The sequence below is a fragment of the Telopea speciosissima genome, chromosome 6 (assembly GCF_018873765.1).
Source record: "Telopea speciosissima isolate NSW1024214 ecotype Mountain lineage chromosome 6, Tspe_v1, whole genome shotgun sequence".
In the NCBI taxonomy this organism is placed as follows: domain Eukaryota; kingdom Viridiplantae; phylum Streptophyta; class Magnoliopsida; order Proteales; family Proteaceae; genus Telopea; species Telopea speciosissima.
In genome coordinates, this window is record NC_057921.1 from 51,959,749 (window position 1) to 52,010,449 (window position 50,701).

Consider the following 50,701-nt stretch of genomic DNA (forward strand, 5'->3'; position numbering starts at 1 on the left):
AACAAATTGGGGGCAATCAATAGATTGATAACTTTACCCACCCAGTTTCATGAAAAGGGAAAAAAAAAACATTTTGGGTATTTGGTATTTATTTTTATTGTTTTGGTAATATTTACATAATATTCCTAGATACCTTTCCCTATCGTTCTATTTGATCATTTATCAACAGACGACATGATGACTAGTGGTGTTAATTAATTGGTCAGTTTGGGTTTCTCAGGTTTGGGTGTGAGAATGAGTGAGTCCAAAACAGGATCCAATAAGGATGTATCAATTTCGGTTTGAGTTCGGTTTTAACAGTTTGTCTATTGGTTTACTATCAATTTAGTTTTGATTTACCATGTACATAAATTCAGAAGTATGAAAAATAAAATGTGTTTTTTTATGAATTTTGGACTAGGATTGGGTTACAACGGTTTGGATTCGATTTTGGTCCGATTTTCTAATTTCAGTTCAGAGTTTTGTGGTCGAATTTGGATTTGATGTCACAAAATCACAGTCCCAGAAACCCATATTAGTTTTTATTTTGTCAATTCGGACTAGATTTTGACACATCTTATTGATGACTTTCATTTTCAAGCTAAAATTGCCCATCCTTGCCATCACCTCACCAAATAATAATAAAGGATTTTAGCAAAAACAAAAACAAAAACAAAGATGAAGTGTTCTCTTTGGTGGGAGTATACCCCCGTGCGCCAGACATTTTGGATGTGAAAATGACCATCCTATCCCCCATGAAAGGTAGTAATGATCACCTTGTTGATGTTGCCACGTGTGCTCCCATTGGCATTCGTACGCGGAAGACCACACTCCCCCATGGAGAACTCTTGACCAATAACAATATAGGAGAGGATTTTCTACACAAACGGCATAGAGGAGCAATAAGGGCAGCAACATAGATTGGATTTATTTTATTTCACGGAGATGGTCCAATAATTTCTTTAGCTCTGGACCTCCGGTGTTTGAGCATAGGATCTATACAACCAGACAACGTTCTTTTTTCCATCTATTCAATTATACTTATATTTTTCAATAGAAAAAAATTTATGCCTATATTTTGTCCCGCATTTAATTTTTAAATTTTTTTTTTTTTATAATATCTAATTATTCCTCAAATTTAAAGGCCAAAAGGTAGAAATTAACTCAGACGAGCCGTTAAGCTTGGCAACACGTTGGTGCTGCTATCAACTGCCCTTTTAAATAAGTATATTTTTTTCATATTTCATTTTTTGTAAAAAAACGAAAAATTGCATTTAAGATCCTTTTTTAACACACAAGGGAAAAAGATCCTTAAACAGTAAGTAAACACACACACACAGAGTAAGAGCCGCCATCAGGCTTCAACAGAAGAAACAAATAATGCCTCTCGTCGCCCGTACAATTGATGACACCCAAATGTAACAGCCTGTCTAGTGGCCCCAAAACGAGACAACAACGACAGTGAAACGCAAACACCAATGAGAACTCGACAACGCATTCAGCTAAACCACCGTCCTTTTCTCAAAACCACTCTTATCCTTTTAGCGGTTTTAGATCTCCCCTATATGTGTATATATATATTCTTGCACTCAAAGCTTCGTTTCAGGTTTCAGGTAATCAGAACTCTCCCCAATACTTCAAGAAACGGAAACAACGAGGAAACCACAATAATTTACTATATATGTATATTACCCTACCTAAGTCTGTATTTCTATCTTTTTTTTTTTTTGTTCTTCTTCTTCTTCTTCCCCTCCAGCTTCTTCGGAAGAACTTTTTTAGTTTTTTTTCCTTTTTTTTTCCCCCTCTAATTCCTTCTGGTTTGATTTGTGTTCTTAGAGAATCTCCGAGAAGAGAAGTGTGAGAGTGAAGAAAACTCAAGATTGCGAGAGAGCGAGAGAGCGAGAGAGCTAGTGAGTGAGTGAGTGAGTAAAGTGAAGTGAGATTAGGATAAAGTAAGGATGGGGAGAGGTCCGGTTCAGCTGAGGCGGATCGATAACAAGATCAATCGGCAAGTGACGTTCTCGAAGCGAAGAGCGGGATTACTGAAGAAAGCTCACGAGATCTCAGTTCTTTGCGATGCAGAGGTCGCTTTAATCGTCTTCAACGCTAAAGGCAAGCTCTTCGAGTACTCTACCGATTCCTGGTACGATCATCCACGATCTCTTCATTTCTGTTCTTCGCAACTTTATTTTATTTCATGTGTTCTAGTAGTTTCTCTTTCTGTAGTTACAATCCATTTATGATGAAAATCTTTGAATACTTCGATCTGCAAATATTTTGTTCCTCATTTCTTATCTGCTCGCTGCATTTCTTCAAAGTAATCTACATATATATATATATATATATATTTTCGAGAGAATCGTTTCTGAAACTTCTCCGATGTTTCTATCTACTCTTATCTTTCGTAATTCCCTTTTTCTGTCTCTCTCCCTTCTTTTTTACTTTTTTTCTTCTCTCTTTAGCACAAAAATAGTTCATATTTTCTGATTGGATTTATCATAACTAGATTAGTAGATGTTAAATATCATTTCTTCCAGACTATGGCGTACCTTTTTTTGTCACTTTAATTCGAAAATCCATGCAGATTAGCAAATTATAGATGTACGGTTATTATTTAGTTACAGTAGTTTTTTGATATTTTATTTTGTATTAATCGTCTATAGTCTTGGGGAGTGGTACGAACCGGAGAATCTTGGAAAAATAGCTGACCATAGGGCTAAACTTGGAGCCTAAGAAATCGTAAAAAACGGGGGGGTGTGTGTGTGCAGTTTCTCTCCTCATTTTTGTGTTTCCGTCTTTACTTTTTAGTACAAGAGCAACTGCAACCTAGCTTTTTTTGTGTGTGTGTGAGAGAGAGAGAGAGAGATTTTGCTACGTATCATCCGTAATAACTGACTACGTTGAACCTCGATATTCCATGCGAAATCTTCTTTTGTCTTTTGTGCGGAGAAAGTGCTTTCACATTTGCGATATTGCCGATTGATCGACCCGTTAAGCTAAAGCAGTGTTTACTTAGGTTAGTTTTGCATTTTGGAACCTTAGTTACAACTAATTTAATGCTGTCGCTGGATTATAACTTTATTACCTTTGTGAACCAGTTTGGGACTTGTTTGAGGTTCAGAAATCAGTGGATCTTTAGTACTGGGTTCTTTGTGGGTCTCAAATAGGAAACAAATTCTGATTAATGAGAAGATTAATGTTAAGGTCATTTGTCTGTACTGTGGAATTAGGGGAAGAAACATTCTTCACATTCTCGTATCTCTAGCCTTGGTTTGTCCAAAGAGAAAGAAATGTTGCATTTACATGAAATACACAAGAGATGCTATGAGTACAAATAGAGATTCTAGGTAATGGAACATGTAACCATTGTATGATTTAACCACTAAATATTTGAGGACATGAGATCAGCAGGACGTTAGGGGTATGAAAGGATGGGGACTTAACATCGATCAAGACATGTGTTTATACATGATATTCAGCTTTGTCTCATGAAATGTGTTCGACCAGATTCATCTAGTAATGACGAGCATGACATTGGGTTCTCGTACATTGTCCTTGTTATTCTTGGTTTATGCTTAAGTTATGATAGGTTCTTAGTGTATTTAGAGTCATTTGTAGTTGCGTGTGGCTCTAAGTCTTCTTTGAAGTTAATTGTACTTCGTTCCTTTTCATGCCTACATACTTCAATCTAATCTGGTTAGATTTATCAGCAACATCTTAAGTCCCATATAATCCATGTGGGACTATAACTCTATAAGTCTCAACATCTCAACATTTCCCTCATGTGTGCATATCTGACTCTACAGCTGGAGAGATAATTTGGGGAAGATAACAAATAGACTTGGCTCTGATATAATATTATATAAAATGGGATAGCCATGAAATACCACTTGAGGATCAGATTAAACTATTTGGTGGAGATAATGCAAGAGTGGAGGGATCAATTGGTGTTGGAGTACAATGTCTATATTCTGTTGCTTGCATAAGTGGATTGATTTTGAAGGGATGTTAAGAGGCCAAGAGCCGAAGAGCTATATGGGTATTTCGGTAAATTACCTGTATAGAGTTTTGCTATTAAGGGTTCTTTCTCTGTAATCAATCTGAGAGAGGTGTGAAAAAGAGTGGATCTAACCCTATTCTCCATTGATAATGAAGCAGATCTCATCTCACCATGGATATAGGCAATCTTGCTAAATCTTGTAAATCCATGTGTTCGATTGTGTGATTGTTTGTTTGTGTCTTCCAATCTTTACTACATCATTTTAGATTCTCATTTTTCTACAATTGGTACATAGAGACACCGAAAGTCCCAAACTTAACCAGTGAGGGATTATTCCAACAATATTCGTCTAAGTTGTTTTTTTAGATGTAAACTAAAGTACAATGAACTTTAAAGAAGGCATAGAAATATGAGATGGGACAGGACCCTAGATGTCTTCATAATCCAATTGTTCCCTCCACTCCCGCATTATCTTTCCATTTGTACGCTCACCTTACTACACGGGAAGGAGAGTTGAAAATAATTCCTCCATTTAAGTTTGAAAGAACAAATGGACATTGCTCTGATCCCATGCTACATTCCAACCTAAAACCTCCAACTAATAAATGGAGGGTAAAATTAGTATATAAAGACATCCAAGGTCCCACCGATGTTGAGTTGTTTCCAACAAATAACGTTGTTGGAATCCACTTTAACCTCATTTTATTATGCTCAGTTTTCGTATGATAATCCAATCACCACTTGCGATTGATATCATATATTCCAAGTCAGTAAGTTTTGGAGTGGTTTGGGATAAGGCTGAGACGCTGGTTGTTTTTGTTCAGTTAGTTTTGGAGTGGAGTCCTTTAAGCAAATTCTGCCATATATTTACTGATATTAGTATAGGTTAACTTGTTCCTTGTCCGTGTAATAAGCAAATAGGGGTAGAGTGACATTCAGATAGCTAAGGGTAGTGTGGTCCCACTAGTTTTGTGGTAAAGATTCTATTTAATTGGGATACGTACCAATGGTTGAATTTAAATTTATTGTTTGGAGAATGAGAGTCGTATGGGGTTCAAAGCCCTTGAAGGTGTGCAGGGCCGTGCTATGAGTTCACACACAGGGGTCCCACTGATTACAGTTTAGGGTCCACTGGTATTTTGTGGTTAAAGCCAACAGTAAGCCTTACGGGCTTTGCATGCCCATAGTAGCATTTCATCTATGCTCTAGATCTCTATTCATGCCTTCTAATTGGATAGATATCTATTCCATCTCATATTTCTTTGCCTTGATCAATAGATTCTCTCCTGCTACTTACACTTTAGACTTGGGCTATAATTTTGTTCGTAATTAATCATAGCTTACTTTACATATTGGGAAACAATAAACATGAATATCGCTGTTGAAATTTACTTCAACCTCATTCCATTACGCTCAGTTTTCGTACCATAATCCAATCATCGCTTGATATTGATATCATATAATCCAAGTAGAGAAATTTTAGAGAGGAGTCCATGAGAAAAGTTCTGCCATTCTATTTACCGATTTTCAGTATGTTTGTTCTTGTCCGTTAAATAAACAAATAGGGGTAGAGTGACATTCAGATAGGGGTGGGTAGTGTAGCCCACTAGTTTTTCTGTAAAGATACAAGTTAAGTTGATTTAGTTACTAATGGTTGAATTTAGATTTGTTGTATGAGGGATGCTAGCAGTAAGGGCTTCGAAGCCTGTGAAGGCGTGCACCTTGCCACGAGTACAAAACACATGAGTCTCACTAATTTCTAGTTTGGCGTCCATTGTGTTTATGTGGTTAAAGCCAAACGTCTGCCTTTACAGGATTTGAAGCCCATAAAGTTAGAATTTTCGCTGTTTCTTTGGAATGGCTTTTTGGAAGTTGGTGGTAGCACCTTCTGATTTCTTCCCTTCTCCCAGTGATTTAGTTAGGAGTTTGGCTAGTTTTTGTCTAAGCCTTCTTGTGAATTTCATGTTTCTTGATTACCTTTCTTCATGTTGACGATTTGTGTCATCACTCAAAGGCAAGATTATTGGTGATAGGTAGTGAATCTATCGTTTTGTAGAGTTTTGGATTAGTTTGAACTCTCCTACTGTACCTAGATTAGGACAGTGTTTGTATATCTTATCCTATCTTCTCCGTTCTCTCTATCTCTTTTGTAGCTGATTGTAGTCCGTGAATCTCAAGTCTGTCTATATCTTGTAAACAGCAGCGGCTCATATTGATAGATTAATGAAACACAGTTGATTATCAGCTCTAACATGGTATGAAGAGCTTGACAGCTCCAATGAGCCCAAGAAATTTCATTTCTTGTTTTTTAATGGCCGATGCCACACAACTGATGGAGGAGCCCCTTTTCTTTCCTTGTCCATCTCTCATGCTCACCACTATATCTCTATCAAGCTTACACCGAAGAATTACCTGCTATGGAAAGCACAGGTGTCTCCCTTTCTCTAGGGTCTCAACCTCGAAGGATATATTGATGGTACTCTCCCATGCCCATTGGAAGCCGTTGCTGCCCATGAATCTTTTTATCAAAGGATCATAAAAAAATCGGCCCGGATCTCTTGCGGGAATGATTTGGAAGGTCCAAAACCAAAAAGAGTGGTATTTGCTAGCAACAACATAATGGAGGCAGTCAATCAATATAGATTGATCCGAAATCTGATTCAAATCCAATATAGATCTCTGGTGTCAACAGGATTCGATGCTAATGAGTCTCCTTTTCGCCTCTCTATTTAAAGAAGTCATCCCTCTTGTGGTTGGTAAAATATCAAGCAAGGCGATTTGGGACTCTTTTACATCATCCTTTGCCTCGCCCTCCACCACCAGAGTTTTGTATTAACATCTGGCACTTCAAAAGATGACCCAAAAGTCTGATGAACTAAAATCTCAGTTTTTTCAATGTACCAAGTCAATCTCAAATGAACTTGTTGTTTTTGGTCACCCTGTTTCTACTGAAGATTTCAACATCCATATTTTTCGTGCTCTCCTCCATGATTTCATGTCTCTTACTCCACTTTAGCGACTCGCCCTGATCCAGTTCCCTGTTCAGAGTTCTTGGGATTCCTCCTGAGTCACGAGTTTTGACTTACCAATTCTCACTCCAAGCTCACCATTAATGCTGCAGATTCAACTGAGAGAGTCTCGACGCACCTCACTCAACATCCAGCTCTTGCTTTCGTGCCCTCTCGTCCACCTAATTCCTCTCATGGTCGTGGCTCTCGAGGCCGAGGTTCCCTTCACAATGCTCTCGTACATGATGTTCCATCTATAATAGAACCAACTTCCCTCTCCCCCTTACCCTAACCCACCCACCACACACTATAGCACACCCTCTTGGTACCACTACGCTTCCCCCAACCCTACACCCTATTCCACTTGGCTCCCTGACCTTTCCTCCATATCTCAGTATGACACCTATAATGGTGATGGTTAGCTACGTGTTGGCAATGGCAAAGGTCCTCATTGGTTGTTCTCTCCTTTGCTCTCCCCCTAATACTTTTCAATTGTCTAATATTTTATATGTTCCTTTTATTTCTAAGACTTTACTTACTATTCAGAAGTTTGCTTCTGATAATAATGTTTATATTTGATTTCATCCTTCTCATTTTTTTGTCAAGGATCCCCTCATATAGGAAATACCTTCTCCTGTCTGAGCAGCGATGGCCACTATCAGCTTCTTGTTTATTGTTCGTCCAACCCGTCCGTTTGCTTAGCTGAATGTACTACCAGTGATGACTGGCACCATCTTTTGGGACATCCACATGCCTATATTCTTCACCAGATTTTGTGTCTGATAAATATTGAAGAAAAAGAAGAAGAAAAAGAAGAAGAAAAAGAAGAAGAAGAAGAAGAGAAGTCGAGAGAGAGGAGGAGGTGAGATTCAGCAGAACTGGGAGAGTTCCACGATATGTGTAACTCTCCTCTCAATCTTCATTATATCAATCACTTAAAGGGTAAAATAGTAAACACCTAAATAAAATAAAAGAAACACCCTACCAACATATTAGACTGAAATACCCTTCTCATTATGATCTCGGTATTAGCTCTCTGCGCTAATACCCAGATCACGATAACACTCCCCCTTAAGCTGGAGCATAGATGTCAATCATGCTCAGCTTGTTACAAATATAATCCACTCTTGTACTTCCCAATGACTTTGTGAACACGTCTGCGAGTTGTTCTCCTGTATGGACATGGCCAGGAGAAATCAAACCTTGTTGTAACTTTTCTTGAATGAAATGACAGCCAACTTAAATGTGTTTCGTCCTCTCATGAAACACCGGATTCGAAGCAATATGGACAGCGGCTTGATTATCACACCACAGTTTCATTGGAGCACCATCAACAAAGCCAAGTTCAGTCATTAATTGCTTTACCCACATCAACTCACAAGTAACATGTGCCATAGCCCTGTATTCTAACTCTGCACTGGAGCGAGCAACAACTGTCTATTTCTTACTCTTCCAGGACACCAAATTTCCACCAACGAAGACACACTAAGCTTTAGTAGATCGTCTATCAACTGGAGATCCTACCCAGTCAGCATCTGAAAAACCTGCTATCCGCCTATGACCATGATCACTGTAGAGAAGACCACGTCCAGGAGCCTTTTTAAGATAGCGTAAAATATGCACAACAGTCTCCCAATGAGTTGTCCGAGGAGCAGACAGAAACTGACTCCCCACACTAACCGAAAAAGCTATATCAGGCCTAGTCACTGTGAGATAATTCAATTTACCAACAAGCCTCCGATACTTTTCTGGATCACCTAAAATCTCACCATCCTCTGCAACAAGTTTTAAGTTAGGATCCATAGGAGTATCTAGAGGCTTAGAACCTAGCATTCTTGTCTCTGACGAAAGATCAAGAACATATTTCCGCTGTGAGAGCGAGATCCCTTTCTTTGATTGAGCAACTTCCACACCCAAAAATATTTCAGCTTTCCCAAGTCCTTGGTCTGAAATTTCACGCAAGTGTGCCTTCAAACCATCAATTCCGAAACATCATCTCCTGTGATGACTATATCATCAACATAAACCACAAGAAACAGTTTTCCACCTCGAGCAGCGAAAAAATAGAATGATCACTATCACACCGTGTCAGCCCAAACTCTAACAGAACTTCAATAAACCTGCCGAACCAGGCTCTAGGGGACTGTTTCAGCCCATAGAGAGATTTCTTCAATTTACACACCAAGCCAGACTCCCCCTGAGCAACAAACCCAGGAGGTTGCTCCATATAAACCTCTTCATGCAAATCACCATGCAAGAATGCATTCTTGACATTAAGCTGATATAAGGGCCAATGATAAGTAGCAGCAAGAGATATCAAGATATGAACAGAAGTAAGCTTTGCCACAAGTGAAAAGGTATCCAAGTAATCCACACCATATACTTGGGCATACCCCTTAGCAACTAGATGGGCTTTCAAGCGAGCCAAGGACCCATCAGGATTCACCTTCACCACATACACCCAGCGACAACCAATAGCAGTCTTCCCCGAAGGTAAGGGAGCAAGATCCCAAGTCTGATTTTCTTCCAATGCCGATAATTCCTCACCCATAGCAGCCCTCTAACCAGGACTAGGCAATGCCTCTACGACAGACTTAGGAACAGGATGATGCTCAACAGTATGTAAACATGAAAGGTGGAAGACAAACTATCATAAGAAACAAAGTTAGAAATGGGGTGTTGGGTACAAGCCCTAACCCCTTTACGACGAGCAATAGGAATATCAAGATCAGAAGAAGGTTTCAAAGGAGGAGGATCATTATCTATCACAGGATCTGCCAGCAAAGTAGGAGATGGCATAGAAGTCGATGTAGCAGGGGTCCAAGGACATACTTTCCATTGGTGACGTTGACACACACTAGGTTGAGGTACCAGTAATGAGGCAGCCTGCGGAGCATGGTGAACAGTATACCGAACAACAGTAATAGGAATATCATCATCCAAGTCAGACACAGTACTAGAAGAATGAACGAACGGTGTAGACTCAAAGAAAGATGCATCAGCGGTAACAAAATATTTTCGCAAGTCAAAAGAATAACAACGATAACCCTTTTGAGTGCGAGAATAACCAACAAACATGCACTTGAGAGCCTAGGGATCCAACTTGGAAACTCCTAGATGATGATCACAAATAAAGCAAGCACTACCAAACACACGTGGTGGCAAAATAAACAATGGCTCAGAAGGAAACAACAAAGAAAAAAGAATACCACCAAGTAAAACCGAAGAAGGCATATGATTAATGAGATAACACGAGGTTAAAACAGCATCTGCCCAAAAGGATTTAGGCACTTTCATCTCAAACAAGAGACAACGAGTAACCTCCATCAAATGTCTATTTTTCCTCTCAGCCACACCATTTTGCTGAGGGGTGTAGGCACAAGAGGACCGATGAATAATACCACGTTGAGTCATAAAATCAGCAAAAGGAGCAGAGAAATATTCCTTAGCATTATCACTACGAAGAACACGCAAAGAGTGTGAAAACTGATTATTCACTTCATTCACAAATGCACAGAATATAGAAAATAACTCAGAATGATTTTTTATTAAATAGATCCAGGTAACCCTGGAATAATCATCAACAAAAGTTACAAAGTAACGAAAACCCAAAGTGGAAACGACAGGACATGGACCCCAAACATCCGAATGAACTAAAGACAGTGGTTGGTCAGACCGTTTATTGACTCTAGGTGGATAACTCGCACGGTGGAGTTTCCCAAACTGAAACGACTCACAATTAAAACTAGAAATAGACCTAAAACGACCATCAAGAAGCTTCAAATTCTCCAACGAAGGATGACCCAAACGACAATGAATCTGGTGGGGTGACGCCACACTGGTACACGCCATAGATGAAGTGTCCTCAAGTATGTAAAGTCCCCCTGATGCACGACCTCTACCAATCATCCTCTTCGACAAAAGATCCTGAAATACACAAGAGTCAGAAGAAAATGTTACAGAATAGTTATGGGATTTAATAAACCGACTAACAGAGAAAAGGTTAAAAGGAAAATCAGGAACATAAAGAACGGAAGACAAAGAAAGAGAAGGTGTAATATGGACAGTACCGGTACCAGTCACCTTAACCAAGGAACTATTAGCTAAAGTGACACTCGAAGAGGATTGCTGAAAAAAAGAAAGTATACCTGAAACACCAGTCATGTGCTCGGAGGCCCCTGAATCAATGATCCAGGGACGGGAAGAGATAGTCGAAAGGCATGCAGTGGCATTACCTGTCTGAACAAAGGTCGCAGTTGGAGGCTGGGCTGGTTGAGAAATCTGAAACTGTGTATAACAGGCATATTCATCATCAGACATCTTCACAATCTTATCCTCAGTCTGTGGAGAAACAGAAGAATCAGCTGTAGCAGAATTAGCAAACTGTTGCTGAGTTGGTTTGCCATGTAGTTTCCAACAGAAACGTTGGATATGTCCTAGACGACCACAATGATGACAAGTGCGCACGGAACCACCAGAAACATCAGAGGTACCCTGAGTACCCAAGGTAGGTGTCTTACTAGAAACACCAGCCCTACCACCACGACCACGGCCACCACGACCATCACCAGAACTAACATTAGCACCACCACCAGGCCCACTGTTGGGCACATGGTTGGATGGAAAAGAAGCCAAGGCTAAAGTATCACCATCAGTAGTGTGTTCCCGAGAGACACGAAGAACCCTGGAAAAGGTTTCAGACAAAGTGACAACTTTGTCACCACCAAGAATTTGGGAACGAACAGAGTCAAACTCCTTCCCAAGACCTCCCAAAAAACCCATAACAGCAAGTTGTTCCCACTGGTTCTACATCTGTTCCACATTGGCAGTGATAGAAAGTAAGGAATTAAGCTCTTCATACATTCTCTTAAAATCAGCAAAGTACTGGGTCAAAGTACGATCCTTCCTATCAGCCCTGTAGAACTCTTGGGACAAGTCATAAATATGGGACAGATTGTTTTGTCCAGAATACAAGATATTAAGATACTCCCACAACTCCTTCACTGTGTCAATGTGTGTCACTAGGTCCACAATTTGGTGATCCATAGAATTCAGCATCTGTCCCAATATTCGAGCATCAATCGTCTCCCACGAAGAGTCATTCTCAGGCTTGGTTTCGAATAGATGTTTATGCTGATCACGGCCAGTTAACACTAGGCGAACAATTTTCTTCCACTGCAAAAAATTGGTAACCCCTTCCAACTTCTTCTCGGTAATAAGATTTGAAGAGGAACAAAAAATTTCTGTTGTGACTGACTTTGAACCCTCAACAAGTTTCAGCTCATCATCCATGATTTACTTGATGAAGTGAAGACAAAAGAAACTAAAAAATACTAAAAACAGGGACAGAAGTCGATCAAGACTGAAGAACCTTGATAGAAATCAATAAGGACAGCAAATAACTCCCTCAGATAAAACCTTGAAAAATCTGAAACCAACAGTAGAGACAGCAATCGATCTTCTCAACAAAATCCTAACAAAATCTTCACTTCATCTAATAACTCCTTCGAATAATCCTTAAACAAAAAAGGGAGAGACCTAGTTCTTAATTCATATTATGAACTAGTCTCTAAACCAATCCAGAAAACAGCATAGGGTGATGCACGCCTTCAAACAAAAAATAGGAGAAGCCGCAAGTGCTGCAAATCTTCAAAAAAAAAATATTTCTTCAATCAAATGCTTTAAAGAAGGGAACCAATGATCCACAAAGAATGTAACAACCCTTATAGCTCTGATACCATGATAAATACTGAAGAAAAAGAGGAAGAAAAAGAAGAAGAAAAAGAAGAAGAAGAAGAAGAAGAAGAGAAGCCGAGAGAGAGGAGGAGGCGAGATTTAGCAGAACTGGGAGAGTTCCACAATATGTGTAACTCTCCTCTCAATCTTCATTATATCAATCACTTAAAGGGTAAAATAGTAAACACCTAAATAAAATAAAAGAAACACCCTACCAACATATTAGACTGAAATACCCTGCTCATTATGATCTCGGTATTAGCTCTCTGCGCTAATACCCAGATCAGGATAACAGCGTCAACACAATTTGCCATGTTCATCCTCCAAGTTGAATCACGTCTATACTACCTGCCAGTTAGGCAAGTCGAGTCGTCTATCTCTCAAATCTTGTTCCTTATGTAGTTCTTCTCCATTGGATTTATTGTTTAGTGATGTCTGGGGACCAGCCCCAATTTCTTCAATGAATGGACATAAAATTTTTGTTATTTTCCTTGATGATTATACTAAATACTCGTTGCATGTATTATCCTCTTTGCAACAAATCTGATGTCTTTAGTACGTTTCTTCAGTTTCACGCCCTAGTTGAACAACACTTTGCAAGGAAAATTAAATCCGTCCAGACTAATTAGGGTGGGGAATTCCATTCCCTCAATCCCTTTTCTAAAATTGGAATATCTCACCATGTCTCTTGCCCTCACACACATGAGCAACATGATTCTATCGAACGTTGTCCCCTAGCCCCGTGGGGGTTTGTCTTCCTTCTCTTTCTCCCCTCCCTCCCCTCCTCCTGCTAAAACTTGTCCTATTACTGACTTATATCTTCCATCTCCTTCCCCCCTCACCAACCCCCTATGCCCCCTCCCCTACACTCGTCTCATCCCACCCACTGTCATTCAGCTATACCCAAGTTAGCCACCACCTCTCCATTTATCCCTACCCAACCTACCCACCCTGGCAGCACTCACCAAATTACTCTCCACTACCACGTGATCTCCCATTCCCCACCTCCACAAGCCCATCTCACCAAGATGTTGTCGAGCCCATATGCTACACACGAAGCCCAGAAGTTCCTTTAATGGTGTCGTGAAATGTCTGATGAATTTAATGTACTAATACATAATTGTACTTGGTCACTTGTTCCACAAAACTAGGTAGGAATCTCATTGGCTGGAAATGGGTTTATCGCATCCAATGGAAAGCATATGGCACCCTAGAACATCATAAAGCTTATCTCGTGGCAAAGGGCTTCCACCAACAACATGGTCTTGATTATAATGATACATGCAACCTTGTGGTTAAACCAATTATGTTTGTCAGCTCCAAATTTCATCGCCTATCATAGTTCTTACTACTCTCAGGCTTCACCACATCCAAGACTAATCCATCATTATTTATCTACACTCAAGGAATTATCAGGATGTATGTGCTTGTGTATGTCGATGATATTTTGGTAACTAGCAACATCCCTGGTCATGTTGTCTCTCATCCAACAACTTGGCTCCCTACATTTCTTTCTAGGTGTTGCAGCTCTTCCTCATAAATCTGGGATTCTCTTCAGTCAACACCGTTACATTATTGATCTTCTCCAAAAGGTAGGGCTGCATTTACGGATTCCGACTTGGCCGACTCTACCGTTGATCGTTGTTCCATGGGTGGTTTCGCAATCTTCTTAGGGAACAATCTTATTTCTTTGTCTTCTCGCAAGCAACGCATTGTGGCGTGCTCTTCCACTGGTATGAAATACAAAGCCCTTGGAGATGCCTCTACTGAGCTTACATGGATGCAATCTCTTCTTGGTGAACTTGGCTATCCTCTACTCAGGCTCTGATCTTGTGATGTGACAACATAAGCGCCACATATTTATCTACTAAACCAATTTTTCATGCTCGTACTAAGCACTTCGAGATTGATTTCCATTTTGCTCGTGAAAAGGTGGTGCATCATGAGTTACAGGTGCAATTCATTTCCACCAGAGATCAGCTTGCTGATGTTTTGACCAAGTGCCGACCGAGTGCACAGTTTCAATTTCTCCGCGACAAGTTGAAGATTCGTTGCACGCCTTCCACTTGAGATGGTGTATTGAGTCTATCGTTTTGTATAGAGTTTTGGATTAGTTTAAACTCAACTACGTTTCCCAGATTAGGATAGTATTTGTATATCTATCCTATCTTCTCCCTTCTCTCTCTATCTCTTTTGTAGTTGATTGTCATCCGGACCTCAAGTTTGTCTATATCATAGTTCAAGGTATCAGTCTCATGCATGGTTTCGACCAGCCCAAAAACCAAGTTGTCTCAGTGAGATTGAGATCTTGGCCGAGTTCATGCTTTTTTTTTTTTTTTTGAAATTCTGGCCCATGGTTTCGAGGGCCATATGACTTAATTAGGTCATGAAACTTGTAGGACAACCTATTTTAGGCCCTATAAACATAGTGAAACCCTTTTTTTTTTTTAAATCACACCCAAAATGGTAGTTTGACTTAGGGCCCTAGGTTGGTAGTGTATGCTGCGTACATACATATATATATATGACTTTAAGAAAAAGAAAAGAGGAAATTATTTTATATAATTTATTTTACTATATATATGACTTTAAGAAAAAGAAAAGAGGAAATTATTTTATATAATTTATTTTACTATTATATAAATAATATAATAGTAAAATAAATTACAGATTTGGGGGGTTTTCTTCAAAAAAACTGGCAAAATCAATCGAGTCCACCAATATCAGGTCAAAATTTCAACCGAGAATAGTCGAGTTGTGGTATTTATAAAAGGCAGTTTGTAAAATTTCGACCGATACAAAATTTCGGCGAGATACTGAAATTTCAGTTGAGACATTGCTCTTTTCTTATTTAGTGTGTGGTTTCAAATCGGTAGTAGCAAAAAATGAGATTTTTACTGAGATCTCAGCGAGACCTCAAACTACGGTTTATATCGTATAAACAGCAACGGCTCATATTGATAGATTAATGAAACACACAATTGACTATCAGCTCTAACAATAGGCAAAACATAACTGTTACTAAGTAGTTGTAGTAGTAGTTATAAAATCTTGGGTTTAGTGAAAGTTTGCAATTGGAGGGGAGAATATACGGAATGGTTCACTGAAGCTGGGATTTTTTTCTTACAATAATTGAAGGTGGCAACTAGTAAGGGTTGATTTTCTTAAATTCATTATACAGATCATTTTTTTCAAGTATCCATCCACAAATTACACATGTACAAGTTTAACTAAGAATTATCAAGAACACAACAACCAAATCAAAAGAGTTGTTTGAACTATAGATGGTTATTGAAAGTTGTTGATTCAAGAAATTTAATGTCAGACTAAGGAACCAACCTAGAATTAATATAAAGATAGAAAATAGTAACCATATCTTGGTAATGGTAGCTGAAGAAAAAAGAAATAGGAGCAAAATTTTCATAATTAGTAGGCAGCGGGACATACCCAAGTACTACCTACTGGGAGACTGGCACTTTTATTCGAGTTTCAAAATCAGTCTTTACAAGTGAGAAGCAACTTGCTTTCATACTCTATGCTCAACCCTAATTTTTTAAAGGACTATAACACGACTAGATCTTAAAATCTTAATCTATAGGGGAAACTGTTGAGGATTGATGTCTTGTATTCTGAGGAAATGGATCAACCATTTATGAACACTCTTGTGGACATGGGGTTGTGGGCCACTTCTGAGGGGCCATTAAAGGCCTATAGAGCTTGAGGCCCTGAAGATCCCTTGTACGAGGGAGAGGCGTGAGGCTGGGAGCTCATTTTTTATAACCCTATTTCTCCATTTCTCCTTTCTTTCTGTTTCTTTTTCTTTCTTTTTTCTTTTTTTTTTCTTTTTTTTTGCTTCGAGATTGGATTTTCAGTTTCAATATAAACAACCTTAGGAAACAAACCATTCCCAAAAATATGAGGACTGAATCAAAATTAAAAAATAGAAAGAACTCCAGAGTAGAGTAAATTATAATTCACATAATAAAATTATTAACATCCAAAGATGCCACCTACCTAGCAGATAAGGGCAGAGGGCTGCTGCCTTCACTCTGCACAATATGTGCCTTCCCTCTCTTTTATGTAATGTGAGGTATGTACTTACCTCACTCCCTTGCGTCGCAGCATCAGTAGTAGATCAGTAACTTGTGAATCAAGATAAATGCAACTTTCTAGACGTAATAAAAGAATAAAAAAAAATTAACTTTAAGGAGTAAAAGAATGGAAAGAATGTTCCTGCACATCCTTACCAAGTTAATAGTAAGCTCCTACGTTTGGTTGTGCTCCCACATCATTCCCCACATTTTAAGGAACAAGTCCTCGATCTCCAAGTTTGGTTTTGAGCAATTCTTCATATGCAATTTTTAGCACCGTTTCAGTGTTTCTTTCAAGGAGTCATGAAAGAATAAATGCTTGCCTCCTTATCTGGTCTCAATAGTGTTCTTGTGGCCATCATCAACTGCCAATGTATCAAATTGCAATGTTCACAATTTTGACCCAAAAAAAAATTGCTATGTTCACAACATGATCTCTTATGGATCCAAATTACTCGGAACAATTAACATCACACACCAGTGAACCACCTTGTAGTTAACCAATTGCATTTGCAAATTTTTTTTATTTTTTTATTTTTTTTATTTTTTTATTTTGTTGTTGTTGTTGTTGTTTTTTTGGGTGGATATAAAAATATATTAACGAAGCAAAGAGATTCTTTTCCCCAAAAAAGGAAAAGAACAAGGAGAAAGCTTCACAACAAACAAGCAAACAAGGGACTAACTTACAACCAAATCAAGCTAAAGAGAGACCGCCCAAAGAGCAACAAAGGACAAAATCACCGATCTCCCACTTTGACCTTCTTCCCATTAGGATTATAGGGAGGAATGGGAGGAATCACCCATCTCCCACTATGATTCTTAGAAGCACATTTAGATCCAAATACTCCCCTACCATTGGCATCAAAAACACTATCATCCACACTATGTGGAGTGGTCACCACGACCCCATTCAGGTTATCGGATTCAGAATGCAAATGAGCCAACGAAGCCTACGTAGGAGCTCCCAACACGGCAACCATCTCAATGTCCATCGAGCTCAATGAGGTGGGTAAAGGTTGGCGACCACACTCCTCCAAAACCAGACTGGGAGATGTTTCTCCCCCAAATCAACAATTAAATCCAACCCAGCTGGAGAGCTTGCTTCAATTTCCATCTGACAAGTGGCATCTCCATTCATAATATGACTCTCCGACTCTACATTGGATGAAGCCAGAAGTTGTGGCTCAGAAGGGGAGAAAGACAATTTTTTTTTGTTTTTTGTCTTTTTCTTCTTAGGCTTAGGAGTCTTAGTGGGAATAACTAAATTGGGACCATTCAATGGAGCTTCAAAGTTCTTATCCGGCAGGGTCAAGAATCCACCATCTCTAGACTTGTCGTGAGGAAGAGCATTACACCTTGCAACCTCGAGCTCAGGGTCAATAGTTTCTAGAAGAGCAAAGGAGTTAGCTTGGGGAACCACACACTCAGGGGCAGAAAGGTCATTGTAGAGGGTCTTGTCTAAAGAACTTCCAAAATGGATGGTAGTCAAAGCTGCAGTCTGACCATCAGTCAAGGGAGCAACAAAGGGAAAAGAGTTGGAACCACCGTCAGGCATAGGTCTGGTAGCTACTTCAGAATGCACAGCATGAGCAGCAGAAATAGAAGTGGCTTCCATCGAGCCCAACACCCCAACCTGCAATGGTAGGATACCTTCATCCCTATGAGCTCTCATGGGGCTTACCGCGCTCAACTGCCGGCGAGTATGACTGTAACCCACCGTAGACGACCTGCGTTGAGGAGGGGGAGCCATCCCTTTCCTCTCACATTGAGCAGTGGAGTGACCAAAAGAAGAACATGAGGCGCAATAGGGAGGCACCCATTCATAGAGGATTTCCTGCTCAAAACTAGCGCCACCTCAGGGAAAGTAGAAACAGATCTGTGAAGTTCAGCCGTTGCCGGAATCTCGACACAAATTCGAGCAAAGGAGAGGCGCTCTTTGGAGAGAGTAAGACGGTCAGAAAATAGAGGAGTGCCAATGGCGCTACCAATCAAGCTGAGCGCATTACTAGTCCACAAGTGAAACGGTAATGCAGGAAGCCTAATCCAGATTGGCAACGAAGAAAATTCCACCTTCTTCAGTGGGAGATCTGGGTTCCAAGATCGAATGATGAGAGGACGACGAAGAAGACTCCAAGGCCCTCCCTCCAAAACATGTTGTTTATCAGCCTCTTTGTTAAACTGGAAAACAAAATAGCCATTGTCAATAAGCTTGATCTCAACCTGACCTTGGAGTCTCCATAGCTTGGGGAGAGAGACCTTGACAAAGTCGAAAGACGGTCTGCGACCAACAAAAAACCCCACACAAGTATTATTCCACAGATGGAGTTCTTCATCAACCACGCTGGAGGGGTAGTGAATCACAGGTTTCCCTGCAACAACAGAAGGTTGGGAGAAATGAAGGTTGAGCCCCTCCAGAGCAGTAGAAGGAGAGAGAAAAAGGGAAGACCAAGAGCACCCCTGTGCTCCACCACCCTGACCTGAAGGCACCCGTTCAAGGAGGCCATCAGGAAAACCCTCTCCAGCCAGGGTCGAATCTCCATTGGGAGGGGGCGGAGAAGCATACATGAATCTTGAGAAGCTTAGATAAACTAACACCTCATAATCACAAAAGAAGACAAAGGGGACGACACGACCAGGGATCAGCAGAAATAGAGCAGCTCAGTTTTAAAACAGAGTAGAGACATAGATCTAGACCCAGCGGAGGAGCTAGATGCAGAGAGCGCTCATAGTAACAAAACCAGGGAAGAAGAGACGGAAAAACGGATAGAAAAATAAAAAGACGATGAAGAGTCTCAGATCTGAGCTAAAGGAGAACAAGCAGATCTGAGAGGGAGCTAAAATAAGAAATGGAGCTGAAACAAGAACGAAAAGAATACAAGAAATGCAGACCTCATGTAACCCCTCTTGAGCAGAAAAGAGCCATGGAAGTTTCGAACCTAAATCCACCGGCCATGGCTGAAACTCACATCTTCTTGTTGTTGTTGTTGTGTGGAGGTGTGTGGACGGTGGGGGTTTGATGGCTAGGTTGTTCTGAAGTCATTTACTTAAACTGGAGTATGAAGCCAATAGAGAAATAAGTGGAATTTTGTAGGCCATGAGATAGGTTTTGGTATGACGAACAAAAGTTTTGAAGATTGGTGATGGATTGAATGTTCTAGGAAAGACTATACTGAAAGACAATCACACCTATTGTTTCAAAAGATAGTCAAAATTCTAAACATAGATTAGAATTCTTTAATTTCACTCAGCTAATGAACTTTGAATTAAGAAGAGATGATATTCCTTTAGACGTCCAGCTAACACTTCTATTGAAGTCTAATCTGAAAATTGAAACCTAATAATTACTTACTCATTCAATTGCCAAAAGTAAACCAAACCCATGTCTGGACCCACCCTTTGGCTTGTTCCGGTGCTTCTGCAACAACTCAACCTTATCTCAGCTAAATGGGTCTGCTACATGGATACTTTCATAGACAAAATATTAAAAGAATAGTAATAAGAAAAGAGCATAACAACATCGATAAAAACTCAGCAATATCCCACCTAAATGGGGTTGGCTACATGGATCATTTCCGTCCAATCAGCTCTATTCGAGGTCATACTTGAGACAAGGCCTAAACTATGCATGTCTTTCCTCATTACTTCGCTTAGGATCATTTTAGGCCTGCCCCTAGATCTTTTAGATCCTCCAATCTGAATCAAATCACTCCTCTGTATTGGTGTATCCCAAGGCAACATGACCATGCCACCTCAAATGATTCTCTCATAGCTTCTCATGTATAGGGCTACTTCCAACTCAGCTCTTATATGGCCATTCCTTACTTTATTCTTCCTTGTCTTACGACACATCCATCTCAACATCCTCATCTTCGCCACACTTAGTTTATGTACGTATCACTTCTTAATTGCCCAACATTCCGCACCATACATTATAGCAGGTCATATGGCAGTCCTATAAAATTTTCCTTTGAATTTTAAAGGAATGTACCGTTCACAGAGTGCGCCGGTTACACCTCTCCACCTCATCCAACCTATTTTAATTCTTTGGTAAACATCATCCTCTATATCACCTTCTTTATTTACGATAGAACTCAGGTATCTAAGATAATTACTTTGAGGTATCTTTTTATCATCAATATTGATCACCTCATTAACCATCATAGTGTGACTAAAGTTGCACACTATATACTCTGTCTTTGTTCTACTTATCTTAAGACCTTTTGATTCCAAGGTTGATCTCCATAGTTCCAACTTGACGTTAATCCATGCTTTTGTCTCATCCACCAACACAATATCATCTGGAAATATATATATATATATACCAAAGAATCTCATTATGTATCTCTCTAGTTAAACATCCATGATAGGCGCATACAAATAAAGACAATTTTTGTTTTGCTGCTTCTGTTTAGTACAGAATTGTCCTTACTTCACATAATTAATTTAGTAGGCAGAGGCAAATTGGCCTGCTTTATATCTATCACATGGCAATCCATATGGCAACCACATTACATAGTTTTAACACTCAGATTTTTAATAATTATTAACAAAAATAAGCTAAAGGAGTAAAAGGACATTTTGAGCGTTGATATGGTCTATATTGCTACATCAACATCAACTACAAATAGTAGTTGAGTGGGAGTTGGAAACCACATCATTACTACCTTGATAGAAGGTTGTTACGGTGAGAGGTATTATCCTAAGGGGGTCACTGGTTTTAGTTAATGCTATGCCACCATACCATCAGTGTTGCTGCCTGAGGGAAACCAAGAAACCAGAATTACCTTCCTATGCTAATCATAGTCATTGGAGAAGATAATCAAAACGTTATACAGACATACAGAATGTCTATCCTAATGGAAGTAAGTTTCGTTATCCTTCCTTTAAGCATTTTTCTTTCAATTGGTATTAGAACAGACAATTTGGGTATGCTCCACAACAAAATGTAGCGTTTTAAAGGAAGAATAGGACTACTTTGGAAATGGGTAGATCTATGCTCAAAGAAAAGGGACTTTAAAATACATATTGGGATGAGATTGCGTATATTTCAGTGTATTTGATGAATAGATCTCCAACCAAAGGAGTTCAAAATCAAACTCCCATTGAGGCTTGGAGTAGGAGGAAACCATCGGTTAGATATCTAAAAGTCTTTAGTTGCATTTATTTGATGCAAATCCTAAAAGAAATGAAGCACAAATTGAATGACACTAGTGACAAAGCATAGTTCAAGATCTCGCTTTTAACTCGATCTCGTAGGATCTCGAGACGAAACGCCATACGATACACAAATATGTCATTATCTCGCTCGAGATCTCGGTATCTCGTCAAAATCTAGAGCTAGTTCTCGTTTCGGTTCTACTCGGTAGAACCAGAAAGCTCGTAATACACCATAACTCGACGAGATCTCTACTCGTTCTCGCTTGTCTCGCCTTTGTGAAGGGGAAACTCCATCTTTGGGTCATTTTTCATTTCTTTTGGCAAATCACACCTCCAACACCTCATCAAAGCTTGATTCATTAAAGATTGAAGCTGTTAATCTCCTCTAAGTTGTATCTCAAGAACCTAAGGTAACTATTCATCTCAAAAACTATATTTTTTCATAGAAATTGTTAAGAATAGGAGTTTAGTTTAAGGGGTATTCTTGTACATAACCCCAGTTCATTTTATGTGTTTTCTATTATTTGTATAAGGCTAGGGGCCCCTCTATAATTTATCATTCTTTTCAATATAAGCATGTTTGTCTCTTGTTGAGACACAATAGATTAACACAAATCGATTCTCCTCTCTTCTTCTCCTTTTTCCTTCTTCTCTAAAACTGAACATGGTATCAAAGCTTAATGTTCCTGGAGTTTGAAGGTGTTGGAAGAGAGTTTAGTAGGCTAAGAGTTGGGTTCTCCTCTTGGCTGCTGCTAGAGTTCGAACTCAAACCTAAGCTTCTTCTCAGACCTGGCTCTCCCTTGTTTCTAACCCAAATGGAGAGCAACCAGGGGCTTTAGTTTCGTTTGGAGGTCTCATTTCTTCCCATTGTGTCTTCTCAAGTCATCTGGAAGTATCCAAGGGACAGGAGTGAATCTCGGCCTGGGCTATTTTGCCCTATTTTTTCGCCAGCCAGAGTTCAGATTGGCCTTTGCTCTCCAATAGAGCATTGTTTGGGAGGTTTTTTAGGCCACCTGCTATCGTTTTTTGGTAAGGAAGATTGTTTCTTTGTACTCCGCTGCTGTTTGATGCTTGTGTGAAGTTCTACAAGTCATTTCAAGTGTTTTTGGCCTATTTGTTCCCCTGTTTTTTTCTGCTGCTTCTTGAGGACCTACTATTCTTGCTTGAGGTGCTGTTGGTTACTTTTCCCAAGTGTTTTTTCTATTTGCATTAAAGCCACAATGGGTGAAAAGTCTGTTGAAGCATCTGAACTTCCCACTATTGCGGCAGCCTTGCCTATTACCCCTTCATATGACAATCCAAATGTTCTTCCCCTTGTCAAGCTTGACAATACTAATTACTTGGACTGGTCACGGTCAATAAAGCTCATTCTTCGGAGTAGGGGGAAGTTGGGATATATATCTGGGAGCTTTAAAGCCCCTTCCTCTACTAATCCAGGTTACTCCAAATGGGAAACGGAGAACTCCCTTGTGATGACTTGGCTCATTTTTTCAATGAAGCCAAAAATTGGAAGAAGGTTTATGAGCAAGGAGACAGCCAAAGATATTTGGGATAGTGTGGCTCGTATTTATGATAGAGTGGGGGACTCTACAAAGGTTTATCAACTTCTTCAACAAATTGTTAGCCTGCACCAGGGTAACAAAAGTATCTCTGAGTACTACAGCCTTGTTGTGGGACTTTGGGAGGAGTATGATCACTACAGAGATCTCCAGCTGTGTCCTGTTGATGAGCCTAAAGTGCATCAGTTGTTTGAGAAGGAGAGGGTCCTATTCCTTCGTGGAGGTCTTAACTCTGAGTTTGAACCCATAAGGGTACAGATACTTGGCCGACCAAGTCTTCCCTCCCTGGAGAAGGTGTGTGGTTATTTACGGAGTGAGGAGACCCGCAGAAGTGCTATGGAGACCACTCCCACTATTGAGCGTTCTGCTCTTGTTTCATCCACTCCACAGGATCGTCCTCCCTTCACTAAGGGAGCTGGTAAAGGCCATTTTTCCTGTGACTATTATGGCAAGTCTGGGCATAAGAAGGAGTTTTGTTGGGATCTTCATGGGAAACCACCCTCTGCTGCATCTGGAGGATAGAAAGGGCTGAAGAAGAATGGGCCTAAAGCCCATGTTGGGGTTCATGAGTCTGAGTCATCATCTCTCTCTAAAGAAGACATAACAGCTTTTCGTCGGATTGTAGCACACTTGGATGGATCCCCCTCTACTGCTCCCACTACATCCACTGCTTTATAGGTCTCTACCTCTTTTGCACCCACTCCCTGGGTCATTGACTCGGGGGCCACCGGTCACATGACTGGTAGGTCTCAGCTCTTTAATTCCTACACTGTCTGTTCGAAAAAAGATAAGGTGAAAATTGCTGATGGTTCTCTTTCATCCATCTCGGGGAAGGGAGATGTCCAAGTTGCTCCACTTATCCCTTTGCAGTCTGTCTTTCATGTTCCTAACTTTGCTACTAATCTTCTTTCTGTTAGCCAATTGACTAAGTCCTTGAATTGCTTTGTCATCTTTTTTCCTACTCATTATCTGTTTCAGGATTTGATGACGAAGAGGGTGATTGGCAGTGGACGTGAGACTGATGGATTATATGTTCTGGACACTTGTGCTTCTCCTGTGACAACAACTCAATCTTATGTGTGTGGGCAACATGGCGGACGTACACAGGCGGATATTTTGCTTTGGCATCAGCGTTTGGGACATCCTTCTTTTTCTATTATGCAAAAAATGTTGCCACATTTATTTACATCTTTTCCTGTCAATCATGTTTTTCATTGTGAACCTTGTCTTTTTGCAAAAAGTTGTAAGACAGTTTATCCATCTTCTAGTAATAGATCTGTTTCCCCTTTTCACCTTGTTCATACTGATGTTTGGGGTCCTTACCCTGTTACTTCTTTACGTGGCTTCTGCTACTTTGTCTCCTTTATTGATGACTTCTCTCGAGTTACTTGGGTTTATCTCTTGAAACAAAAGAGTGATGTTTATGCTGCTTTTCAAAACTTTTATGAGTTGGTGTATACTCAGTTCCAAACTCGTATTCAGATTGTTCGTTCTGATAAAGGTGGAGAGTATATGTATGGGGGTTTGAAGACCTTTTTTTCTGACCATGGCATTATCCATTAGGTGGCTTGTGTTGATACCCCTCAACAAAATGGGGTTGCTGAAAGAAAAAACCGCCACCTGCTGGAAGTAGCCCGGTCCGTTTGGTTTACAATGCATGTTCCAAAAACTTTTTGGTCCGATGCCTTACTCACTACGGTCTTTCTTATCAATCATATGCCCTCCAGTGTCTTGAACTTCAAAGTACCTCTTGAGGTCTTACCCTCACTTTCTTCTTCTTTTTCTCTTCCCCCAAGGGTCTTTGGTTGCATATGCTATGTCCATATTAGCAAATTTGTCCGCACTAAATTGAATCCTAAGTCCTTGAAGTGCCTCTTTCTTGGGTATTCCTCTACCTCCAAGGGATACACCTGTTACCACCCTCCTACCCGTCTGTAGCTTATCTCCAAAGATGTTTCTTTCTTTGAAACCATACCTTTTTTCAGTCACCTCTTCAGGGGGAGTGTCGTGGTGGTGAGGTTGAAGAGGCTCCTGAGTTTGTATCCTTTCCATCCTCCTCTTTCATTCCTATTCCCCATTTCAACTTGACAAGGGAAAGAAAAGTCCAGAGGATACTGTTGTTGAGGGGGAGTCTCCAAGTGCACAGGTGAACAGAGAACAAGGGGAACTACTTGTTTATACAAAGGACAAGAGAAATCCTCCTTCATGGCTTCCTATAAAGAAGACCTGCCAAAATCCTTCTTGAGGTCTTACCCTCACTTTCTTCTTCTTTCTCTCTTCCCCCAAGGGTCTTTGGTTGCATAAGCTATGTCCATATTAACAAATTTGCCCGCACTAAATTGAATCCTAAGTCCTTAAAGTGCCTCTTTCTTAGGTATTCCTCTACCTCCAAGGGATACACCTGTTACCACCCTCTTACCCGTCGGTGGCTTATCTCCAAAGATGTTTCTTTCTTTGAAACCATTCCTTTTTTTCAGTCACCTCTTTAGGGGGAGTGTCATGGTGGTGAGGTTGAAGAGGCTCCTGAGTTTGTATCCTTTCCATCCTCCTCTTTCGTTCCTATTTCCCCATTTCAGCTTGACAAGGGAAAGAAAAGTCCAGAGGATACTGTTGTTGAGGGGGAGTGTCCAAGTGTACAGGTGAACAGAGAACAAGGGGAACTACTTGTTTATACAAAGGACAAGAGAAATCCTCCTTCATGGCTTCCTATAAAGAAGACCTGCCAAAATCCTTCTTCATCTCCTCATCCTAAGCCTCCATCCATTGATACAGGTATACCTTCCTCTACTCCTCCATCCTCGGACTTAGATCTTCCTATTGCTCACCGCAAAGGAACTCGAGCTTGTACTAATCCCATTGCCAAGTTTGTCTCCTATGATTCTATCTCTCCTACAGCTGTTGCCTTTACAGTGGCTATCTCCTCCATCTCTATACCTAAGAATGTAGTAGAGGCTATGGCTAATCCGAAATGGAGAGAGGCAATGAATACCGAGATGGTGGCCCTTGAGAAGAACCACACTTGGGATCTTGTTGAACTCCCAAAGGGGAGAGTTCCTGTTGGATGCAGATGGGTATTCACAGTCAAATTCAAGTCTGATGGTACTGTAGAGAGATATAAGGCAAGGCTAGTTGCTAAAGGCTATACCCAAGTGTATGGTATTGATTATCAGGAAACCTTTGCTCCAGTGGCCAAGCATAACTCCATTCGGGTACTCCTCTCAATGGCTGCAAATCTTGATTGGCCATTATACCAGCTTGATGTAAAGAATGCTTTCTTACATGGTGACTTAGAAGAAGAAGTCTACATGCATTCCCCTCCTGGGTTCAAGCATCCTAGTGGCAATGGAAAAGTGTGTCGTCTTAGGAAGGCTCTTTATGGACTTAAACAATCTCCTAAGGCTTGGTTTGAGAGGTTTAGACAAGCTATCCTATAGAATGGATATACCCAAAGTCAAGCCGATCACACTTTGTTTATACAAAGGAAGGGCAGCAATATTACAGCCCTAATTGTATATGTTGATGACATTGTAGTCACGGGAAACAGCGAGGCTAAAATCTCAAAGCTTAAACTTTACTTGGCTCGGCAGTTTGAGATCAAGGATCTTGGTCCATTGAAGTACTTTTTGGGGATTGAAGTTTCAAGATCCAAGCAAGGGATCAATGTTTGTCAGAGAAAGTTTGTCCTTGATCTACTTACAGAGACAGGGTACTTAGGGTGTAAGCCAATCTCCTCCCCAATTATTCAGAACCACAAACTAGGAGAAGATTGTGGTGAACCTCTTGTAGATGCTGAAAAATATCAGAGATTAGTAGGCAAGCTAATCTATCTTTTCCTTACCCGACCTGACATAGCCGATGCTGTCGGTGTGGTAAGTCAGTTTATGCATGCACCAAAAATGGGTCATCTTGATGCAGTTTATAGAATCCTCAAATATTTAAAATCATGTCCTGGAAAAGGCCTTCTCTTCTCTAGGAATGGTCACTTGAGGATTGAAGCATACACTGATGTTGACTGGGCTGGATCTATTTCTGATCGACGATCCACTTCAGGGTACTGTACTTTTGTTGGTGGAAATCTGGTTACTTGGCGAAGTAAGAAGCAACCTGTGGTGGCTTGATCAAGCGCTGAGGCAGAATTTAGAGCCATGGCTCACGGAGTGTGTGAAATCTTGTGGCTAAAGAGACTTGTTCAAGAATTGGGATTTGAGACTGTTGAACCTATGAGTTTATATTGTGACAACAAGGCAGCCATAAGTATTGCCCACAACCCAGTGCAGCATGACAAGACTAAGCATGTTGAGGTTGATAGAAATTTTATTAAGGAAAAGATCGAGTCAAAGACCATCTGCACCCCATTTGTGAAGACAAATGAACAAGTGGCTGATATCTTCACCAAAGGACTTAGCACTCATCACTTTGACTGTTTATTGGACAAGCTGGGTATGTATGACATATACCACCCAGCTTAAGGGGGAGTGTTAAGAATAGGAGTTTAGTTTAAGGGGTATTCTTGTACATAACCCCATTTCGTTTTATGTGTTTTCTGTTATTTGTATAAGGCCAGGGGCCCCTCTATAATTTATCATTCTTTTCAATATAAGCATGTTTGCCTCTTGTTGAGACACAACAGATTAACACAAATCGATTCTCCTCTCTTCTTCTCCTTTTTCCTTCTTCTCTAAAACTGAATAGAAACATGGTCTAAACTTGTAAACTACCAACTTAGGGTCCATAGTCATAGTAACATTTTGGGTTTGAATTTATAAAAACTAAGTGTTTCACTATGTTTAGAAGGCCTAAAATAGGGGGAATGTCAAGTTTCAGCCCCTATCTTGGCCATATGGCCACCAAAACCTACCATCGAGTTCAGGAAAAAAAATACATGATCTCGCAGAGATCTCGGTTTCGTGGCCTGGCGAAACCAGTGGCAAAACCGAGACCTAAAACCTTGAAACAAAGTGGTCATTAGCTAAGATGTGATTGTTGATGAAAATGCTACTTGGAACTGTGAGAAATGTATGGTGTTAAAACAAACTATCCTAGTTGAAGAGGAGCATGAAAAAGCAATAATTGAATACACAAATGATGAAGATTCACCTCAATCATCTTTATTGATAGATTCTTATCGTCTCCAAGTTTCTCTTTAAATTCACGTTCATCACCAAGCTTAACTCTTAGAAGAATGAGGAGTTGGAGTGAAATTTAAAAAACATGTAATTTTTGTGCTATTGAACCAAAAAAAAATTGTGAAGAAGCTTTAAAAGAAGAGAGTTCGAGAAAAATTATGCAAGATGAACTTAACGTTATTGAGAAGAGCAAAACATGAAAATTGGTGGAGAAACCACCAAGTAAAGAAATCATCGGGATGAAGTGGATTTACAAAGTAAAACTCAATTCAAATGGTTTAGTGCAATGAAACAAGCCAAAGTTATTGGCCAAAGGGTACTTTCAACAGCCCAATTTAAATTTTCATTAAACTTTTGCACTTGTTGCTCGATTAGACACCATAAGTTTGCTGATAACCTTAACAGGCCAAAAAGGTTAGTTATTGTACCAACTCGATGTCAAATTATCCTTCTTAAATGGAGAATTGAAAGAAGAGATTTATGTTGAACAATCCCAAGGCATTGTATGAGTGAGAAGAAGTGAAAATATATAAATTGAAAAAGGCCATGTATGGGCTGAAGCAAGCTCCTAATATCCTTGGACATGTTATAAATAAATAGCTACTGCAATGAGAAAGGATTCATGGGAAGCAAAAGTGAACCAACTTTGTGTTAGAGTTTGTGTAATAAGGGTACTTTAGGAACTAGATTGTTGTCTAATTGCCTTATATTGTAATTTTCCTTTTTTTTACCTTTTACCTCCCTAGGAAGGTGTATGTAACTCCTTTCTTATTATTAGTGAAGTCATATAGGGTGTGGTGGAGTGAACACTCCAATGCACAACATTGCACCATCTTCTCTCTTCTCCTCTTCTTCTTCTTCTTCCCTCTCTTTGGAATCCTAGGTTACAAAGGGGTTCCAAGGAAGGGGCTGCTATGTGATAACTTTGAAGAAAGCATGTCATATCTCTTGATGAATCCTATGGAAGCACCAAGATAGGTCTTCACGTGAAGACTTGGCTGTTTGAAGCTCAAATCAAAGAAAGACAACTCGTGAATAGTAACTCAAGAAATTACTATTCCATGAACAGTACCCCGATTTCAAAAACCCTTTTTCTGAAACAGCCCTTGTTCTCCCTCATCTTGGCTTTGTTGAAACTTAGACCTGGCCCATTGCCATTGGAATCACCCTAGCGTCCAAACTGTGATGCTCTATAATGCTGCCAGTTGTTGGAATAATGATTGTTTTGTGATATACTATTGTATTCAACCTATTTGATGGTTTTATTTGCTGAGTTTTATATTGTTTCAAGATTATGGATTGTTTTATAATGGATAGAAGGTGCTATTGGTAAAGAAGGGAGCTACCAACCTAGGCAATTGCACCGCCAATCTTTGTTTCAGTTTGTTTTGCCTGTAAAGATAGTATGTGATACTTTCAGCTGCTTGATGTTGGTGAGTTGTGTTGTTTGAGTCTCTCATGTTGTTGTATGCTACCATTATACTTTGACGCATTAGGTGGAGCTGAGTTTCGTTGAGTTACATGCCTAGTTTGCTTGTTGGACTGTGTTTACCAATGTTTGAAAGGCTTTTTTGGGTAGAATGTATACTCCTCATTTGGTTTGGGTATCATCCCCACTTTCTACGTGTGTTCCTAAATTATGTCAGAGGTTGGAAGAAGAGGCCAATGGTCATCTCGAGGGAATGACAAGGATAGATTCAGTTGTGATCACTGTGGCAAATCTAGGCACACTAGAGAGAGATGTTGGATGCTCTATGGTTGTCCCCCTGTATGTATGGCAGTAGGAGAGGGAGAGCCATAGCACACACATTATGATGACTGAGGATGAACGTATGGAATATCTATCTAGACTACAAACTGACACCAGTTCTCTCATTAATGATGATATTGCAGTGTTTCGTAAGGTCATGTCATATCTGGATAATTCTTCTTCTACACCTGCAGTACAAGATTCTTCAGCTTCCACCTTACAGACCTCTACATTTGCTTCTTCCAGTGCCTCTTCATGGGTCATTAACTCTGGAGCCACTGACCATATGATTGGCATATCTCAGTGTTATGATTCCTAATTTATATGTTCTGATAAGGAAAAGGTTAGGGTCATTGATCGTTCTCTTTCTTCTATCTCTGGTAAGGATAATATTTTATGACTTCTTCTATTTTCCTTAACTCCGTTCTTCATGTTCCTAAGTTTAACACTTACCTCTTATCTGTGAGCCACCTAACCAAATCCTTGAATTGTTGTGACAAAGAGGATTATTGGCAGTAGACGTGAAGAAAAGGGACTCTACCTCCTTGATCCAGGAACATCCCCTCTACCTACTGCTCAGTCCTACGCTTATGGGCATAGTAACAATAGTATTGTTTACTCTGTGATGTTGTGGCATCAACGTTTGGGCCACCCTTCTTTCGATGTTATGAGAAAAAAATTGCCACACTTGTTTTCTTTTATTCCTCCTCCCCATGTATTTCAGTGTGAACCCTATTTTTGCTAAACATTGTCGTTCTCCTTATCCCTATCATGGTAGTAGATCTAGTGTTCCTTTCCATATTGTGCACTATGATGTTTGGGGGCCCTTTCCCACTACTTCTTTGTCTGGTTATCGTTATTTTGTTTCATTTGTTGATGACTATTCTCGGTCCACTTGGACTTTTTTGGCTCTACATTGTTGTTCTCCTTATTGTTATTTTGTTTCATTTATTGATGACTATTCTCGGTCCACTTGGACTTAGTTTGCTAAACATTGTTGTTCTTCTTATCCCTATCATGGTAGTAGATCCAGTGTTCCTTTCCATATTGTGCACTATAATGTTTGGGCGCCCTCTCCCACACTTCTTTGTCTGATTATCGTTATTTTGTTTTATTTGTTGATGACTATTCTCAGTCCACTTGGACTTTTTGGATGAAACAAAAGATGGGTGTCTATGCTGCCTTTCAAAATATTTGTCAGCTGATTTTTACTTAATTTGGTACTTGAATTCAAATTGTTCGCTCTGATAAAGGGGGGGGAGTATATGTATGGTGGACTCCAAAACTTTTTTACTGACAATGGCATTAACCATCAGGTTGCTTGTGTTGACACTCCCCAATAGGTGCTGAGAGAAAAAATCGACATTTGTTGGAAGTCAATAGGAGTCTCCTCTTTGGCATGCATGTCCCTAAGACCTTTTGGTCTGATGCCCCTCTTACTGCTGCTTTTTTAATCAATCGCATACTCAATAAACTTCTTGGCTCCAAATCCCCTTTGGAAACATTATCTCCCTAGACTTCTACTTTCTCTCTTCCTCCCAAGGTGTTTAGGTGTGTCTGCTACGTCTATGTCAATAAATCTACTAGGACTAAGCTTGATCCCAAGGCCCTTAAATGCATCTCTCTTAGGTATTCATCATGTTCCAAAGGCTACAAGTGCCACCATCCCTCTTCCTGCCAACGTCTTCTTTCCAAAGATATCACCATCTTTGAGTTTATTCCCTTCTTTACTCCTCAACATCTTCTTTAGGGGGAGAATAAGAATGAAGAGGCTACTGATGTCATCCCTTTTCTCATTCCTTTTCTTGCCCCTTTCCTATTCATCCATTTCAGTTTGATATTGGGAAACACAAAGAAGGGGTTGTTGTTGATATTCATGATAATTCAGGTGGTGGTTCTGGTAACGAGAAGGATTACCACCTTGTGTACAAGAGAAAGAAGAACAATTAAAAGAAGACCTGCCAAGAGTCCTACTTGGATCCACATCCTGAGATTCATCCTCCTCAGTCAAGTGACATCCCTCATCTTCCTTCTGATTTAGACCTTCCTATTACTATTAGAAAAGAAAAGAGAGCTTGTACTAATCTTGTACCCCAGTTTGTTCCCTATGATACACTTTCTCTTACAGGTGTTACCTTTATTGTTGCCCTCTCTTCAGTTTCTATTCTCAAAAATGTCACTAAAGCTATGTCTGATCCAAAATGGAAGCAAGCCATGTCTGAGGAAATGATGGCTCTTGAAAAGAACTGCACTTGGAAACTGGTTGATCTTCCCAGGGGGAGAGTTCTAGTTGGATACAGATGGGTCTACACAGTCAAGTACCAATCAAATGGTACAATTGAGAGATACAAGGCCCGGTTGGTGGCTAAGAGATACAGTCAGGTGTATGGGATTGACTATCAGGAAACATTTGCTCCTGTGGCTAAACACAATTCGATAAGAGTCCTTTTATCTCTGGCACCTAATAGGGATTGGCCATGGTATCAATTGGAAGTGAAGAATGCTTTTATCCCTGGTGACTTAGAAGAGGAAGTATACATGCAAACTCCACCAGGCTTCAAGTTTCCCTTAGCTGAAGGTAAAGTGTGTCTCCTCAAGAAGATACTATATGGTCTCAAACAGTCCCCGAAGGCTTGGTTTGAGAGGTTTAGACAGACCATCTTGAAAAATGGGTATTCTCAGAGCCAAGCTGACCACACACTATTTACCCGATGAGGTAAAGACGGTATCACAACCCTCATTATCTATGTAGATGATATTGTGGTGATTGAGAATGACAAAGCTGAAATAATGAGATTGAAGTCCTATTTAGTCTAACAATTTGAGATTAAAGATCTTGGACCTTTGAAATATTTCTTGGGAATTCAAGTGTCCAGATCTAAGAAGGGAATAAACATATTCCAGAGGAAATTTGTTCTAAACTTATTGAAAGAGATAGAAATGCTGGGTTGCACGCTAGCAAACTCTGCTAGTGATCAGAATCACAGATTAGAGGAAGATTGTGGACCTTCACTGGTTGATGCATGGAAATATCAAAGACTTGTAGGAAAGTTAATTTATCTCTTTGACTCGCCCAGATATCACTTATGCAGTTGAGTGGTGAGTCAGTTTATGCATGCTCCCAAAAGTGAGCACTTTGATGTTATTTACCGGATCCCCAGGTACTTGAAGTCCTGCCCAGGAAAAGGCCTCCTATATGCCAAACACAACCATTTGAGAATTGAAAGCTCCACTGATGCAGATTGGGCTGGTTCAGTTTTAGACAGATGATCTACATCAGGTTATTGTGCATTTGTGGGTGGTAATTTGGTCATTTGGAGGTGTAAGAAGCAACCTATGGTAGCCAGATCTAATTCAGAGGCTGAGTTTAGGGCTATGGCTCATGGAGTTTGTGAACTCCTATGGTTGAAGAGGCTAGTCCAAGAGTTGGGGTTCGATATTGAAGCCCCTATGAGACTTTATTGTAATAACAAGGCTGCCATAAGTTTAGCCCACAATCCTGGGCAACATGACAAAACAAAGCATATTGACGTGGACAGGCACTTCATCAAAGAGAAGATTGACTCTGGCTACATCTGTACCCCTTTTGTTAAAATAGGCGACCAACTAGCCAATATCTTTACCAAGGGGCTCATCCCTAATCATTTTAGTGCCCTTTTATGCAAGCTGGGAATGTATGACATTTATTCTCCAGATTGAGGGAGAGTGTTAGAGTTTATGTAATATGGGTACTTTAGAAACTAGATTGTTGTCTAGTTGCCTTATATTGTAATTTTCCTTTTTTACCTTATACCTCCCTAGGGAGGTGTATGTAACTCATTTCTTATTATTAGTGAAGTAATATAGGTGTGGTGGAGTGAACACTCCAACACACAACATTGCACCATCATCTCTCTTCTCCAACCTTCTACTTTCATCTTTCTCCTTGTTCTTCTACATTCTTTAACTTTCAACTCTTTGTATGTTAAATCTAACATTCTTATTCTTGCCTGATGTGTTGATGACTTGATTTTTGTGGGAGAAATGAGAAGATGGTTCAAGAATTCAAAAGGGAAATGATGAAAAAATATGAAATGGATGATATTGTTAGCTTTTAGAGTGGAAGAAGAAGAAGAGAAGAAACTCCAAGAGAGCAGCCACGGTTTTGGTTTGATGTGTTATCCCTCAAAACAAGAGACTAATATGATTGAAAAGAATATATAATTACACACAGGCCCTTGGCCTCATACAAATGACACAAAGAATACATAAAAGAGGGGTTATGTACATATATACCCCTGATACAGCTATTCTTAACACTCCCCCTCAAGTTGGGTGGTATATGTCATACATACCCAGCTTGTCTAACATAAAACTAAAGTGATGAAAGCTAAGTCCTTTGGTGAAGATGTCTGCCACTTGTTCATTTGTCCTCACAAAAGGAGTACAAATAGTCTTAGAGTCTATCTTCTCCTTGATGAAGTGTCCGTCAACCTCAACATGCTTTGTCCTGTCATGTTAAACTAGGTTGTGAGCAATATTTATGGCTGCCTTGTTATCGCAATATAGACTCATAAGCTCAGTCGTCTCAAATCCCAATTCTTGAACAAGTTTCTTCAACCACAAGATTTCACACACCCCATGAGCCATGGCTCTAAACTCTGCTTTAGCACTTAACCTAACTACCACAGGTTGCTTCTTACTTCTCCAGGTGACTAAATTTCCCCCAACAAAGGTACAGTATCCAGAGGTGGATCTTCTATCAGAAATAGACCCGGCCCAATCAGCATCTGTATACACTTCACTTCTTAAGTGACCATTCCTAGAGAAGAGAAGGCCTTTTCCAGGGCATGACTTCAAATACCTGAGGATCTTATAAACTCCATCAAGATGTTCCATCTTGGGTGCATGCATAAACTAACTCACCACTCCAACAGCGTAGGTGATGTCAAGCCGAGTGAGGGAGAGATAGATTAGCTTACCTACTAATCTCTGATACTGTTCAGCATCCACAAGAGGTTCACCACAATCTTCCCCTTGTTTGTGGTTCTGCTCAATAGGGGAGGAGATTGGTTTGGACCCTAAGTAGTCTATCTCTGTAAGTAGATCAAGAACAAACTTTCTTTGGCAAACATTGATCCCTTGCTTGGATCTTAAAACTTCAATCCCCAAAAAATACTTCAATGGACCGAGATCTTTAATCTCAAACTGTCGAGCCAAATAAAGCTTAAGCTTTGAGATTTCAGCTTCACTGTTTCCCGTGACTACAATGTCATCAACATAAACAATGAGAGCCGTAATAGTACTGCCCTTCCTTTGTATAAACAATGTGTAATCAGCTTGACTTAGAGTATATCCATTTTGCAGGAGGGTTTATCTGAACCTCTCAAACCAAGCCTTAGGAGACTGTTTAAGTCCATAGAAAGCCTGCCTAAGACGACACACGTTCCCATTGTCGTCAGGATGCTTGAACCCAGGAGGAGAGTGCATATATACCTCTTCTTCTAGGTCACCATGTAAGAATGCATTCTTTACATCAAGCTAGTACAATGGCCAATCAAGGTTTGCAGCCATTGAGAGAAGTACATGAATGAAGTTATACTTGGCCACTGGAGCAAAGGTTTTCTGATAGTCAATGCCATACACCTATGTATAACCCTTGGCGACAAGTCTTGTCTTATACCTCTTCACAGTACCATCAGACTTGAACTTGACTGTGAATACCCATCTGCATCCAACAGGGATTCTCCCTTTAGGGAGTTCAACAAGGTCCCAAGTGTGATTCTTCTCAAGAGCCAACATCTCTGTATTCATTGCTTCTCTCCATTGTGGATCTACCATAGCCTCTGCTACATTCTTGGGAATAGATATGGATGAGATAGCTACAGTGAAGGCTATACCTGTAAGGGAGATAGAATCATAGGAAACAAACTTGGCAATGGGATTAGTACATGCCCGAGTTCCCTTGTGGTGAGCAATGGGAAGATCTAAGTCTGAGAATGTAGAAGTAGAGGGAGGTATACTTGTCTCAATGGATGGAGGCTCAGGATGAGAAGACGAAGAAGAATTTTGGCCTGTCTTCTTTATAGGAAGCCATGAAGAAGGATTTCTCCTATCCTTCGTATACACCAGTAGCTCCCCCTGTTCTCTGTTCACCTGTGCACTAGGAGGCTCCCCCTCAACAACAGTATCCACATAATTTTTCTTTCCCTTGTCAATCTGAAAAGGGGAAATAGGGACAAGAGAGGAGAAAGAAAATGAAACAAACTCGGGAACCTCTTCACCCTCAACACCACCACCAAGAGATGAATACTCCCCTTGAAGAGATGACTGAAAATATGGTATGGTTTCAAAGAAATGGACATCTTTGGAGAGAAGCCACCGACGAGTAAGAGGATGATAGCTTTTATATCCTTTGCAGGTGGAGGAATACCCAAGAAAGATGCACTTTAGAGCCTTAGGATCCAATTTAGTGCGAGCAGATTTGCTAATATGTACATAGCAAATACAACCAAACACCCTTAGAGGAAGAGAAAAGGAAGAAGACCATGAGGGTAAGTCATCAAGAGGAACCTTAAAGTTCAAGACACTAGACGACATGTGATTAATAATAAAGACAACAGTGAGTAGAGCATCAGACCAAAAAGTTTTTGGAACATGCATGGTAAACCAAAGGGATCTAGCCACTTGAAGGAGATAGCAATTTTTTCTTTCAGCCACCCCATTTTGTTGTGGGGTATCAACACAGGCCACTTGATGAATAATGCCATGGTCAGAAAAAAAGGTTTCCAAACCACTATACATATACTCCCCACCTTTTGTCAGAACGAATAATTTGGATCCGAGTTTGAAATTGGGTATACACTAACTCATAAAAAAGTTTAAATGCAACATAAACATCACTCTTGTGTTTCAAAAGGTAAACCCAAGTAACCCGAGAATAGTCATCAATGAAAGAAATAAAGTAGCGAAAGCCACGCAAAGAAGTAACAGGGAAAGGCCCCCAAACATCAGTATGGATAAGATGAAAAGGTGAAGTAGATCTATTACCATTAGATGCATAAACTGTTTTATAACTTTTGGCAAATAAACAAGGTTCACAATGAAAAACATGAGTGACAGGAAAAGAAGTAAATAAATGTGGCAATCGTTTCCTCATAACAGAAAAAGAAGGATGCCCTAAATGACGATGCCAAAGTAAAATATTCTCCTGAGTACGTCCACCTTCTTGCCCACAAACATAAGACTGAGCTTGCACAACAGGGGAAGCACCAATCTCCAAAACATACAAGCCGTTAGTTTCACGACCACTGCCAATCACCCTCCTAGTCACCAAATCCTGAAAAAGACAATGGGTAGGAAAGAAGGTGACAAAGCAGTTCAAAGATTTAGTTAATTGGCTAACTGAAAGCAGGTTAGTGATAAAGTTGGAAACATGAAAGATAGACTTCAAGGGTAAAAGAGAAGGAACCATCAGTAATTTTTACCTTATCTTTCTCAGAACAAATAGAATAGGAATTATACAGCTGAGACTTACCAGTCATATGATCCATGGCACCTGAGTCAATGACCCAAGGTATGGTGCCAGAGGAGGAAGAGGCCTGTAGTACAGTGGAAGTAGGAGTAGCAGAGGAACCATCCAGGTGGGCCACAATCAGACGAAATGCAGTAATGTCTTCTTTGGAAAGAGAGGATGGATTAGATTCAATGACTCCAACATGAGCCTTAGGCCCCTTCTTCCGCTGTCCCTTCAGTCCCCCAGAGGAACCAGAAGGGGGCTTCCCATGCAGATCCCAACAAAAGTCCTTAGTATGCTCAAATTTGCCACAATGGTCACATAAGAATCGGCCCTTCGCAGCTCCCTTATCATCTCCCTTAGCAGCCCCCTTATCAGCTCCCTTAGTGGAGTCCTGAGGGGTGGAAGAAACAAGAGTAGAGTGCTCAACAGTGGGAGTAGTCCCTATAAATTCACCTAGAGGGGGTGAATAGGTGTAGGTTCGAAAATTAAAAGACCTATGAGGATTTAAAACCAAACAATAAAGATAGAGAAGAGTAAAGACAAGCAATGCAAAGAGACACAAGCAATTTATAGTGGTTTGGCCAATATGTGCCTACGTCCACTCCTCTCACCTTAGAGAGAATTTCACTATTTAGAATCTTGAGTGAGCAAGAGGACTCGTACAACTACTCTTGAGAATATGAGCAAGAGAACTCAAAAGCTACTCTTGAGTTAATGAGCAAGAGGACTCCTTCTCTTGATTTCGAGCAAGAGGACTCAACAAAAACTTTAAACAAAGTAAAGTAAAATACTAAGAAGTTTAAGATTACCTCAAACCTTAGTAGAATAGGTGCTACTTGTAGAACCAAGCGCTTGCCGATCCCCCAAAAGATGCCTTGTGAGGGAAGGTGCAACTTTAATTCCTTATTGCACATCAGCCAGTGCGCATCGCTTCCTTGCCCGAGCCGGGATCTGGGTAGGGCATTTTGGGTCACTCCCAACAATCCCCCCCTAAATACACGCCCAATAACAGAGCACCCATGGCACCGAGGAGACTCGAACTCGCAACCACCTGCTCTGATACCAATTGTAGGATTAAGCTTTGTCAATCCCCCAAAAAATGCCTTGTGAGGGAAGGTGAAACTTTAATTCCTTATTGCACACCAACCAGCGCGCATCGCTCATCGCTCCCTCGCCCGAGCCAGGATTTGGGCAGGGCATTTTGAGTCACTCCCAACACTACCTTTCAATCTATGCAACTTGAATGCAAATATGTATGAAGGGAGCAAGAGTGAGATTGAACTTCTTTGATCCTCTTTGATCTTGAGCGTATAATCTCACTAGGGAGTAATTGATCTTTTAGAGATCTTGATTGTGGATAATTGTTATGTTTAGAACACTAATCAAGAGGGTATTTATAGGCTAGAGGTCTAGAACCAATTAGGAATCCAATTAAGAATTATATTCAACAGTCTATAAATAATCCGATATGCTGGATGGGAATCCGGTATGCCGGATTACCTAACTTCTTTTTAAAAATAAGGAATAACGATTATATTTAAATAGACATAGGTGATTCGGTATGCTGGATAGGGACCCGGTATACCGGATCAGTGTTCACTGCAGTACTTCAAGAATCTGGTATGCTGGATCTCATCCAGCATGCTTAACTTAAATACTGTGAGTGATTTCCTGATATTTTACCCCTGATTCGGTATGCTGGATTGGGCAACTACAGAGTATTTTAAGTTTAATTTCCTTGGGGATTATTTTGGGTATTTCAAACCCACTTGGTCACATGGTTAGGGGGTAAAAAAACCTCCTAAGGTCATTCTAGATGGATGCATGCGTGTGTGTGTGTGCATTACATCAAATGTGACTTAAAAATAACAAGAAATACATATTTGTAATTTTTACAAAGCTTTTAATCGAGAGTCTTCAATTCTTCGAGACTTTGAGCTTCCACAAGTTTGACTTTGTTTTTCAAGCTTCAATCTTCTTTGAGCATGGTCTTTGTACACTTGCATATGCTCCCCCTCACTTGATGCTATACTTTGACTCTAAAAACACTTAGAACACAAGCATTAGTCCAAGTCTTATTTGTTGTCATCAAAACATCATCATAAGGATGACTCGGAGGGTATAAGGTGTAGGGTCATTTTCCCTAACGATCTCCCCCTTTTTTATGATGACAAATAAGACACAAAAGATAAATACTGGAGAGCAATAATGTATACAAGGGATAACAATTCTTTATAATAAGACCATAAAACATAAACATTCATGAACATTCATTATTACAACTTTCAAGCTTTAAGTACTTCTCCCCCTTTGGCATTATCAAAAAGAGGGGTAAAAAACTATCAAGTAGAAGGATCAAGGGGTGGAAGAGGGGGAATAGAACTTGATGCACTGGCGAACGACGGTGGAACTCCTTGTGGAGTTGCTCCCAGGGTATCAAGAGAAAGATGTCCAAGATTTAGCGCAAGAGTTTAAATGGAGTTATGAATCTTGTCTTGGCGCAGGTACATGTTGTCAAAACCTTTTCTCACATCAGCCCGTAGGGATGCCACATCATCTTGAATTCGTTGTTGTCCAAGTTCAAGTTCCATGATACGAGTGTTGGCTTCGTCCATGTATTCATCAATGTTTGACACCCAATCGTGTAAGGATGCTGGAATACCTTCTTGAACTTGAGTAGGAGGAGTAGCAGTTCCATCTAAGTCTTCGTCTTCTTCAACAAACACATCCGAAGGAGGAGGAATGGCAATAATGTGGAAACTGTTTCGGGTGATGTACTGAAATGTCACAGTGGACTCTTCTTCATGAGTGAGATCATTGTCAAAAGCCTTGAAAAGGCGAGTAAGAAGACGTCCATATGGAAGATTTGTGCTCTTTTGGGGGTGGGCACAAGATTCTATATAACGCATTATAAAGTATGGAAGACAAAGGGGTGTAGAGGTATACACACAATATGTGAGATAGGCTTGAGGAGTGAGGCATTTGCTTCGATCACCTCCCGAATGAAATTGTGCTGAATTATATAAGAAATCACATGGGGAATGAGGCGAAGTCTACCGGTGACAACGGTGCCTGCTTGGGGATCATATTGCTTCAAAATGGATGAATAGACTTCGTTGTGGTCAATGAAATCTCTGAAAATGGTGCTCTTTAGTGTCCAAAAGATGCAAGGTCCATCACACGAGATTCCAAGAAGACTAGCAAAAGCGGCAATAGTAAGTTCTATGTGAACACTCTTCACATAGGTGTGTAGCTTCAAGGATTCATCCGCCCCGCTGAAATAAATATTGGTGTAGAAATACTTGATGAGTTGAGGGTAGCAAGGGTCATCCATATTAAGAAGAGCTTCCCAACTGATGTCTTTGAACATCCTCTCAAGTTGAATGCTATTGAAGGAGAATGTGTCAACTTCGCGGCCTTCTTCAATTTTTTGGGCGAGATAAAGAGGTCAATTTGCACGGCATTCGGAAGAACGAAAGAGATGATCGTCTCCTGGAGCATATTGAGGTTTTGAAGAGCTTCCGGTTCTTCCTCTCTTGGATGGTTGTTGCTCCTTAGGCATGACATTCTTGCTTCTTCGACTCATTTTCAAGAGAGATGTTGAAGAGATGGAAATTTTAAGATGTTTAGAGAGAATATGAAGAGTAAAGTGAACAGTGAATCAGAAAGATATAAAAAATAGGACTTTATATAGGCTCTTTATGCACTGTAACAGCTATAAAACGGGCAAAAAATTTGAACATCCGGTATACCGTTTCTAGCTTGTAAAGAAAAATGACCCTACACCCTATACCCTCCGAGTCATCCTTATGATGATGTTTTGATGATAACAAATAAGACTTGGACTAATGCTTATGTTCTAAGTGTTTTTAGAGTCAAAGCATAGCATCAAGTGAGGGGGAGCATATACAAGTGTACAAAGACCATGCTCAAAGAAGATTGAAGCTTGAAAAACAAAGTCTAACTTGTGGAAGCTCAAAGTCTCGAAGAATTGAAGACTCTCGATTAAAAGCGTTGTAAAAATTACAAATATGTATTTCTTGTTATTTTTAAGTCACATTTGATGTAATGCACACACACACGCATGCATCCATCTAGAATGACCTTAGGAGGCTTTTTTACCCCCTAACCATGTGACCAAGTGGGTTTGAAATACCCAAAATAATCCCCAAGGAAATTAGACTTAAAATACTCTGTAGTTGCCCAATCCGGCATACCGGATCAGGGGTAAAATATCAAGAAATCACTCACAGTGTTTAAGTTAAGCATGCTGGATGAGATCCAGCATACCGGATTCCTGAAGCACTGCAGTGAACACTGATCCGGTATACCGGATCCCTATCCAGCATACCGGATCACCTATGTCTGTTTAAATATAACCGTTATTCCTTATTTTTAAAAAGGAGTTAGGTAATCTGGCATACCGGATTCCCATCCAGCATACCGGATTATTTATGGACTATTGAATATAATTCTTAATTGGATTCCTAATTGGTTCTAGACCTCTAGCCTATAAATACCCTCTTGATTAGTGTTCTAAACACAACAATTATCCACAATCAAGAGCTCTAAAAGATCAATTACTCCCTAGTGAGATTATACACTCAAGATCAAAGAGGATCAAAGAAGTTCAATCTCACTCTTACTCCCTTCATACATGTTTGCATTCAAGCTGCATAAATTGAAAGGTAGCACCTATTCTACTAAGGTTTGAGGTAATCTTAAACTTCTTAGTATTTTACTTTACTTTGTTTAAAATTGTTGTTGAATCCTCTTGCTCGGAATCAAGAGAAGGAGTCCTCTTGCTCATTAACTCAAGAGTAGCTTTTGAGTTCTCTTGCTCATATTCTCAAGAGTAGTTGTACGAGTCCTCTTGCTCACTCAAGATTCTAAATAGTGAAATTCTCTCTAAGGTGAGAAGAGTGGACGTAGGCACATATTGGCCGAACCACTATAAATTGCTTGTGTCTCTTTGCATTGCTTGTCTTTACTCTTCTCTATCTTTATTGTTTGGTTTTAATTCCACATAATTCTTTTAATTTTTGAACCTACACCTATTCACACCCCTCTAGGTGAATTTATAATTGGTATCAGAGCAGGTGGTCGCGAGTTCGAGTCTCCCCGGTGCCATGGGTGCTCTGTTATTGAGCGTGCATTTGGGGGGGGATTGTTGGGAGTGACCTAAAATGCCCTGTCCAGATCCAGGCTCGGGTGAGGAAGCGATGCGCGCTGACTGGTGTGCAATAAGGAATTAAAGTTGTACCTTCCCTCACAATGTGTCTTTTGGGGGATTGGCAAGCGCTTAATCCTACAGTCCCCATGGCACCCCTATGGGTCTCCTCACTCTGTAGATATCCACACACCTCCTCCAGTAAGGGAAGACTTGGCCGGCCAAGGATTTATACCCTAAGAGACTCAAAACCAGAATTAAGGCCGCCAAAGAGAAATAAGACCCTCTCTTTCTCAAACAATCGGTGCACCTTGACCTCATCATCAAGACACAACTGAAGATCTCTATAGTGATCATACTCCTCCCACAGGCCCACAACAAGACTATAGTAGTCAGAGATGCTTCTATCACCCTGACGCAGGCTAACAATCTGTTGGAGAAGTTGGTACACCTTTGTAGAGTCCGTAACCCGATCAAAGATACGGGCCACACTGTCCCAAATGTCTTTTGCAGTCTCCTTGCCCATAAACCTTCTTCCAATCTCAAGCTTCATTGAGAAAAGAAGCCAAGCCATCACAAGAGAATTCTTAGTGTCCCATTTGGAGTACCCTTGCTCGGTAGGAAAGGGGGCATTGATGCTACCATTTATGTACCCCATCTTCCCCCTACATCGAAGAATCAATTTCATGGATCGAAACCAATCCAAATAGTTGTGGTTCTCAAGCTTGGCAATAGGAAGTTGGATATTGGGGCTCTCAAAGGAAGAAGGGAGAGATGGAGTTATTTCCACAAGGGGCAAGGGTGTCTCGACATTTTTCTCACCCATATTTGATCCCAAATCTGCCACTTAAAAGGAGCAAACAGCAGCACTTCAAGCAAACAGGTTTGCCTCAAAACAGTAGGTACAAAAACAGGGCAAACAATAGCCAAAAAGGCTAGAAACACTTGTAGATCTTCAGAAGATACTCAAACAGCAGCGGAGTAAAGATGAGTAATGCTCCTTACCCAAAAACGATGCAAATGAACCATAAAAATGGCCAAACAAGGCTCTATTGAAGAGCAGGTGCCAAACAAGAACTCTAGTCGGCGGAAGTGCAGGCGAACAGCCAAACCTAGATGCAATGGGAATGAATGGGTGCTTGAGAAGGTTAAAGAGAAGCAAATGAGATCAAAGAGGACCCCGAAACAAAACTAGAGCACCAAAAAGCACTCCATTTGGATTCCAAACGAGAGAGAAACAAGCTGGAGAAGATGACCTAACCAGTCCTTCGAACAGCAGCAGAAAACAGGTGAATGAAACCCTTCTTCACACTCCAAACTTCCTTCAATCACTTGCAAACAGCAGGATCAATGCTCTAATACCATTTTAGTTTTTAGAGTGGAAGAAGAAGAAGAGAAGAAACTTCAAGAGAGCAGCCACGGTTTTGGTTTGGTGTGTTATCCCTCAAAACAAGAGACTAACATACTTATATTGAAAAGAATATATAATTATACACAGACCCTTGGCCTCATACAAATGAAACAAAAAATACATAAAAGATGGGTTATGTACATATATACCCCTAATACAGCTATTCTTAACAGATATAGAGCTTCTACAACACTTTTTTAGTAGTGAAATATATGAAGATGATGATGGTGTTTTTATATCTCATAAGAGATAATGCTGAAACTATCCTCAATAAATTCAGAACGCATAATTGCAAGCCCATGGCCACACCTCTTATAGTGGGTGAAAAATGAGGAATGATGACAGTGGAAAGGAAGTAAATGCTTCTATGTATAAAAGCTATTCGGTGATTTGTTACACCTCACTACTACAAGGCCAAATATAATGTTCAGCATGTTTATTGTCCAGGTTTATGAACAACCCAAGATCACCTCTATTTTGGAGCAACAAAAACGGTTCTGAGATAGATTCAAGGGACTGTTAACTATGGCAATAGATTTTCCAGAACTTCTAAGTTGAATTGATTGTGTATTGTTACAGTGATTGAGGAGGTTGTATTGATGAGGAGCACCTCCAACTATGCATTTACGCTTGATTTTGGCATGTTTTTTTCAGTGCCTAAAAAGCAACAATCAATTGCTAATTCTCGGTTAAATTTTAATATATTTCAGCTTCATTGTTAACTTCACTAGCAATTTGGTTGAGAAGAATCATAGAAGACACTGAGGAGAGGCAAGAAGAAAACACTGAGATCCATTGTGATAATTATTCAGCCATAGCAATGCAAAGAACATATACCTCATCTGGACATTACACACAGTCTCATCAAGCATCACTTCGTTACAGAATAAATAAATAAATAAATTCAGATCAAATTTGCAAGTCAGAGCAACTTGCTGATATTGTTACAAAATCACTTCCAAAAGAGAAATTTCAGAATTTAGACAGCTCAAGAGTGATCACGAAATATTGAAGTTATTGTCCTATTTTCTTATATTAAGTTGTGTTCTGTTTTCTTTGTCTGTAGTGTCTTGCTTTGTTGACTGAGATGGGTTCAAATGTATAAAGTGTTTGCAAAATAAATAAACAAACCATTATAAAACTCTGTCCGAGAGTGTAAAAAGAAGCATCTAGAAACTACAAGAGAAGAAGAGACGTTTCAGCTCATTTCTTCTCTTCCCTTTTATCGTCCTCTATACCATGTTCTGACCCCTAGACACTCTAAAGCTTAACTTTGACAGTGGTGCTTGGATATCATGCCTTTGACAACCTGATCCCAATCCCACTGTATAAACCCGAATGAACTCAGCATCTACCACCACAGAAGAATCTGGTTTTCCTTTCTTTATATGAGATCTAAATGATCTCCATGAGGGTGTGCCCCAAAATCTGGGACATTTGACAGGAAAGATATCCCAGATGAAACAAACATTATCATGTAGTAGAATGATCATAGGTAAAGTGGTGAGCAGTAATATCTGAACTAGTAGTGTCCATGTAAGAATGAAGTAATGGCATTAGCCTGTCCAAAAAGATCCACATCAACAGAGATCCAAGGTATGTGATTGAAAGACCCAAACATGGAGGCCAAGAATGTCATTAAATACCAGCAAACATAGGATGCAGAAAGGTCAATGCAAGAATTAGACAGAGCACAAGACTGAATCTTTCTGTATTGTTTTAGAGGTTTGCATACAGACCAACAGATTCAAGCAGATTTGGCTAGATGCTGTCCCTGTGAAGTCCTTGAAAGCCTGCAGATAGCCAGAGACTCACAACAGAGAAGAAAATTGATGAAGCTCCACTGACAAGAGATACACTAAAGAGGAGAGCCGCAATTTGTTATCCATCACACCTTAAGAACACATATTCTGAAAATTTATGGACAAAGTTTGGCAAGTCCCCACAATAAGCTAAACAGTAGTCCATTTTTTTAATTTGTGGTATGTAAGTAGCAGTCAAGTTGTGTATGTCAGGCTCTTGTGATTTCCTTATTCAATAAGACTTCCAGGATTCACCTGGTTAGGTGAAGCAAATATTTCATATCACAAGGATTTCTCTGTATGGATATAAAACCCATTGCATTTTTTGGCACGTGAAGTGAATTATGGATGATGAATCCTTCTGTGTGTGCAGGAATGTACTTAACATCATTTACTTTTCCATCAATCCTTTATTGGTAGATTCTAAGGTTTCATCTTATGACAGCATGGATAGGATCCTTGAAAGATACGAGCAATATTCTTATGCTGAGCGACAGCTTGTGCTCTCTGATCCTGAATCACAGGTATGCCATGGAATCTGTCCCCTTAAAAATTCCTGAATTATTACTTGACAAAGTATCACTTCAGTTGTACTTAGGAGCATAGTTTGAGGTTTCCCTGAGTATTTTTCTCAGTTTTTCAAGCCACTTAAACAAAAATGGCTGTGAAACTTAAGGTTTACTAGATTTCGGTCAAAAATTCAGTATTAGCCATTTTGAAATGAGGATATCATGCTCTTGACAATAATGATTTGATAATTGTTATTCTATTTACTTAAGAGATTATTCATAAATAAACAAATACCCTCTTATTTGAATTCAAATAAAAATAGTTAAAACATAAAATTTAAACATAATAAAAAGTTAACCCCCCACTTCAAGAGCACAAACTAAATTTTCGGTGGTAGATGCGATTTTCAACTATCAAATGTTAGGTTTTTTTTTTCAAATCTAAAATTTATATAAATCTTATCATGATAAAACATTATTAAAAACCAAGAGATCAGCAAAATAATCTTTTGTTTTGATACCTAAAAATTTATTTTCATTCATTGCGACTTTAATAAAATTCACACACACCGAATAGGGTTTGACCGGAACATAAATCTATTAATATAAATCAGATTTAAGCAGTTTTAGACTTGTTGGAAAGCTGATTTTGTGCTCTACCTAATACAAAAAGTCTCATTATGATTGTTTATTGTTAGTTTACTTGAGTTATATGTGTTTTAATACCAAAGATTGTGTGAAATATGTCATATCAATGTATATATACAGTGTAGTCTAGGTCTACCAACTTAGGATCTACAGTCAAACTACCATTTTAGGTGTAGTTTTTAAAAATCTAAGAGTTGTACTATGTTTATAGGGTTTAAAATAGAATGTCCTACAAATATCATAACCGAATTAGGTTATATGCCCTGAAACCCAAGTTCAAAATAAAAAAATAAAAAAAAATTTAGGTTGAAATCTTGGTTTCGACTGAAACATCTCGATCGGTTATGAAACCGAAACCTCGAACCTTGCTTAGGAGGAATTTCTGCTCAAATATAAAACTTTAATCAAGTTGACTTCTCATGAATGCGTTACTTCCTTTCATAACATGATTGTTTAGATTAAATTGTATACCAAGCTGTTATCTTACACTTTGCTGAATATTTCATAGGGAAACTGGTCTTTAGAATATGCTAAACTAAAGGCTAAGATTGAGATTCTACAGAAAAACCAAAGGTATATTGATCTAATAGCATGTCAGTGAGTACACAAGCACATGCATATAGAGGATATACCAAACAGATTGTAATTTGGCGTTTGCAGGCACTACATGGGACAAGATCTCGAGCCCTTGAGTATCAAAGAACTCCAAAATTTAGAGCAACAGCTTGATACTGCTCTTAAGCATATACGGACAAGAAAGGTAAATTTACTTGTCAAATTTATTAGACAAGCCCTGAAGTTTGTCCAATTCATAGAATCCAATAGGATCATGAGAATCAAAACCACTGAGTTTTGGGTTCAGGTTTCATAGGAACTGAAACCTCCACCAAATAGGTGGATGTTTCTTTCATGAAACATGGGAATTATATAATAGATGGATTTTAGAATTCCAGCTAACATAAAAAATCTAAATCTAATCCTGTTTTATTAAGTATTTATCATGAAGTCACAGGAGTTGAAACTCTCATCTAGTCAACTGGAGCTCTGAGAATTCTTTTTTTTTTGTGCAGAATCAGCTTATGTATGATTCCATTTCCGACCTCCAGAAAAAGGTAAGACCTTGATGTACAGAACTCTCAATAGCAGATAATTCAGAAAAGTATTATCATAATTTATGTATGACAGAGGTTAAGAGAGAACAGAAAAAAGACATAAAAGGGAGCAAATTAATAGAGATAATCAAGTGTAGCTTCAAATCAGTAGTGATGGATCATTAGGGGTAACGTAGGAGACATTTCTTGTTTTTTTACCGGGGGATCCTTAAAATTATCACTGCTTAGCTTTCAATTCGCCTTTGACCATCAAATGAAATGTGAATAACTGTCATCCCCTCTTTGAAACGAGGGGTGCTTCCAATTCTGTCGGTGCTTCAAACAATTTTAATTTGTTTTGTCTTCTCCATATTACCATATCTCTAGAGTCAATAATTTGATATGAGGAACTGCTGAACTCATTCATTTGCTGCCATTACCCTAGAAAGATGCCTTAGCACTAGTTCAAGTGAGATTTATGACAGTAAATTAGGTCGTGTGTTGAAGTTGAACTGAAATCACAAAGACTCAAGTATATCTGAGTCCTGACATAGATTGATGACTCCCATGTTATATGTAAATAAATAGCCTCCTTCTTGGCGTCATTATGCCTAGTGAAGTATAACGTTTCACTATTTGTCACTTGGCAATACATGGGTTAATCCACGTGATAGAGGTCCCCACATGCATCTCAATGGTTTAATTTTATTCCAAAGTAAACAAAGAAAGTTGTTCAAACTTTGATTCAAAATTTTAATAAAATTGCCAAAATGTATTCAAATGGAGAAGAATACAGAATATAAATGGCATCTTTTGTATGTTTAGCTACTTCCTCTATTCATTTTAATTTGAAATTGAACCAAAATACTTTCCTGGTCTTCTATCACATGGACTAATCCATACACTTTCATGTGACAAATAGTGAAGCATTATACTTCACTAGGCATAGTGATGGTGAAGAAAACCATTAGTTTTGGATGTTTACAATTTTATTTGGGGGAAGTTTTCATGCACGGCCATATAGAGGCAGCACACAAGGATTTGTAAAATGGGGAATTTGGTCATTTCAACCCCCATTATTCTCATCCAAAGGCATCCTGCGCAACCGTGCACCATACAAGGCCATGCAAAAAATCTTGTCATTTTATTTTTTGTATTTATTAAGTATTTTCTTGATCTTTTGCCCTTTTACATTGAATTTGTTTGCATTATCTAATGGTGTTGTGCTCCATCCCATCCGGGGGTTGGATTCAAATTGAGGTTGTTGGTTCAGTCAGGGTGTGACTAGTTTAACTAAAACCGGAAGTAAAAATTTCTCCAGCACCATCTCACTTGCTTATGTGACAGGAGAAAGCATTGCAGGAGCAAAATAACCAGCTCATGAAGAAGGTGAGCTTCGTTTGTCTTCATAGGAGATATTCCATTCCACTTCTATGTTTGTTAATTTCACTTTTAGGGAAATACTGAAATGTGTAGCAAAGTCCTGTATTTATATATCTGTTTTGAAACAGCTCAAGGAAAAGGAGAAGGCACTTGTTGCCCAACAGGGGCATTTGGGGCCTCAGAATGAGGACCAGAACTCACCTCCCTTCCTGCTGTCACAACCACTTTCTTCCCTGAACATTGGGTTCTCTCTCTCTCTCTCTTTCTCTCTCTCTCTCTCTCTCTCTCTCTAGATCTCTCTAGATCTCTCTGTCTCTGAGTCATAGGGTGGTTACTAAACTAAACATAGTTGAGTATGTTTTGATGCAGTGGCAATTACCAGGAGAGAGGCACAGGGAAGGAAGGAGGTCGAAGTCATGCCCGGACCAATAATGGTATCCCACCTTGGATGCTTTCGTCACGCGAATAAAATCAGTAAATAGAAGAAGAAGAGGAAGAATTGAAGAAGTACTATTCTAAACCCTCAGCCAGTTTTTACGTTTACGCTCATATTAATTAAACTGGAGCTAAGCTAAGCTAAGCTAGCTAGGTAAGTGGAAATCCTAGTTATATATATATATTTATATCACCTCAAATGTATCTAACTAATATCTGTAGTTAATCTATTACATAACAACACTCTTGAATCTCTATTATCATGATAGACAGACAGACACTCAACCACATGCGGCTTTTTCCAAATTGTGACTCTCTCTCTCTCTCTCTCTCTCTCTCAAATTTAAT

The 50,701-nt window shown here is 39.7% G+C and overlaps 1 protein-coding gene across 1 annotated transcript; it reads left to right on the top strand.

Annotated features, from left to right (window-relative positions):
- The first annotated feature begins 1,575 nt into the window (after positions 1-1,575).
- Positions 1,576-50,408, top strand: LOC122663968 (truncated transcription factor CAULIFLOWER A-like). The gene is made up of 9 exons (XM_043859638.1): positions 1,576-1,662; positions 1,816-2,122; positions 46,733-46,811; positions 47,953-48,017; positions 48,105-48,204; positions 48,515-48,556; positions 49,883-49,924; positions 50,047-50,162; positions 50,288-50,408. The coding sequence occupies exons 2-9, from the start codon at positions 1,938-1,940 to the stop codon at positions 50,385-50,387; spliced, it is 729 nt and encodes a 242-aa protein (XP_043715573.1). The 5' UTR covers positions 1,576-1,662; positions 1,816-1,937; the 3' UTR covers positions 50,388-50,408.
- The last annotated feature ends 293 nt before the right edge of the window (positions 50,409-50,701 follow it).

Bases quoted from the DNA above. Each gene is read 5' to 3' on its own strand.
- LOC122663968 (XM_043859638.1), top strand. From the start codon at position 1,938: ATGGGGAGAGGTCCGGTTCAGCTGAGGCGGATCGATAACAAGATCAAT. The intron at 48,205-48,514 runs GTAAATTTACTT...TTTTTTGTGCAG, and splicing joins AGCATATACGGACAAGAAAG to AATCAGCTTATGTATGATTC. The intron at 48,557-49,882 runs GTAAGACCTTGA...CTTATGTGACAG, and splicing joins TTTCCGACCTCCAGAAAAAG to GAGAAAGCATTGCAGGAGCA.